Source organism: Gastrolobium bilobum, unplaced genomic scaffold (genome assembly GCF_033153095.1).
Source record: "Gastrolobium bilobum isolate Gb01-03AN ecotype WA unplaced genomic scaffold, APGP_CSIRO_Gbil_v1 utg37804, whole genome shotgun sequence".
Lineage (NCBI taxonomy): Eukaryota > Viridiplantae > Streptophyta > Magnoliopsida > Fabales > Fabaceae > Gastrolobium > Gastrolobium bilobum.
The window spans coordinates 152,838-224,926 of NW_026896549.1; the positions used below are offsets into that span (position 1 = coordinate 152,838).

The 72,089-nt window shown below is 32.4% G+C and overlaps 5 protein-coding genes across 8 annotated transcripts; 3 read left to right on the forward strand and 2 right to left on the reverse strand.

Moving 5' to 3' along the window:
* Positions 1-2,471: 2,471 nt before the first annotated feature.
* Positions 2,472-7,020, forward strand: LOC133300469 (protein argonaute 2-like). The gene is made up of 3 exons (XM_061500025.1): positions 2,472-2,823; positions 3,194-4,367; positions 5,139-7,020. The coding sequence occupies exons 1-3, from the start codon at positions 2,541-2,543 to the stop codon at positions 6,616-6,618; spliced, it is 2,937 nt and encodes a 978-aa protein (XP_061356009.1). The 5' UTR covers positions 2,472-2,540; the 3' UTR covers positions 6,619-7,020.
* Positions 7,021-11,360: 4,340 nt separating this feature from the next.
* LOC133300476 (O-fucosyltransferase 23-like) lies at positions 11,361-16,359 on the forward strand. 2 transcript variants are annotated; one of them, XM_061500031.1, is made up of 4 exons: positions 11,361-11,779; positions 11,995-13,687; positions 15,770-15,911; positions 16,117-16,359. In XM_061500031.1, exon 2 carries the CDS (start codon positions 12,225-12,227, stop codon positions 13,560-13,562), a length of 1,338 nt encoding a protein of 445 aa, XP_061356015.1. In that variant the 5' UTR covers positions 11,361-11,779; positions 11,995-12,224; the 3' UTR covers positions 13,563-13,687; positions 15,770-15,911; positions 16,117-16,359. The 2 variants fall into 2 exon arrangements, with proteins under 2 accessions (XP_061356015.1, XP_061356016.1); XM_061500032.1 differs by having other exon boundaries at positions 15,784-15,911.
* A 5,104-nt stretch (positions 16,360-21,463) lies between these two features.
* Positions 21,464-25,911, forward strand: LOC133300468 (E3 ubiquitin-protein ligase RSL1-like). Of its 3 annotated transcripts, none has more exons than XM_061500023.1 (4): positions 21,464-21,571; positions 22,029-22,546; positions 24,144-24,904; positions 25,265-25,911. In XM_061500023.1, the coding sequence occupies exons 2-4, from the start codon at positions 22,160-22,162 to the stop codon at positions 25,644-25,646; spliced, it is 1,530 nt and encodes a 509-aa protein (XP_061356007.1). In that variant the 5' UTR covers positions 21,464-21,571; positions 22,029-22,159; the 3' UTR covers positions 25,647-25,911. The 3 variants fall into 3 exon arrangements, with proteins under 3 accessions (XP_061356007.1, XP_061356008.1, XP_061356006.1); XM_061500024.1 differs by lacking the exon at positions 21,464-21,571 and adding an exon at positions 21,599-21,618; XM_061500022.1 differs by lacking the exon at positions 21,464-21,571 and adding an exon at positions 21,604-21,727.
* Positions 25,912-27,114: 1,203 nt separating this feature from the next.
* Positions 27,115-28,441, reverse strand: LOC133300479 (uncharacterized). Its single transcript, XM_061500035.1, has 3 exons — positions 28,092-28,441; positions 27,761-27,949; positions 27,115-27,375 (listed from the first exon to the last, which is right to left on the reverse strand). Exons 1-3 carry the CDS (start codon positions 28,323-28,325, stop codon positions 27,292-27,294), a joined length of 507 nt encoding a protein of 168 aa, XP_061356019.1. The 5' UTR covers positions 28,326-28,441; the 3' UTR covers positions 27,115-27,291.
* Positions 28,442-38,586: 10,145 nt separating this feature from the next.
* Positions 38,587-40,114, reverse strand: LOC133300475 (BOI-related E3 ubiquitin-protein ligase 1-like). Its single transcript, XM_061500030.1, has 3 exons — positions 39,912-40,114; positions 39,426-39,753; positions 38,587-39,235 (listed from the first exon to the last, which is right to left on the reverse strand). Exons 1-3 carry the CDS (start codon positions 40,106-40,108, stop codon positions 38,720-38,722), a joined length of 1,041 nt encoding a protein of 346 aa, XP_061356014.1. The 5' UTR covers positions 40,109-40,114; the 3' UTR covers positions 38,587-38,719.
* Between the last annotated feature and the right edge of the window lie 31,975 nt (positions 40,115-72,089).

A 72,089-nucleotide genomic window follows, 5' to 3' on the forward strand; every position in this document is an offset into this window, starting at 1 on the left:
GGAATAAATTATAATTATAAAATACCTTGATTTTCGCCTTAAAACGACGTCGTTTTGAGCTCAATGTAGATAAGTTATATACATTGATTGTAGAAAAAGCGAACCCATATTTTTTCATGTTTGGTTAATAAAATAAAATTTAGAGCTTAAAAAAACGTGTCGGAGCGTTGACCGCGTATCGAAAAAGCGTGTCAGAACGTTGACCGTATGTGGAACATTGACCGCGTGTCGGAACATGTTCCGACACGCATCTTTCAAAAAAATTTGCATGTCTGTGCTATATAGCCCAAATGTGTTGGAAGGACCGATAAGGTCTTGGATCATCGGTCCTAGTAAATCAAAGAGTTGACTTGGTCAAAATGAGTTTTAGCGCAATTCGAAATTTGAATTTTGAAATTTTCAATTTCAAATTTGAATTCAAATTTAAATTACAAGATATGATAAAATTGAATTTGAAGTTGATTTAAATTTAAAATCAAGATGTTAGGTTATTAAGGATAATTTTGAATTATCCAAATCTATATGTAATAAGATTGTATAGAGATTTTTATTATTATTTTATTTAAATAAAATCGTATCTTACAACAATTAAGGGATTTGATCAAGATTGTAAGAGATTATAAATGGTTATGATCCATTGAGCTTGGATTTTGAATTCTAGTCTATTATTAATTGGAAATCAAATCATGTGATATCTATCTTCATGGTTAAATAATATATAAGAAGATACACCATGTCTTAGCTTACCCAAAAAAAAAAAAAATACACCATATCTTCGTGGATATGGACTTACTTAATGTTATTCAATTAGATTGTAAAATTTTAATTATATAACATCAAAGAAGCGTCCCTCTCTTTCAAAGAAAGAATATTAGCGCCTCTCTTAACTAGGAACTCTAGTCTTGGCCGCCCCCTACTCTTTATCTCTTCCTTCATTGTTGCTCCTCTCACTTAACCTCAAGATAGCATTGCAGTCGTGAGAAAAATAACCTAAACACTTGAAAACATCCATCTTGTCACTGCCTAGCAAGCTTCCAAGGAAAAGAGGATTCAAGAAGAAAGTGTTTTTCACAAGTAACCAAACGGTAAAATTTTGCTTTCATCTTCTTGTAAGCACACCAATGTGTTGCCTTTTTCAACTTTCACCATCATCACAAGCGAGTTGCTTTTAAATGTCAAGTAACTCAATTTTTAACTTTCAGCATATCCTATCATCTAGTTATGCATACCCTATATTTTAGGCTTTACACCTTTATTATTGTACGTAGTTATTTACCACCCGTCGCAACGTCTTTTTTTTTTTTAAACCCCACGCATGTACAAATCCAAGATATAAGTAATGATAATCAGAGGTTACCGATCCTCCTCTGGATTGATCAGTAATTAAGGGTCTGTTTGATTGTATTTTGGTTTTTTTGTTCTTAAAACTGTTTTGTAGAATTATTATGGAAACAATTGTTTTCTATATTTTTTTTCTTTTGAAAGTTAAAAACCAAAACAGAAAACAAAAACAACTCAGACATGTTCTCTAAATTTGATTCTAAAAACAAAAAAACAGTTACAGTTTTTAAAACTTTTTTTACGAAACAGGCCGTATCAAACGAATTTTTTTATTTTTTTGTTCTAAAAACTAAAAAACTGTTTTTGAAAACAGTATTCAAACAGAGCCTAAGTTTCTGAAAAAGAGATTGGGCAAACATGTGTGACAAGAGTGTAGGGGTTTCTGAGTTGGCTGAATCCTATTGATGTTGAACTTTGACACAACTTGACTTGTCCCCTAAAATTTGGGCCCGGCCCAACTTCCTTTTTTATTGACGTCCCCTTTGGGTCGGTGTGCATTGAACTTTTTGCGGGAAGTCGAACAGATGCTTCAACCCTTTATTACAAGTAACCGTTATCAGCCCTGCATTTTTTTCCATATAAGTTTCCAAACCGCGTGCAATGATGGTCTCGAATATTTCTTTTCTTTTTTTGACCCGAATGAGATAACTTGATGTTTGTATTTGGGCATGCCCGGTAATTCACGTACATCAGGAAAAGTCTGGTACAAGATATTTTGTAAGATTTTTGAGAAATTAAACATTTTTAAATTTTTAATTTTTAGATATTATAATAAATGGAATGTTTTCATTATATTTCTTAAAATCGAGATTCTAGATAAAAAAGAATTTCTCCTCTATCGAACGTCACCTTAGAATAATGAAAAAAGTATAGGAAAGTCAGTCAGAAATAAATTGGATGAAATTTGACTAATAATGACAAAAAGAGTCTCCCCGGTTACCCCTCGTTTGCTCCGTTATTTCCTCAATCCTTCTCATTATCAACAAACCTTGTTTCCACCGAATTTCCTTAAACATTAAAGATACTGCCAAATATTACCAGGGGCATTCACGTAATTTGGTAATTTGGCTTTATAAATTGATTCTGTGTCGTAGGTGGGTGGGTGGTAGTAGTTTGTAGTGGTGCAGACAGTGTGTGTCAGTGTTACTGTGTTTTTAGTTTTGATTTATTTGCTCCCGGTTCCTCCAATTCAGATCCCAATGGAAAGAGGTGGATACAGAAATAGAGGCGGCGGCGGCGGCGGCGGCGGCGGCCGTGAAGGTGGCGGTGGCAGTGGCAGAGGAAGAGGGTTTTATCGGCAACCACAATCTGGTGGTGGCAGTGGCAGAGGCAGAGGATCTTCTTCCCAATCACAACAACAATGGCAGCAAAGGCCGAACCCCTCTTCTTCCTCAACCCAGACTTATAGCGATAGTGGATCATCTTCAAATCCTCCTCAACCCTCCAAATCCAAACATCTTCCCCCTCAAATTCATCAACCAGGTATTCAAATCCTACTCTCAGTTCATGCCAACATTAACACATTTGTTATATGCTCAATGTATATATTTATATTTCGTTATTATTATTAAGTGTGTGAAATGCATCAATGTTAATTAGCTAATGGCGACCAACATCAACTTAATTTATAATTTTATTTTGTTATTATCCAATTCGGAAAATAGTCTCTTTCCAATTACTTTTAGTTTTATTATTATTAGGGGTATGAAATTCATCAATGTTAAAATGTTAATGGCAACCAACATCAACACTCTTTTCTGTGCTTAATTTATAATTTTATTCTGTTATTATTATTATTAAACATGTAAAATCCATCAATGTTAATAAATTAATGGCCTTCTCATCGGTACAGATATTGGAGTGCTGCAAATATCAGATTCAGAGCAGGCAGTGGGAAAGATTACACCCGTGCACAGGCCTGATAAAGGCGGAACGCTAGCAATTCGATACTGCAATCTGCGAGTGAATCATTTTCCGGTGACCTTCAATCCACAAAGCATAATCATGCACTATAATGTGGATGTGAAGGCGAAGTTGCCGCCGAAAAAGGGTCAGCATCCTAAGAAGATTTTAAAGTCCGAGTTGTCCATGATTAGGGACAAATTGTTCTCTGATCATCCCCAGAGGTTGCCTTCATTGATGACTGCCTATGATGGTGAAAAGAACATCTTCAGTGCGGTGCCTTTGCCCGAGGAAACCTTTTCTGTGGATGTCTCTAAAGGAGAGGATGAAAGGCCCATTTCATATAATGTTACTTTGACACTCGTGAACAAGCTCGAGCTCCGCAAGTTGAAGGATTACCTCAGTAGCAATGTCCTCTCCATTCCTAGGGATATTTTACAGGGGATGGATTTGGTGGTGAAGGAGAACCCAGCTAGGCGCACTATTTCTGTGGGAAGAAGCTTCTATCCCACAAATCCTCCATTGGTAGAGAGGGATCTTCAACATGGAATAATTGCAATAGGAGGGTTTCAACATAGTCTCAAGACTACCTCTCAAGGTTTGTCCTTATGCCTGGACTATTCGGTTTTGTCTTTTCGAAAGAAAATGTCTGTCTTAGATTTCCTGCATGAGCATATTGAGAATTTCAATTTGGCTGAGTTTCGGAAATACAAGAAATATGTGGAGCAGGCACTTATTGGATTGAAAGTAAATGTCACCCATCGGAGAACCAAACAGAAATACACTATTGCCAGGTTAACATCCAAGGATACACAGCATATCGATTTCACTATTGTGGACCCCCAGGGCCAAAATCCCCCGAAGAACATTAGTCTTCTTGCCTACTTTAAAGATAAATATAATGTGAACATTCAATACAAAGATATTCCAGCCTTAGACTTTGGAGGGAATAAGACGAATTATGTACCTATGGAGTTATGCATCTTAGTTGAGGGTCAAAGATACCCTAAAGAGCATTTGGACTATCATGCTTCCAAGACTCTGAAAGGTATGTCATTGCCTCATCCAAGGGAGAGGGAAGCTGTAATACAGACGATGGTGAAGTCCAGCGATGGACCATGCGGGTAAGGGGAATATAATTTCATGAGTATGCTTTTCGGAACATGTATTATTTTCCTCTACACGAGTTTTAGTTACTTTTGTGACATTGTTACATCCTTGGCTGCATATTTATTACCTGTTTTAAATATGCTTAGTTTCACTAATACAAGTATGGATTGTTTTGGTACTCTGGTTTCTTCTCTCATCAGTCTTTCTTGACACTGCTGGAATAAGATGGTTTTACATTTTTATTTGCATATGGCGAAATATCTGCTTACCTGAAAGATTAGTTTTATTATATAAATATGGACTATTTCTGGCTTAAGAGTTTTATCCGTTTCTTCCATCCATTCTGCTTTGTGCTGTCCAACATTAAAGAACCAATTCATTATGTTTTCTAAAGGTGAAATTAAGTACATATCAAGGGCGCTCTTAAAGGCCTGCTGTAGCATAGAACACTAGCACACATCCTTAAATGTCCCATGCATGGTGCATTCTCTCCTCATTTGTTGACATGATTGTGTTTAAACTGTTTTGGTGCCATGAGTGTAAGTTGATTTATAGTCAACAAAAACTTGTTAGATGTATAGCACTAGAATTGAAAATGTAATGCCACTGTTTTAGTATTAATTTCATTCCTTTGTAACGGGTGGACATATAACTTCATGAGCCATTTATCTTCATAATTGTCAGTTTATCTCCTTGTATATATACTCCACCATATTTTGTTGATCCACACTCTTTATTTTCTTAAATTGTTAGACACAAATGTCTCACAATATCTTTTTTGACAGCGGTGGTATTCTTCAAAATTTTGGAATGAGTGTCAACACTTCCATGACAAACTTGAAAGGACGTGTCATGGGGCCCCCAGTATTGAAGTTAGGTGATCGAAATGGCAAGATTATTAGTATGACACTGGATCCAGAGAAATGTCAATGGAATCTAGTTGGAAAGTCGATGGTGGAAGGCAAGCCAGTTGAGTGTTGGGGCATTCTTGATTTTACCAGCAATGGCCATAATTGGCGCAAATTAAAAGGCAAGCAATTTGTTCAGAACCTTATTGATAAGTACAGAAAATTGGGGATTTACATGAAGGAGCCTGTTTGGTATGAAAGTTCCGAAATGTGGAAACTTGGGAATTATAATTTACTATGTGAGTTACTTGAAAAAATTAATGATAGGGTTCAAAAAAAATGTCAACGCCGCCTGCAATTTCTTCTTTGTGTGATGGCCGACAAGGATCAAGGTTACAAGTGGCTCAAGTGGATTTCTGAGACCAGGGTTGGCATAGTGACACAATGCTGCTTGTCTGGTAATGCTAATGAGGGTAAAGACCAATATCTTACAAATCTTGCTCTCAAGATCAATGCGAAAATTGGAGGCAGTAATGTGGAGCTCAATAATACGCTCCCACACTTAAAGGGCGAAGGTCATGTCATGTTCATAGGGGCTGATGTCAATCATCCAGGTTCCCAGGACACCAATAGTCCATCAATTGCTGCTGTGGTTGCCACAGTTAATTGGCCTGCTGCAAATCGCTATGCAGCACGTGTTTGTGCTCAAGACCGTCGGACTGAGAAAATTTTGAATTTTGGAGAAGTTTGCCTCGAGCTTGTTGCCTACTATGATAGGTTGAACAAAGTCAGGCCTGAAAAAATTGTTATCTTTCGTGATGGCGTGAGTGAGAGCCAATTTGATATGGTTCTTAGTGAGGAACTACAAGATTTGAAGACGAAATTTCATCGCTCAAATTACTTCCCAACCATCACTCTTATTGTAGCACAAAAACGACATCAGACTCGATTGTTTCCAGCAGGTGCGAGGGAGGGGACTTCTAGTGGCAATGTGTTCCCTGGAACAGTTGTTGACACAAAAGTCGTACACCCTTTTGAATTTGACTTCTACCTTTGTAGTCACTATGGAAGCCTTGGTACAAGCAAGCCCACTCACTATCATGTCTTGTGGGATGAGCACAAATTCACTTCTAATGATTTGCAGAAACTCATATATGATATGTGTTTTACATATGCAAGGTGCACTAAACCTGTATCTTTAGTCCCTCCGGTGTACTATGCCGACCTTGCTGCTTATAGAGGACGATTATACTATGAAGCAGGGATTGGGGTGCAATCACCAAACTCAGCTGCATCTTCTTCTTCTTCTTCATCGCCTATGGCTTCTTCATCACTTTCTTCAACAACCTCGCAGTCAAATGATCCAGGGTGTTACAAGTTGCATGCTGATGTGGAAAACGCAATGTTCTTCATCTGAAGGACCTACATCTGTGCTTCCTTTCTGTTATGACAGAAGAACTCAAAACTTCTGTGCGCCCTCTTTTCTTTTGGTAAAACTTTTCTGCTCTCTTTGCATTGGGACAAACTACTTTTCCTACTTGAAATAGTTAAGTAGTTTGTGCGTGAATCTAACGGGTCGTGTGTCGTGAAACTGTCTTGTCCTTAGTCCTATTGAAGTCGGATGTTGTTCATGTAATTTTAGTTGGTAAATGTTCTTAGGGTTTGAGTCATTTTGCTGATATGTAAGTCTGATGTTGTGTCTGGTAGCTGGTTTCATGAGTCATTGTGAACCTGCTTAAATAAAAGGTATTATCTATCGTTTTATGATATCTGTTATTATATTTTCTGAAAGGGACTGCATACCATGTAGCAGTGCTTATCTTCTTGTATGCCACAATGGCCAAGGGCAGTTACGTTTCAAAATTCTATTGTTTACCAATGTCAGCATTTCCTTATCTTCTCGCTACCTCGCATTCACTACAATATGCAAGCTACGTAACTGTTGGCTACAACTTGCAAAGTAAGCCTTTATTTGTTTTACGCAATTAGTGCGCTGCTAAATTTCCTTAAAATGAATTTTTATATTGTTTACCAGACTATATCATAGTCCTTACTTAGAAGCCTGAATAATTTTTTTTTTAAACAAAATCCCAGACGTCTTCAAACATTTATTAGAAACCTTGAATTAATAAATAGGGCAGTAAAAATGTGTGATATTTATACAGCGGTCAAATTCCTTAATGAAACCCTTACCAAAAAAAAAGAAATACTTTAATGAAAAGGAAAAGGAAAATTACAAACGATTATTAAGAAAACGAAATTTAGAGCAATATAGGGCATGAATGAAGTATACGTAACGTGAATACTTTTTTATTCGCAGCTTGCAACTAATTCCTACTCATTGCATTTCTATTTCTCAATTAAATGCTCACATTGAGGGTGAACCCCATCCTAAACCACATCATCTTTTACTTTATAAGAAAGATAAATTAACTAGCTTCTATTTGGGGATTGCAATATATCATTTTGATGCGACGGAAAGTGTCTCCCAACATTAGGAAGAATAAACAACGAAGTTAACATCATAATTCTGAATTTCTGATAACCCTTTAAGAAGATAGAACTCGACTAATTGAAGCTTGTTCATTCAACTATCATATATCTAAAATTTGACAACAGAGTGATTTAAAGAAATGAATTAAAATCATGGTGAAAATTATACTTTGACAAAAGAGGAATGGATTCTATCGTGTAACATGAGTTCATATGAAAATATTGGATCATCTAGCGGCTTCCTGTATTTGACCTTATTTCAATCAAAATCATATTCAATAAGATGAGGGCAGCTCAACAACTGTTGATTTAAGTGATAATGAAATTTATTCTCCTTAATTAGAGATCTTGAGTCCCAATTTTGAAAATAAAAAATAAAAAATTATGTGAGAGAATTATTCCTTTAATAGATCTGACAGTATTTAAATCTAATTAACCGAGTAATTAATAAGTCATTTACTCAAGTAATTGACCCAATTACTCGAGAGAGACAAATTAGTATATAGTTTTGATAAAAGGGTAAAATTAACATATAGATTATAGGTTTCTTTTTCTTTAATATTATGCTTTGGTTTCATGAATTAGTAAGGCATTCATATTTACTTAGACAAGGCATGTGATGTCCTCTTCAAACCACAATTTATGAGTGATACGTATAGTCATCGATAGTCTTCGGATTAAGAGCAAAGTTGTAGATTATGAGTAAGTCTTACATGAGTCTTGTACCTATTTTCTCCTACTAATAGAATTATTATTTATTTATTGAAATTGTAAGTTTTGCTGGATCGGACCTAATAGAATTTCAGTTTATAGTAAAAAGATATCAATTAATATGTGCCAAAAGAAATTAAAACTTAAAGTTTCAAAAGTTCATAATATACATCATATATAAAATTATAATGTTGGCCAGTGTTTTTAAATGCCAATATTATAATTAATTGTTACTAATTCTCCTTCCATGAACACAATTAAAATTTTAATATATTTATACACAACCAAACTATCAATGTATTTATTTTTGTAAATATTTAAAGTTTATATTCTTTAGGAATAATTTTAAGATATAAAGTTCATAATATTATTTCAATATGTTTACATGTGCTAAAAAGGTTATTATATTTTATTTGATATGTTAATTAAATTCCTTTAAGATATTAAAATTATTTATAATTGTTACTCATTATTTTTTGTATCCTACAAAAATAATTTTTTTTAACTCAATTTTGGTCGTATTTTGATAATTTTTTTCTTAAAGATATCATATATTAATAAAAAAAATTTATTAAGTTATCTAATGTTTATAAATTTTTATATATCTCATATTAATATTATTAGTATAAATATACCAATGAAATATAATAAAAATTGAATAAAATTATAATTTTTTTTTTTTGTTCTAAGAGAGGGTTCATGACAGAAGTGGGCCTTGGAGAAACCTATAAAACAGAAAAAAAAAAAATATAAGAAAGGAACAAAATGATTGCAACGATTGAAATGATATATTTTTATTGTATTTTTTGTGACTCTGTAACAAAATCATCCTCCGAGAACTTACTTATTATTATTTACAAGATTAAAATAAAAAATATAAATCTGTAACATAATTTCATTTTAAGATATTTTTTTTTTTTGGTAAGCTCATTTTAAGATACTTTAATAATGCATATTTTTATAATAAATATGTGTCTTTTTTAATATATGAAAAACACATAATTTTGATTGTTAGACTAAAAAAAAAAATTTAAACAAGATATTAATAAAAAATCAAAAAAAAAAAGTCATACTAAAATAGAATAGCTATATAACATAAAAATAAAATTTAAATTATAATTGTGACAATAATAATAAAAGATTACTTGTGTGAATCTTGTGCAGACACATGGAGAACTGTGACCTCAAAAATCAAAATTGAAAATTATAAAGTGCACGTTATCCCATTCATTTTAATAAAGAGCAATTTATAAATTGGAACTAACCTGGAATGACGTGTAAGTCTTAATTTTACTATTATAAAAAATGTTAATTGCGTGTATCGAGGTGGAACACACGCGAAAGGAATAAAAGTATGAAGTGGTAAATTAAATTGGATGGGAGAAGATAACGCTCCTTTCAATTTCAAACTGGCCCGACAAATCCGCTCCATGCTTACGTAGCATGACATGAGTTGTGATTTCGGCGTATAAAATGAGAAATTTAAGGAAAAAATAAGTATCATGTTGTAAGAAAATTCTGAAGTCATGTCATAGAAATAATTAATTGTGGAGTTGAATATTTTTAAAATAAAAGAAAAGTAAAAGAATTGATGGACTCACCTTTATGTTTGTGAAGGAAATTTACTTATGTCATGTAAAAAGAGAAAAATATTACCCAAACTTTAAATACATTAACTTTTTTTATTTTTGAACTTCTCTACCTTATTTTTTTTTTTTTTTGGATACGCATACGCTTGTCTACCTTGTTATCCATAAGCATTTCCCATGTATTTCGCGTTTTACTAAAAGCGTGTATAGTTTGTGCAACATAAAAGTATTTAAATAAAGGGTTTATCATCTATCATTTAATATGATTACAAAAAATTTCCTACACACAACATTTTGTGTGGCCCGCAGCAAAAAAAAGAAAAAAACTTCGGCACGCAAAACGAATCTCTATAACATAACACAATCATTTTTCCTACAACATAACTCTTATAAAACCCTTAAATAAATTCAATTAAAGTTTGAGTGGATCTTGTATTTGAATATTTAAATAGATTATATAACTTAGGTTACAGTTGTAATTATATAAATATGCTTGCCAATTTGTACATTTTTATTAAGCTTAAAAATAATAAATAAGATCTGAATTAAATTATTATATGATAAGCAGTTACATAATATTTCAAGTCAATAGTAGCTTTGTAATAAATATTTACAATTGTATTTTGTTTATTTTTAAATACGTAAACATGATTAATTATAACACTGTAGAAATGTACATAAGAAATGTAAAATCCTTTATAATAGGATAGTTATATCAAATTAAGAAAATTTATGCTTCTAGTGCCGGCACAAATGCATTATTTTATTAACAGGTTTTTTTTCCCCAGCGAATAGAATTTATAGCAGAAGTTTGCCATAAAAAAGAGAAAAAAAAAATTACAGAAGAGATTAGTATATTGGTTAAAAAATAAAAGTAAGAAAATATTAATTAAAAAGTTTACGTATCATATTAAAGTCACAGTAAAATATTAAAAAATTATTTAATGAAATATTAAATACTTCTTAATTATGATTTGTGTATAAGATCCAAATATATATCATTACTTATATTTTTTTTCTTAATCCGATTTAATCTAGCTCAAAATCTGTCCGATCCGAAGATGGCTCAGTCAACTTTATTTTCGTCACGAATAATTAACTTAATTATGATAAAGCATAATAACACCTAAATTATTTTTCTCAGAATAAAGCAAACTAAATAATAGATACGAATATTTATTGAAAAATGTTTTTTCAATAATTCTTTTGAGAGAATTAAAAAAAAAAAAAAAAAAAAAAAGTTAAAAAGAAATTATTCTCTATTTATTATTATTTTTTATGAATGGTGGTGACTGTGCGACAGCAGGTTTTTTACATCGTACTCAGGGGAGGTTTGCCTGCCAGTTGGCTCTGTGCACCAAATCTCACCTGTCCTTTTGCCTAATCTCTCTGTTCTGACTCATTTTTTCTCTGTCCTTCGCCTTTTGGTCCCTCCATTCTCACTTCCCTTTTCATCACTTGTCTCTTTCTTCTTCACCTCTTCCCATCTTTACTTTCTCAATTACTCCTTTTTTGGGTCTTGCTTTTACACGTCATCCTCATCCTCATCTCCTATGTTTTGTTTGCCTTCCGGGTTTATTCTTTCCTCACCACACAATCCCCTATTTTCGGTTCAATTCCATTCTTACTTTGTATTTCCAAACACACCCCTTATTATTTGTTCTTTCGTTTTCATCGTCACGCTCATCTAACACGTTCTTATTTGGATGTCTCTGCTGATGCTGTTTGTTACCGAGATTGAAAAGGCCTAATCTGAATTGTTTTTGCGTCTCGTGTTGAACATAGGTCTTGCTTCTTTCTTTTTCTTTTTCTTTTTCTTTTTTTGCTTTTTAAAAAAAAAAAAAAAAAAAAAAAAAACTCAATTGCTAGTATGAAACCAAGTTGAGATCATTTAATATATTTGAATCAAAATTTATTCTTTTCACTTTGCAACTCCATAAATCATCCCTTGTATGCTGATTCTGACTCTCTTTTCTTTTTATGGAATCTGGATTGTATAGATGTTAATCGTTATTGGGGAGCTCTGCATTGAGAATTGGTTCCACATCTCAATCCTTCTCCAACACTCTCAGATTGTGCTGTGGTTCAAAGTTGGATCTTGACTCATAACAAATGTGCATGAGTTATCTACATTAATTTTGATCCCTTGTAAGTGACACACTACTAATTGTCTGAATGCTCCTCCAATCAAAAGAAAAATTGATGCTTTGCATGAGAGAGTGATTCTGACATGGAAATGTTGTTTAATTGTAAGCTGTCAAAGTTCATGGGTGGTGGCACTCTGAATTCCATAGCTTGCAAATGTGTATTTCTGCTTGTTGCTGTTTTGGTCCTTAGAGCTTTGTTGCTTCCTTCTTCCCCTGTTTTTGGTGGGGTTGAATGGAGCAACATTGTATATATCCGCAACAAATCTCCATCATTTGGTTTTGGAGTTAGGCAAGATAAGTTTTTGGAGGTTCCTCAGATTGTGTGGGGATTAAACAACCAGAAGATTGCATTTGCAAGGGCTTGCTTAACTGCCAGAATGCTTAATCGAACTCTATTGATGCCTAGCCTTAGTGCCTCCTTGTTTTACAAAGAAATTGACCTCTTGCAACCCATTTCCTTTGACAAGGTATTCCAATTTGACAAGTTTAATGCACTGTGCAGTGGGTTTGTCCAACTGGGTCGCTATTCTGATCTCTTAAATCGAACACAAGTGCTTGAAATGCAGAAAGGAAGTGGTAGGAAGTGGACAGTGGAGAGGGATTTGGATCAATTGAGACAGCATAGCAGTGTCTCATTTGATGACCATGAGGTGATTCGGATAGTTGGTAAAAACCCCTTCTTGTGGCATGATCATTGGCCTGTGAAGGACTATGCAAAGGTTTTTGAGTGCTTACTTTTGATAGATGAGATTGCTCAAGAAGCAGATAGAGTTGTGTCTAGGATTAGAGCTGTTGGAAGTGAGGTATTAGGCAACACTGAATCAATGGAAGTGCAGCATGAGAATGATAGGTCTTCATTTCAGCCTCTTCCATATGTTGCTGTCCACATGAGGATAGAAATTGATTGGATGATTCACTGTAAAAAGTTGGAGCAGAGATTAAGCACAAATCAAATCTGTAGTAGCAAGAAAGAGATAATGGAAAGAGTTGGTAGCATCATAGGTCTGAAGACTCCGGTTGTTGTTTATCTTGCAGTAGCTGATAAACTCCTTAAAAATTCTTCCGTACTAGAAGGTTGGGAAGAAGGTTTTCTACCTTTTGAGAAGAAGAAACTTGGTGTTGATGGAATTTATAGCAAGTATCCATATCTAATTCAATCTGCAATTGATTATGAAGTGTGTTTGCGGGCTGATATCTTTGTGGGGAACAGTTTCTCTACATTTTCAAGTCTTATAGTTCTTGAAAGAACACAGAAGATGATCAGAATGGGTGTCAACAACATGTGTGGAACGGATGTAAGATGGCCTTCTTATGCTTATAACATACCAGGAGAATCAAATGGCCCTATGAGATGGGTTACAAATATGTCTGATTCAAGCCTTCAAGCAATCAGCTATGGCACTAATCACATTTCTTGTTGACATTGCCTTATACAATTTTCTGCTGTGTCAACCATTTCATCTCTGGATTTTGATTGCCACACTTAAATTTTATTATTTTTTTTATGTAGAGAATTCGACAGTGGAATATAGCTGTTTACAATGAGGTACAGTTTCTCATTATTTGAAACCTATCCTATGTTAATCTTGCTTCAAAAGGTTGTTTTTGGTTACCTAGTTTATTTTTTCGTTATAATTTTGGTTTATTTTTCCCCCTTGATTTTTTATATCGGTAATGTGATGGAGGAGCAGACCGAAATATATAGAGAAGAAGTCTGCAATAATCTGCTGGTCTGTGTATTATTTGTTGTACATCTTAGGGAACACAAAGTGGACATTCCTTTATTTACCATACATATAAAATTCCTTTTTCAGAAATAATTTTCTGGGTGAAGTGGGGTAGTTTGCATTCAATTGTACACAGTCATGCTTCACTTTCAAGTAAGTGCAACTGTGTATCTCATGAATAACACTTTAGTAAATGTCATCTTCTTGAATGTTGCCAAAATTTACTTTTGATTTCATGTCCAAGGAGTCACCGCATAAAATATTTATGAAATGCATGAGGACTTTCCTTGAAGACTTACCATTTAAGTCAGTCACACTTTTTCTAAAATAAATAAAGGATAAAGTATTTCTCAGGTCACCTGAGATAAGTTATCTCCGGTGATCTCCAAAAACACGTCATTTTGAATTAATAAAAGGTGTTTTGATAATTTTATTTATTTTTTATCATATGAATTTTACCGAAATATTTTTTATTAATTTCTCTAAAATTACAAAAACACCCTTTGTTAATTTAAAATGACATAGTTTTGGAATCACCGGAGATAACTTATTTACGATGAAAAATACTTTACCCATAAATATATTTGCTGAGATAAGAAGTAGTTGTTTCTTTCTCAATCATCATGTGAATGGTGATGGTATTATGGGCCTGATGTAAAGATGGTGTTTTATTTTACCCCTTCAAATGCTGGTTTTGATGAAAGTTGTCTTTTTTTCAAGCCTAAAGAAAAGGGGAAGGGATTACTTGTTCAGTCTGTTTTCCTTTATTTGTTCTTTTCTTCTCTTCTCTTTGTCTGTTTCTTCTTTTTCTGTTGATGATGTGAGATATAGTTGGAAGTTAGAGTCACAACAGGACATTTGCCTTTAATGTGTTGGGTCACCTTTGCCTACGACCCAGAGGTACAATAATTTGCCCCATGACTCCCTTATCATATGCTGCTGCTAGGGAAGAGTAAATGTAAACCCAATCTTGGGGGCATGAATGAACACATGGGGTTATCTGTCTTTTTTATTGTCTTCCTATTTTTTGATGAGGAAGTGGCAGAGAATGGAATATGTGTCTCTTGAAACCTTGCTGATCAATTAAAAAGTAAAGTTGGGGTTTATATGTGAATTTTTGGAACCACAAGGGCTAATATAATAAATGGTAGGCATAAACAAAATTTGGAGAGTTTGGAAATTATTGTGAGGGGAGCGGCTGCTATGTTGTGATGGGCCCGGAATAATAATAAAAACTTAACAGTGTTGGGAAGATCATTTATAATAATAATAATAATAATAATAATAATAAATAGTAGCTTAGTTGATGTCAGAGAACTGAGTAGGTAGAGATAAGAGTATGTGTTTGATCATCTTCAATATCATTTTTAGGAGAGGTTTAAAAAAAAATTAGCTTCACTTCTGGCAGTATCTGACATCTGAAAGTCACGGAACAAGTAAATCCTCATCTGAATCACCAGCAATCATAATATGATCATAACCAGGTGAAGAGTATTCATATTGCAATAGTCTCATCACGGTCCGCAGCCCGCTCCACTACATTAGTAATGAATTATTAGGATGAAATACTTATCAAATGTTGGCATCTAATAATCCTCACACGTGTTAGCTAATATGACTACGAGAGAATTCTAACAATTGCTTGATAAATTAATGGTGACAATTTTATCATTTTATAATTTAATATTTTTTCTCTTTCATTCTCCATCATTATTGATTTTCTTATTAATGATTAAGATTTTCTCATGTGAGATCGTGGTAAGAAATAACACATGAGAGAGGATTAATTCCTTCAAAAATCATAGCTATTAGTTATGATTATGATATAATTTTATTTTTCTATTTACTTTGACTCTTTATACATTATATATAAAAACACTCATTCTTAATTTCTTATCTAGCACTGTCACTACAGATCCCGGTGAAGAGAGGGATGGAGATCCGCAAATAAGGGAACGTAAAAGTTAAGATGGTTTTGTAAAAGAGTTATATTTATCTCATTCAATATGAGATAAATCAAATTCCTACACACACATAATAAAGGTGGGTACCATCTCTATTTTTTCTTTTTTCAATTATTTGTGGATCCCTCTTATAATTTTGTGTTATTAACATGAGATAACTTATCTCCATCAATATAAGAAAAACTTTTCCCTTTGTAAAATCCAATAAAAACTTTCATCGTTTTCAGGTACAAACTTTGTAAAAAATTCCTTGTGTCAAACATTACTTGATATGTTGGTTACAGGTAACAAACTTGAACCGTTGATCACTTTTAGCATAATATCAACGGCGAAAGGCATTCAGAGGATGAATATTCTTAACTTTCTACTTGAATATGGAAAAGGAAAACGTTGCCCCAAGCAATATTCTCATTCCCAGCTAGGAGTGCAGTCCAAACACCACTGGACGCGAATTCCTCGAGGCCAATCCATGATTTGTAGGGCCACAAGATGTTGACTCTTTGCTTTGTTTGTTGGGCTTGTGCCTAAAGGGCTGTTATTCTTTTTGGTAAAACCCTTGACAATTGAGGAGTTTTTTACATTTTGAGAAAAAAATACAAGTTTTTCTCTGGATGGTAGGTAATTCAAATTTGTCATCTGGTGTTTCAACTCATCACATGGAAATATTGTATTTAAATTTTAAAATGTAACTTCGCTTTTTTATGGGTTGTTTTTAACAAGGGAAAATTTTACATTTTCTAACTCATCTCCGGCTTGTTTACAAAAATTATATTCCCGGTCAATGAATCGGCAATCATCAAGGGATAAAGACTAAAATTTCTTTCTCTCAATCTAAAAAATGAATCCATAAAGCCCATTGTGCTTCAACTTAGTTTTGTGGACTTCTTTTTTTCTTCGTAGATAGTTTTGTGGAAGTTTCAGTTCAAATGCCGATATGAACTTAGTTAGGTTAGTCACGCAAAAGCATTGGATTCAATCAATTACTTGGGAAGTGAGAACCTGCCAACAAGGTTCAATCAAATTCACTGTAGTTTTAATCTTTCTAGTTGCTATTTAGGTATGTTTCTTTCTAGTTTCAATTTGGATATGGTTCTAAATTATTTGAATATATATATATATATATATATATATATATATATATATATATATATATATATATATATAGGGTAAGATTCTTTGACATTGGCGTCAAATTTAAAGTTTGACATCTCATCTGAGAGCCGTTAGATAAAAAAAATAATCAATGATGTCATATGCTTACAAATCATAGTCGTTGATCTTTTTTGATCTAACAGCTCTCAAATGAGGTGTCAAACTTTAAATTTGACACCGGTGTCAAAAGATCTTACCCCATATATATATAGGATTAATATTTCTTACATTGCATAAGATAATCTTATCTTCTACACAGACATAAAATGTTGGAGTCCATATGTGTATTATATATAAAAGCGTGTGGAGCCCATGTGACACCATGTGTAGAAGAGAGAGGAAAAAAATATGGATCCCAAATACTTTTATGTGTGTATGTATGAGATCGAAATATCTCCTATAACATGAGAAACACTAATTTATATATATATATATATATATATATATATGGGCTTATCATTTTTCAATCTGCCGGAGATAACTTTATCTCCGGCTACTCAATCATAACTGTACAAAGATGTATCAATGGTGATAAAGGAAGAGAGAGAAAAAGGAAATCATAACCATTAAAAGGTGAATCAATTAATATAAGAAAATAAATAAACAAAATGACGTAGTTTTGAAGTGACCGAAGATAAACTTATCTCAAGTTACCGGAGAAATATTTTTTCTACATATATATATATATATATATATATATGAGAAAAATATTTCTCAAGCTGCTTGAGATATATTTATCTCTGATCACCTCAAAACTACGTTGTTTTGTTTATTTATTTCCTTATATTAATTGATTCGCCTTTAAATGATTATGATTTCCTTTTTCTCTCTTTTCCTTTATCACTATTGATCCATCTTTGTACGGTTATGATTTAGTGGCCGGAGATAAAGTTATATGAAGTAGCTTGAGAAATAATAAACCATATATATAGGGAAAAATATTTCTGCAGTTAATGCAGATAAGTTATCTGCATTTATTCCCTAAACGACGTCGTTTTAGTATTGAAATCTTAAAAATTATAAATATAAAAACTATTATAACACTAAAATAAATTAAAATTACAAAAATACCATGATTTCTGTCCCAAAACGACGTCGTATTGGGCTTACTGCAGATAACTTATCTGCATTAACTACAGAAAAATCGAACCCATATATATATGGTAAAATCATTTCTGCAGTCGCTTTACGTACAGCAACGACAGGTGTATGGTTATGATTCCTTACATTTAATGCTTTCATCTTTTGTGTGATTATGATTTCTCACATTTAAGGCTTTCAAGCATATATATGACAAGTATTTGATTGTTGCACGTACAACCGCTGCAGAAATGTAAACTCATATATATATATATATATATATATATATATATATATATATATATATATGGGCTTATTGTTTCTCAAGCTGCTTGAGATAATGTTATCTCCGGCTACTAAATCATAACCTTACAAAGATGGATCAACAGTGATAAAGGAAGAGAGAGAAAAAGGGAATCATAACCATTCAAAGGTAAATCAATTAATATAAGGAAATAAATAAACAAAACGACGTAGTTTTGGTGTGGCCGGAGATAAACTTATCTCAAGCAACTTGAAAAATATTTTTCCCTATATATATAGGGCAGAATCTTTGACATCAGTGTCAAACTTTGAAATTTGATACAAATTCCTAACCATTGATTTCTGTCAATCAAACTTATTAATTAATTATTAATTCACAATAAATTATAATTGTGATTGAAAAAAATCAACGGTTAGAATTTGGTATCAAATTTTAAAATTTGACACCGGTGTCAAAGGATCCTGCCCCTATATATGAGTTTATCTTTTATCATGTCACCCCAAAACTATATCGTTTTGGGAGTTAAGAGAAGTAACGAAGGGTGTTTTGCCAAAATTCATATAATAAGTATGTTATCAAAAAAAAAATTCATATAATAAGTAAATCTTACACTCAATATTAATCATTAATTTTCGACATCTGACTATTATAATTTATTGAGAATTAATAATTAATTAATGAGAATAATCCAATTAATTAGATTCGTTTGATAGATGGAAATCAACGTTTAAGATTGAGTTTAAGATTTATTATTCTTACACTAAATTGATATTGTCCATATACGGGGTTTATATTTCTCCAGCCGCTTGACGTCCATCAGTTAATTATTTACCATATATATAGGTGACTATAATAAAACGTGGGGAACCATAACCATACACCCGTCATTGCTGGACATTAAGCGGTTGGAGAAATTTTTTTACCACCCATATATATATATATGAGGATAACATTTCTCCGGTCGAAGAAGATAAGTTATCTCCGTTGAGCACAAAATGAAGTCATTTTATGGCGAAAATCATGGTGTTTTTGTAATTCTAATTTATTGTACGATTATATTAGTCTTTATCATTATAATTTTTTTATCTTACAATTCTAAAACGATATCATTTTGGTCTCACTAGAGATAACTTTATCTTCAGTGACTCGAGAAATACTTTTCCCTATATATATATATATATATATATATATATATATATATAGCAAAATAATTTGTAATGTGACTGCATATAAGCATTGGTGCATTAACCGAAAATCTACGTCATTTTGGGCGAGATAAAGAAAGTTCGCGTTCAAAATTAATTGTAGAAAATTGAAACATTATATTTATTTCCACCTATGTATAGTTATGATTCTCCATATTTAATGCTTCATATTTATTTTCACCTTTGTATGGTTATGATTTTCCCAATTTAATGTTTTCACACTATAATGTAGTCATGTACATCCGCTAAACACTATATGTGTGTGTGTTGTGTGAAAAATATTTCTACTTTTAAAGAATGGTCATTCTAGTAAAAACTAGTATTTTTTATTTAAAATTTAAATTAAAAAAATCACTTTTTTCTCCATGATTTTCATCGTGTATCTATTTCTCTCACGTAAAATTCATAATTTTCTGTTTTTTAAAAAGACAAATATCAATCCCGTATATATATGGGCTTTGATTTTGTAATGTTGCATGATAATTGGTTTTTCATGTTGCATGATAATTATTTTATCTTGTTGCATGATAATTATTTTCTCATGTTCGGACTAAACTAATGAAGAGCCCACACTTAATAGAGGGGAATGATATTGTGACAACCAAGTTGTGTTACTACCAATCAATCTTACCGTTAGATCGATTATATTGATCCAACGGTTATATTTATTTCCATCTTTGTATGGTCATGATTTCTCAAATTTAATACTTTATATTTATTTTCACCTTTGCATGGTTATGATTTCCCATATTTAATGCTTTCACTTTAAATATGGGGAATCATGACCATACAAAACTGGAAATAAATATAACCGTTGGATTAATATAGTCGATCTAACGGTAAGATTGATTGGTAGTCACTTGGTAGTAACACAACTTGGTTGTCACAATATCTTTCCTCATATTTACATGATAAAATTATTTTAAGAATATCATTAAATATATTAATTTTAAAAGTAAACTATCCAAAATGAGAAAATATTTGGTGTAAAATGATGCTTGACCCTTCAATTATTATAAACTTGGGTCGATTATAAATTTATTTTAAAAAGTTTTGTCAGTTTATTGATTTTTTCCGCTGAATTATTTGTTTGTTAAAAATTCAAACGAGTAGATTACTATAAATTCGGGACTAGACCAATATAATATCTTCAAACTTCAAACGAAAACAAATTATTTAATCAGAAGCATTTTTTATATTTTCGCACACTCTGTTTTTAACATAGATTAAGTGCATTTCACTGGGCCAGTAACGATGCAATATAGATATATAAAATTATATGCAATAATGAGGAAAGTGATAGTTATTTTAGCTCATAAAATCCTTTACAAAGTCTTCTCTTGGTGTGTGCAAAAGTAATCAAATATAAATTTAAACAATGGCGGGTTTTACTGACAATTATTTATAATTATTTGTTATTATTGAATTAAAATTAAATTAACAGTTATAAAATTATATTAAGTGAGAGTCATTTAATTTAATTTTAATTCAATAATAATAAAAAAGATTATAAAAGATTGTAATAGAAAAATATTTTAAGTATAACATATTCCTATAAACAATATATTAAAAGGAAAGTGCAGGTCTTTATTGTTTAACATAATGGCCTATATAAAATGTTACTGAAATTTGGAAATAAAATTATTAATACAATTCACAGTTATATGTGGAAAAAGGAATAAGTTATTTTATTTTTTATTTTTTATTTATTTTTTAATATCGTTAAATTAGAATTTTAATTACCTTTATTATTTCTCTCCTTTATGTAGATTCTGATTTAATGATTTTGAGAGTGATAAGTAAAAGTAAGATAAAAAAAATAGAATAACTTATGATAAAAAAAAACAAAAAAACAAAAAAAGTGGAGGCTTTGGAGTGAGTAGACACGAGACAGTATTGGGTATTTGGGTTTAGGGTATGGCATTGTAGTTAAGGAACACTATGCAAGACAAATAATGCCAGCAAATTCCTCAGCTTTAATTTTTCTCACCCCAGTAACCGAAGATTCCTGTTTTCTCTGTCCACTTCTTAATCCAAGTAAGTAAACAAAGAAGAAAAAACAGATGTCACGCCACATTTACTCAGTTAGTATTTGTCTTTAGACTAGGGTTTTATTTTGTTGCAGACACTGTTTTCAGCATCACAAATTAAAAGAATAATAAAACTAAATTCCATCCAGGAACAGAATCAATGGTATGGAAGCTTCACTTCATTTGGTTTATTTTATACCCTTTTTTTTCCTTTCCTTTCTCTCTCTCTCTTCTCTTGTTATTATTACTTACTTACGGGACGTTTCTGGGGCTCATTTCGATCTGTTTTCAAAACCAAAAATGAAAAATTTATGTGTATTTCATGCTCTCTTGGGTTGAAAAAAAATAAAAAAAAATTAGGGGAGGGCTTGGATTTTGATTTTTCAATACATTACTTGCCAAAGGGCTATTTTTTATCTTTATTTTTTTTATTGGTTTAATTGTTGGAAGAATTGTGACTGCAGGTTGCAGTTTTACGTGGATTCCTTTGTGAATTGAGTTGGAGTGTCTGAAGGAAGGAATGGTTTCGTTGATGCCATGACTCCTTGAACTTGAAGTTCACTAGTTTGGTAAAGTGTGGTGATTTGTTGGGAAAATGGAGGATCAGGCAGTTTTAGAGGGTGTTGGAAGAGAGGAAGAGGAAGATGAGTTTTGCAGTTGTTGTGAAGATGACGATGAAGTATGCAAAGAAGTTCAGGAGGAAAAATTGAAGGATGAGCTTGATGAATTTTCAGTGAAGTTGTTCTTCAAGGGCTTGTCAATATCCGGGGTTGTAAATTCTGGTTCTGGGTTTTCTGGAATTGGAGTGTTCATGGAAAGAGCATCAAGTCTTCCTGTTATTCGGGTGCAGAAAAGGCTTGATTTTTATGCAGAGGAACCACTTGTTGACTACTTGGCTCTCATGGATGGTTTGCTGGAAGCTACGAGGAACAAGATCCGCAGGGTTTATGCTTTTACAGATTCTGAGTTGTTGTACAATCAGGTTGGCATTTCAGTTTTTAATCTTATTCCTTTGTTTTATGAAGATCTAGGCAAACACTAGGATGTTAAAATTTGAAGATTCAGTGGTACTGAAGTTTCTCTCAATTATGAAAACAGTCTATTTGATAAAATGTAAATTAAGGCCATGTAGAATCTTTTTTTTACCCTCACACCTACCCTCTAAGATTAAGGTCATGTAGAATCGACCCTCACCCTCACCCCTATTTTCTGTAAAGTTCACCAGGTTTGCCCTTTGTCATTTATCACCATGTCTGTAGTAGAACTGAGCCTCCTCCTTGTTTTGTTTGTATTGCATAATCCATCACTGAGCCTCCTTCTTGTTGTTTATCCCATCTTCATAGGTTGCTATTTTGGACAAAGGTTGGTTTCGATAAGCCATCCCACCTTGACTACTTCAAGATAACCCTCCCTTGATTAAGTACTTAAGTCCCAATTCTTCTCATGAATCCTCTGGGCGTAATCCGTTATCTCGGTCAGAGATGTTATTGGGTGTAATTTCACTTCAACCCTCAGCTCCTCCTTCTAGCTGTCACGAAAATTACACCCAGATACTCTAGGTCTTGCAGCAAGAGCTCAGATAGTCAAATTGCTCCTGGTAGTCTTCGACTGACTTCATTTGTTTCAAACCCAAGAGCGTCTCATTTGGATTCTGCATTATTCTTGGCTGGAATCTCCTGATAAGTAATAACCATATCTCGAAAATCTGTAGAAGATGGGTTTGAGCCCATAGTCACCATCACTACTACTCCTAGTGATAGGAATGACCTACTCTTCTGCTCCTCCCTTGAGCCAAAAATAGCATCTCACTTGATTGACCTATCGATATGCGCTGTCTCTCGATAATGTGGGATTCTTTCGTTTCCTCCATTGCTCTTCTCCCCCCTCTAGACTTGCTATTCATTCCTCCCCTTTTGCTGTTTGGCTACCTCTGGTGTTTGCTGAAATTCCCTCTCCATTGGGCCGTCATGTTAAACTCTCAAGAATTTCCTCCAACTTCTCAGAACATAACTCTTGCATTTTGTAGTCTCTTCCAGCTTGCTGTCGGTCTTCCTCCAATCCCTACATCAACATTTCAAAGCCCCTCTTCACAGATATCAGACACGTCTCCATTCTCGTGTAATCGATGAAAGAACTCCTTGGATTTGGGAGATTTTGATACTGGTTAATAGAACTGGAGCAGAATTGAGATGAACTGACAATCTTTATTGCAGTGAACAACCTCTGATCTGTATCAGTGTGATACAGAACGGAATCAAGAATGATACAGAAGTAGGATTCTCTCCTCAAGAACCTGGTTCTCTAAAATTCTTCACTTTTATTCCCATCCTATTATTTAAACTAACCAACTAACTAACTGAGACATGCCCACTTTTGAGTGGAGGTCTGCTAACATTCTGTTAAAGTATTTCTTTGATCATTTAAACATCAACTAATAACATTTCACAAATTACTTTTAAGATTACATTAATTGACATGTGCCACTGGCCTCTAATAATTCAATGATGTTGGTTGGTCTGTGTTTTCTCAGGTCACCTCTCTTTAACTGTGCTTTTGTTGAAATGTGAATATTTTTACAGATAACACTTGAGAAAAATCTTGAGATGCCACTTTTGATGGCACTGAGAGAAAGGATACTGGAACTTGCGAGTAATTTTGAAGCCTTTATTCTGAATCATGTTCCAAGTATTGATCTTGAGCAGCCACTGCAATTAGCCAAAGTAGCAATTGGACTTGTCACTTTTCCAGTGAATGGCCAAAGTCTACTTGAGAGTTGTTCTATTTGTTGTGAGGACAAGCCAATGCCAATTATGGTCACCATGAAATGTTTACACAAGTTCTGTTCACATTGCTTGAAGGCCTACGTTGATAGCAAAGTACAATCTTGTCAAGTCCCTATCAGATGTCCTGAACCAGGATGCAAAAATTACATCTCTGCCACCGAGTGCAGGTCTTTCCTACCATTCACTTCCTTTGAATCTTTCGAGAAAGCTCTTGCAGAAGCAAGTTTACTCTATTCAGATAGAATTTACTGTCCATTTCCAAATTGCTCTGTTCTCATTGATCCTCATAAATGTTTATCAGCTAGGGCTAGTTCATCTAGTCAGTCAGACAATTCTTGTGTTGAGTGTCCTGTTTGTCAGAGGTTTATCTGTGTGGACTGTAAGGTACCATGGCATTCTTCTATGAGCTGTGAAGAATTTCAGAATCTTCCAGAGGAGGATAGAGATGCTTCTGACATTACTTTGCATCGCCTTGCTCAGAATAATAGGTGGAAGCGCTGTCAGCAATGTCGTAGGATGATTGAGCTTACTCAAGGTTGTTACCACATGACATGCTGGTAAGATACAACTGCCCTTTATTTGGAAGACAATCTAGATTAATTTTATATAAATTTCATTAAATATTTTATTATTGCATGACATATGAAGCCCAGATCTGAAAACCTGTTCAGCGTAGGCACTCACAGTACATATTGAAAGTGGAATAGTATATCTTATGGAAGTTTACATGAATAGGAGAGATCTTCCTATTTAATACCATTGTCAAATGCAAGTTCTGTTTTCTTCCTTCTTTGTTGTATGGTATCGCTTTTCCTTCTTATGGAGATTATATTTGTTAAATACAATTCATTTTAGTTTTAGTTTCCATATGCAAGTCATACTTTCTTCTTGTTGATTCAATTGTGTCTTAATATCAGGTGTGGTCATGAGTTTTGTTATTCTTGTGGTGCGGAATACCGGGATGGTCAACAGACATGTCAGTGTGCATTTTGGGATGAAGACAACTCTGAAGACTCAGCATCACACTCTCTCCAAGAATCAGAACAATGGGCATGGGAGACTTTCAATTCTATCCCCATGATCACAGATGCATACTCCGACCAAGAACAATCACAGCTTGCGCTTATTCAAAGGTTTTTAACTGGAGGTTTAGGTTTGAGTGACCATCATTCTTACCAGTCTCCTCCTCCCCGCTGTTCGGACTCCTATGTGGATGCAATCAAGGATCTGCATCAGCTTCCATGGCTCGAGAGTTTTGTGTCTGTGATAAGTGATGACTATGAAGATTATTTTCAATGAAATTGCTTGATCTTGGACTATCAAAATAAGTTCCTTAACTTCTAAACGCGAAGGGATGCAGAAAGAATTTCTCCCTCTTTTCACTTTTAAAGAGGGGTAGCAGAAATTGTGGTTTACATTTCCTTCATGTCATTTCTTGTATATGTTCCTAGCTGGGATATCTTTGACCTAAGGTCCTTTGATATAACATGGTGAAGAATCTGCTCATGATGATTCTCTTTAATGAAACAAAAAGAATAAAAAGATTTTTTTTTTTTTTCATTTTTAGATACCGCTGCCCTTTTATTAGAGCATCTATGCGTACAAATGTCTTTGGATTTCCGACATTTATATAACGGTGAAGTTCATATAAGTGGGAGGATTCATAAATTTAATGCTTTAAGGTTTTGGATTGAGACATGATATTAAATCCATTTGATAGGTTAATAACTTAATATAGCTTTAGTTCATTGGTGGTGGTTTCTATCACGTGTTTCTTTTGGACTCGCTTGACATATATAAAGCCTATAAGGCTCTTTAATTCAATTTATTCTCTTGTTCATAGCTAAGGGTGTAAATAAATTAGGCCGAGCTAGACTTTGATTCAAATAAGTCAAGTCTATGTAAAATATTTTAGGCTTGACTTGATCTGTTAGTCTTGTGTAGATTCAAATTATATGTCTGCTTTGACCTATATTTAAAAGGCAAAAATCTTGGCCTAAACTTGTTAACTTGTTTTAAGCCTATTAGACATTCAATAATTAGAAAAAATAATTAAGATAATATTATTTTATTATTCAAAATTATTAAAATAATAATTTAATTATTTTATTTAAAACAAATAATATAATATAGATTAGTCTGTAAGCTTATAGGTCTGGTAAGTAATAAAAAGCTTATGATATGCTTTCTAAATATACTTTTTTTGAAGTCTGAACATATTTTATTTAATTATATGTAATAGGCCAAGGTTAGTCTGATGTAAGCCGAGCTATAAATCTCTGTTAGACTGACTGACCCCTCGTGACCTTTGTTAGTTGGCTTAATAAACAAGAGAGTAAGGATATTTTACTATATTTTAGATTGTATCTTTTATGTTAAGACTGTAACAATGAATCAGTCAATTTTAGGATTTGAATTTTAAGTCATCATTTATTCGAGGGAAAAAAAAGTGAAACTTATATTCATCACCCTGTTGAAGTAAGTGAGGCACTAGTCAGTAGTTAATAAGACAAGATAAATCCAACATAAAAAGGATGCTACTACTGTTGTCAAGAAACTAAATATATTCTTTATGAATTGTCAAACCAGCCATCTATCTCTACCTACAAGTTTTGGTAAAAATTCTGAAAATGCACATTGCCGTTGTCTAATTCAGGTGCTATTCGTATTAAAGTCTTTGTTCTGATGAATGTACACCACCAGTTATCATTTATTGTTTTAAAGAGTACATAAAAAGATATACCTCCCATTCGGTAATTCGTGTCCACCAAACAATCAATGCAATTTTCCCGGATGAAAATTAAGGTAAACGATGTAGTTATTATGATTCCGTGTCATCTCATCACAACACATAGTACTGGAAATTATTTATATTCAGCATTCAAAAAAGAGAATAATTCGAAGTCATAGATAAAACAAGGTTAAGCTCAGGACAAGTTGCACATCACTTCGAACCATATTTAGCATACTCTTCAACTCTGCTAACAGCATCCATGAGAACATCAATTGTCCAATCCTTTAAGTCCTCCTGTAGACATAATGTTAGGAAAATTCAGAGCCGCTAAATACTTCTCTAGTAATTAAATTATGAGGCAGGTTTGCTAGCACTTTTTTTTTAAAGAAAAATTATGATAATAACAAAAGTTTTTTTCTTTTTAAAAAAAAAAAAAAAAAAAAAAACTATGTCATAAAAACACAATTTTCAAAAACTTATCCAAATACACCCATTATCTAAGCAAGTCTTATGTGCTAAATCTTAAATCTAGCTTGGGTTGATAATGAGAGCTATTAAGGAGTGAGTAATCTCTTGTGGCAACTTTGGTTATCTGAGTAAGACTAGGGGTTCGTCCTTTGTATCATTTTGCAAGCATGCATATAAAGAAAATAAGGCATATAGTGTTAGTGTGTATTACCAGACGCAATGGTTCTCCGGTTCTTATTCTGGCATTAGGGCGAGCAAACTTAGACTCAAATGGAGTCCTAGGCCTGATTTCTTGAATCTTCTCCCACTCCTCACGGCTCAGCATTCTCACCGTGCCTTGACCTTCAGGAGCATTCTTTATCTTGCGCTCCAGCAACTCTTGGGATTTCGATTCATCAATCTGCCAATGCCACCCTATTAATATATTAATCTATTACATTACACTTTAGCGAGTGACTAGTTCAGTTTGTAATTTCATCAAACAAGTAATGTGCAGTATAAACCACCCACGATCTGAATTGTAAAACGAAGTTGAGGGGTACCATCATGAGGATCTTGGCGAATACTGCAACTCCAACGGCACCGGCAATCATGGGCATGGTGGCGGTGTCGAGGTACGACATGGATTCGGGGACTTCAACGATGAACTGGTCCTTGGTCTTCGACTTCCTAATCTTCCTTTTCTTCTCCAAATCCAACGCCTTTCTCTTCAGTGTTTGTGTCGGCACATCGCCACAAAGAGTATGCAACAATCTACGCCTCACTCCGTTCATCATTATTCATCAAAACCCAATTCCCTAATTGTTGTTTGTGTTAAACAAAAACATGTTCTACAGTTATATGTTATTACGTCCCATAAAAGGACAGTACCACCCTTCGTTCTTTCCTGCTAATTGCAATGATTGGCACACTTCTATCTGGCCCTGCAAAAATAAAGTAATTTTATTTTGATCCCTCAAAAATAAGTTTGTTCACCTTAATTTCTTAAAGAATCTTTTTATTATTTTAGTCTCTAGAAATTAAATTTTTAGTTTTTTTTCTCTCTCTCTCCTTTTTATATAACGTGGAGAGTATCCTCATTTAATTTCCTCCGACCCAAAGATTTTTCAAAAATTTAATTTTGAAAGCTCAGTTACCGTCAAACATTTTCAAGTTAAAAAATAACATGATGTGTCTAATTTGTTTAATCATAGAAAAATAATCTCGTTTAATATTTGTATGGGAAAATAAATTCTTCTATTGTTGCGGGAAATTAATTTTCCATCCCACTGACATTACGAAAATTGTGAAATCATTTTTTTTATTTAAAGTGGTGGGATCCATACTATTGTGTTTATATTATGACAAGAGATTTGTCGTGCGATATAACCCACGACAAACTCTATTTGTATATATAAAGTATGGGTTTTATAAGTTTTTTTTTTTGTAAATTGGGTTTTATAGGTTTTATGTTGTAGGAAAAATGATTGTGTTATGTTATAGAGATTCGTTTTGCATGCCATAGTTTTTTCTTTTTCTTTTTTCTTCAAAACATGCGGGTCGCACAAAATGTTGTGTATGTAAAAAATTTTGTGTGGTCATGTTAAATGATTATAAAGATTCTTTAAAATAAAATATTATGCACATACAAGCTTCAAATTATGTGTATACTTAGCAAAACAACATTGTTTAACATCGGAATTGAGTTGGGTATGGTATCTCATTTTTGCATCAAAGAAAAGTTTTTGAAGTTAATAACCTTAAAATAGATGGAGGAATTTTGTGTGTGTGTGTGGTGGGGTGGGGAGATTGAGATTTCAAATTATGAGAACGAAATTGAAGAAATTTATAGGGATTACTTTGATAAATTATATATCATCGCCTCCAATATTCTTAATTATCACATCACTGAAAACATCATATATGGCATAAATGTATTTAGTTACATCTTATTTTCTGGTCTGAGCCTGCTGTATATTTATGATTTCATATATAACATCTGAAGTTAGTTGCGTATGCATAAGAAGTTCACGTATTATGATTTATTTAGTTTATACTATATCTTGAATATAGTAAAAAAGTGGCAAGAAATAATTCAAAGCAGCAAATATAGAGTTTATCACTTTAATTTCTATTTATTTGTTCAAATATGAACATAATTAAGTTGGTTTGCTCACCATAAAAAAAAGTTGATTTTGCAATGGACGTCGACTTTGAGTCTGTATGGATGAGTTTTTTTTCTTCTTCAAAAGTTATTTTTTTCAAAAGAAAAAAAATACTTCTCATAAGATATTATAAAAAACAGACTTTGAGTCTGTTTGAATATCTGTCTTAAAAAAAACAGATATTATAAAAAGAAAAATCAAAAACTTGCTTTTTTGGAAGTTAAAGATTTTAATTTCCAAAAAAAATATAAGTCAAATGTAAATATTTTTTTCAAAAACCAAATATTTTTTTTCAAAAATTTAAATAACTTTAACTTTGATAAAAAAACACTTTTAAAATAAGTAAGACATAAAAAATACTATTTTTGATAGCGCATCCAAACAGACCCTATGTATTGTGCATTCGTTACTTCACTATCAAACTTCCTATTTTATTGGTAACACAGCAAAGCTTGGCACTTCAAACTTTAAAAAAAAAAAAAAAAAAACTTGGCACTTCCAACTTTGAAGAGGTTCTACAACATTATTGCGTTAGACCGTATTTATGGGAAAATTCAGCCCATTTTACCATGAGAGACATGCCTCCAGCACCTGCATTCAAGTCGTTGGGCTTTTGTCTCAATAAACAAACCACACACTGGTTTCTGTTCATTCCCAAGAGCTGTTGTAGCTCTTGGTTCTAACTACCAAGGTTTTGGTTTAGGTCCAGAGCATGATTGGGCTAGCCAAGTTCAAAGGAAGACATGTATAATGTATTCATCGTCCTTCATTTCTTCACTACAAAAGACTTGAATTTTTTAATTTTTCTTTGTTGCTTCCCATGAACTCCAGGTTAGGCCCAGCACATATTTGTGTTATCAATATCAATCGTCATTTCAAATTAGAAATTCTGAGTACTACTATCTAGCCCAGCTTTTTTATTTTGGGTTTAAAGCCCACTTTCATTTCTGATCTCAGAATAATCACAAATCCTTGGCTACATATCAACTTGTCCAAACACCTTTACATCAATAAAATATGGTTTCGTTTTTTCTCTAGTTATTGCAGATAAGTTATCTACAGTAAGCCCAAAACGACATTGTTTTGGAGCGGAAGTCATAGTGTTTTTGTAATTTTAATTTATTTCAGGGTTATTATAGTCTTTATAATTATAATGTTTTAATTTTTCAATCCGAAAACGACGTTGTTTTGAGAGTAAATACAGATAACTTATCTGCAGTAACTGCAGAAATATTTTTTTGATAAAATATAATCACATAGGCAAACAAAATATTTTCAAATTTTGTTGTTGACTTTTTCTATAAGAAATTTATATAACAAATAAACGGTTTATATATATACACCAGTGTAAGAATAATAATAAGTCTCACTGTTCCCCCGCACTCTAGATTAGTCTCATAGCCGGTTCAAAGAGTCGAAGCTCGTGGGGATACCGGAGGGAGCCAACTCGTCTCAAAGAGATAATTAGGGTTGGGTAACTCCAAAAAAATAATAATAATAATAATAAGTCTTATATCAAATCTTAACGGTTGATTTCCGTGCATTTAATGATTGTAATTTATTAGGTCTTACTCATTAATTAATTATTAATTTTCAATAAATTATAACAATTAGATGCACCGAAATCAACGGTTAAGGCTTTGTGTAAGATTTATTATTCTTACACTGTTGTAAGTTGATCATATATATATGAGGTAGGATCATTTGACACTGGTGTCAAATTTAAAATTTGACACCTCATCTGAGAGTCATTAGATCAAAAAAGATCAATGATGTCACATGCTTACAAATCAGAGTCGTTGATCTTTTTTGATCTAATGGCTTTCAGATGAGGTGTCAAATTTTAAATTTGACAGTGATGTCAAAGGATCCTACCTATATATATATATATATATATATATATATATGTATATATATAAATATATATATATGTATATATATAAATATATATATCGAGATCATTTTATATCGGTGTAAGACTAATAATTGTTACACCACATCTCCGTTGATTTCCGTGCATCCAACGGTTATAATTTAAGAATTCAAACGAATTAATCAATATTAATTAATTATTAATTACACTAAAAATGACAATCCATGATTTTCGTTTATTAATGGTTAAGGTGTGGTGTAAAACTAGTTAATCTTACATCGGTGTAAAAAGATCATGCCCATATATATATATAGATAAATATTTCTACAACCACTTTAGATAAGATTATCTACAGCTACCCAAAAAATTATGTCGTTTTGATTAATGAAGGGTGTTTCTGTAATTTCAGAGGATTAATGATGGGTTATTCAGTAAAATGTATATGATAAAAAAATAAACAAAATTACGGAAACACCCTTCATTAATTTACCTAAAATTACAGAAACATCTTTCATTAATCAAAACGACGTAGTTTTTGGGGTAGCTGTAGATAACCTTATCTAAAGTGGCTCTAGAAATATCTTTTCTATATATATATATATATGGGTTCACATTTTTCTGCAATAAGGCCAATACGACGTCGTTTTGGGACGGAAATCATGGTATTTTTGTATTTTTAATTTATTTCAGGGTTATTATAATCTTTATAATTATAATTTTCTAATCTTTCGATTCCAAAACGACGTCGTCTTGGAAGTAAATGCAGATAACTTATCTGCAGAAATATTTTATCACACACACATACACACACATATATATATATATATATATATATATATATAAACTGTTAATTAGAAAAACAGCTCATTTGACCCTCTGATTGGTTTTTGGAAAACCATTGTGATGAATAGTAAAAAAAGAAAAGAAAGAAGAAAAAGAAAAGTAAAAAAAGTAAAAAACTGAAAAGAGCAATTGGCTTAATTATAAGATTGTTGATTCAAACTCTATATTGTCAAAATGTGTTCTGGCATGTGAACCAAATTAGTCTAAGCTGATCAAAAAGGAAAACAAAAAGTTATCAAGACCTTCTGTTATTGTTTACCCTACCCATATAATTCTGTCCCCCCCAAAAGTTGGGTTGAGTAAGTTCAAACTTTTATTTTGAAAGATAGAAAGACGGGCAAACCCATGACAAATCTTGTGAGCACACACCAGCGACAAATACGAACCGTCCTGTTTTCTATTTTTATGTTTTTCCTTTTTCTAAAATTAGGTGAATCAACTGTTTTAACTCATCAACTCCGGTAAGTTGAGTCGAGTTTGTTATTCTTTAGTCAACTGCTAAAATGAGCTAGACCAACTCATTTTAATCTAATTTGTGGTGAACCATGAATAAGTTGGCATGTTGCCACAACTCTTAACAAATTAGAACCTAAAACATTTGGAATATCTAACATGAGCCATAATATTCTATAAGCAATAAATAACGAATCTGAACATTATATTTTATGGATAATTATATTTAAAAGTAATTCATTTAAGAAATTATAAAAAATTAAAGTGGTGCTTTTTAACTATGCAATCATATAAGAAAATAAAATAAAGACTTTTTTTATTATTATATAGGAGTGAATCAATATGTGAAAATAATATAACCCAAATTCACACCATAAAACACAAAAGAGGTCGAACAAAAAAAAGTCTTAGGAGATATCAGGTAACATGAATAATATATTCCGTTCCTTAGTACTTTGCACAACTCAAACAGCTAGCCATTGCTTTCCATTGAAGATCTTGTCACTTATTCGCTTCTAAATGTGCCACAATAGAAATATCACAAGATCTCCGTGACCATTATGAGTGGGAAGCTAATGCTGTAAATGTAGTTGATGGGTCAACCAGATAAGAGAATCAGCACTTTGTTCTGAAGATCTTTGCTGTAAAGGAGAATAAATCCGCACCTCAAAAGCACAAGAGCAAGTAGAAAAGATGTAAAACTGTTCGGCCAATGTGTCACAAATGGGGAAAGAATCCACGACCACTATATGTACTCATAATGCATTAGCGCAAAAGGTATCGATCTAACTTGTGACTTGTTACTAGTAAACAAATAGTGGATGATCAAACGCTATAATATAAAAGGAATTTGAACTTAGGGGTCCACAACTATCTTTCTATAGTTGGTAACACTACGCAAGATATGATAGGGAAAAAAAAATAAAAATCAAAGAAATATCAGAACCATTATTATGCACTGTAGAATATCCGTGCGGATGAGCCCAACGTTGCTTGCACTCATAATTATTTTGACCAGTTGATATTGGATGCATCCCAAGCGTCTTTAATGACTCGTGTTAGGACCAAAACCAACTTGCCAACGCACAACTTCAAAGAGGACTCGTGACTCGTCCCTCCAAAACAATCCTCCATATATACCCAACTGGGATGAGAGAGCATATAGCAGTATCCACAAAGGAACCATAAGAAACTATCCCACATAGTATGCTGAGTTTGGACAGTCTTTCCTAATTATTGGACAAATATTAGGGGAATGAAAAATCCGCAATTAAAATTACACTATCACCACACTATCAAGCATACAATTTAATTAGTGGCCTTGAGTAGTTGTTAGAGAATAATATAAATTATTAAAAAAATCATCACTTAATTTTGAATTGAAATGATTATATTATATGATATCAGAGCTTCAATGACCATAAGAGCTTTAGTCTCCCTGAGAAAGCTGATGTTAGTCCTTTGATCATAGAGTAATTAACCAGCCAATCTTTTTTGTAATCAATTAAGAGCCCGTTTGGATGAGTTTTTTTTTTTTCAAAAGCTACTTTTTTTAAGGAAAAAAAAAATACTTCTCGAAAAAAGTTTGTTTGGATGCCTGCTTTTAAAAAAAGCAGAAGTCATAAAAAAAGCCAAAAATCTACTTTTTTTGAAAGTTAAAAATTTTAACTTTTTAAAAAAGCAGAAGTCAAAAGTCAAATATTTTTTTTTTAAAAATCAAATATTTTTAAAAAATTCTAAATAGCTGTAACTTTTATAGAAAGTACTTTTAAAATAAGAAAGTGATAAAAAGAACTTTTTTAAAAAGGGCAATACAAAACGAGCCCTAAGTAGAAGCTTATCAAGCCTAATAAATCATAAACATTTAGATCAACACAATTCGTTGTTTGTGGCCCAACCCAAGTAATTTTCTGTCTAATCTACAAATTACCACTTAGTCACTTACTCATTCTTAATCTGTCTATCTATCAACATCTCAGAGTGATATAATAAATGTTAAACAAGAATGATAGCATTATTCCCGTTATAATATTTTCCATGTGAGTTGAAGATCATTCAAATTTACAGTTCAGGAGAGAGAACTTTTGTCAATAGTGATAATTTGATGCAAGGTGACATGATTTTTCTAATCTTTCTTTTTGATTGCAAGAAAGTGAGGAGTGTCCAATCGGGCATGCCACATTCATTGGATATGCTGTCTGTGGATTCGGGTATTCAGTCGTGTTGTTTTCTCCTTTTATTATTCAGTTTGGCGTGCAGAGAAATATTGTACGACAAGGTGATTGTGACTCCTTTTTAATGAGATAGATACCTTTGTGCCCATATGATCGTGGTCTTCTTTCTTTATGTGCATTTCCTTTTTCTTTTATTTTTGTCTATTTCTTCTTCTTCTTACTTTTATCATGTTTATCTTGAATTTTTGTGCATTATCATGGTCCTAATCAATATATATCTCTCTCTGCCTGAAATCTTTTGTACTGTACTGTGATATGTCACTAATTTGGCGTGATGCTTTCCATTAATGGACATGGTTCTGAAGGCAAGCAACAATAATAAATAGGCCAAAATATTTCTATCACACATGGTGGGACTCCTGAAATTCTGTCAGACTCTGATTTTTGAAGGGTGTGATTCTGATGCGTCAGAGACTACTTAGCACATGCTGCCGTTAATGCCCAACAACACATGTACCATTACCCACCTTATATATATATTGGCTTGGACACTAGTCCTACTTCTAGTCCTGCCACTTTCCCAACACCCAATTGGAAGCATCAAAGCAATTGATAAATTCTACCTCCATTATGGAGGTAAGGTATCATGCCAGTTACCGAGGGCCCCCCCATAAATTGTTTTGTACATTGCAGATTATGCCTCATTTAGAATTATTGTCGCTTTTATACTAGCGTTTATTTATGATATATTGTCTACATCTATTAGTTACTTGATCTAGTTAATCTCAATAACATTTCTAGTTGTTGATTAGCATGTTAAGATTTTGAAATAAAAAGATGTTATGTTTAATTTTTTTGAAGTTTAAATTTAAAAAAAAATTATGACCAAGGAAACTCTTGTTTTTATGTTAAGGAGTTGAATGTGTGGTTTGGAGAATTCCTGGTAACTTCGTGTGAAAAGAGTGTCATTTAGTCCTTTGCACAAGAATGGATTTTATTCCAAAAATCATGAAGACGGTGGTGGATTCAAGAAAAAGAATCAAAAGGCAAAATTGAATAGTAAAGGAGAAAAAAAATAAAAGATTGAATGAATAGGATACATGAACATTTCAATCATTTCATCCCATTTCGGAAGAGAAGTACATCTTTAAACCATGCATCCTTTTTTTTTTTCTTTTTGGCGACAGACAAGTCACCGGAGAAGATTGTGTGTTGAGAAAAGATAAAAGTTAAAGTTATGAAATACTGACAAAGAGGACTCTCTGAATCTCTGGTTTATCGATCGATTAACTTGTGGGTCGTTGAACCCATGTTAAGCTACGACTTTAATAACGACATCAATCATAAATATTTTGACAACTCTTTTTTTTTTTTAATGTAGTGGGGGAACGGTATCAATATCTCCATCCGAGGTGATATTCGATTTATTAAATTGGAGTTCCTTTCGCCTTTCGATTTTTGTTTAAAAAAAGATATTATGTATAATTTTGAAGTTATCAAAACTATACGTTGGATTTATAATTAAGATGTAAAATATTGTGTGAAAATAAAAGTGTGCAAATGAAAATCTTACTTTTAAATTGATAGAAAATTTGTTAAGGAATATTTGTAATTTTTTTATGGGCTGGAAATTACTTATCACACTCTTTCTAGGTACATGGTGCATTTGTGGATGAAATTTCAGTCGTATTGTGTTGCACGAGTACGACTGGATTTCCAACTGTACGATGCAAGGCATACATATGTGAAGAAATTATTCTAGGGGATTCAGTTCATAAAGCGAGTGTTTGGATTAGTTTATCTTACAATTATTTTTTATAACTTTTGAGACATTTAAAAAATGAATTCTTTTTCATAGTTAAACGTTTCTACACATGTAATAAGTACCGAAGGTTTCACTAGAAAGAAAAAAAAATGGTAGATATTAATTGGTATATGAAGCTCTAAGTCCACTATTCCGATTTCGAGTTTAAATATTTTATTTTTTTCAGGAATTGTAACTCTAAGAATTAAACTTAAATCTCTGAAAGTATGTAGATATAGTAATAGCATTTGATTGGTGTACATAGAGAAAGTTTCACGTAGGACTTATGAACAAAATAAGATGCAAGAAAAGAACATAGCTTGGTAGAGCTTCTAAAATCGATTATATCAATGCCCAAACACAAAATATAGTTTATGATTTTTTTTTTTTACTGATCGACGCATATACCTACGGATGAGTATGTCACTAAAAACTTCTAAGTTATATGGGTGTGTTTGATTATTAATTTTTGGGAAATAATTTTGTTGTGTTGTAGAAAAATAGTTATCTTATGTTGTAGAAACAAGATTGCAAGTGGAACCCATAAGTAATAGGATAGAGAAAAAAAAAATGAAATCCACCCATCTTTTGTGTGTGTAGAAAATTTAGTTATCTCATGCAAAATGACATCAATATAACTCTTAATTTTTTTAATTCAATCAAAATAATAAAACAAGCACTATTTTTTACATAGAACTATTACTTATTTTATTTGTAAATAAGGTAAATAATAATCAATATTTATAGGAACTATTCTCTATAGAGTGAACTTATATTTACAATTTATTTTCGCTTATAACCTCTTACAACCAAATCTTAACTGTTAATTTTTTCTTATAACCAAATTTTAACCTTTCGCTTATAATCTCTTACAACCAAATCTTTATAATTTATTAGGTTATATATATATAATTTAATTTAGTTATAATCGTCAAATTAACCAAAATCAACTATTAAGATAGCCAAAATATGTTGTAAACTTCTCAATATCCCATTTAAACAAAAATGAATGTTAAGAAGTATAACATTTACTTTATTGATAACAGAAGTTTATACTTACCTTGATATACATTAAAGCTAAATAGCATAGGGAAGAGAGTGTGGACAAAGAACTATAGAAAGAGGAAGGGATGAAATAAAAGCCTAGGTAAGAAAAAGAACTAAAGAAAGGGAGGGAAAATAAATAAAGAGGAAGGTGGAGGAGAAAGCATCCTCTTAATGAATGATTGCCTCTAACGAGTCGTCTCGAGCCTGCAGCAACGGACTTATCTTTGGTTGTGAAGTCCCTTTTTACTCAGTTTTCTTTGGCTTTATGGCGATTCTAGTTCTGTATCAACTTTAAAGACTTTTTCGTACCCATTATTCAAAACAATATAATGAAAGCAAACAAAAGGAAACCACTCATCACATTCATAGCCGTTTCCGGAATTGATGCCTGCTAATGGTCCTATGCACACCCCCTTCTGTTACGACCTGTTCTGCTCTGTGGCTCTGTGCCCTTTCTATTCACACGCCCCACCCCCACATCACAACAAACTTTCCTGATAGTGGGATTCCCCCTACTCCATCTCTTCCAACGGTTCATTCACATTTCACACTCAATGGTTTACTTAGTGGGAGACACATCCCTCTTCCTTCGTTGTTTACATATCAATACCATTACCAACACTCTCATATATATTTTCTTTATTAAATAATAAATATCTACATATTAAAATATGTAAAAAAAAAAAAAAGCATTGAGAAAAAAAACAAAAAACAAATCTGTATTAACAAAAGAATTCTAGAATTCTAAAGTCTAATTTTCTTTTTCTTACACTGTCCTTTGGACCGAAAAAAGAAAGTGTATATTTTTGGATGGTATGAAAAATGTAAATTGCTAAGAGAAATTAACATGGACGCTAGCATTGATGCCTGAATGGCATCGAGGGCAATTGTGAATGGTGGACCCACACATTGTACATAGACACAGATGCCTGCATGGAAGTAACAGTACTATTGATTCTCTCACCCCACAGTTGCTGCACATCCTCTCCGCCACCGCATCATTATTCTCCTCGTTCTGGTGGTTGCTTCCGCAACTTGATTCTGCATCATCATCTGCACCGCTGCCGTGGTGGCGGTGGTCCTCACTAACGTGCGCCAGCACTTGTTCCAAATTGCTACGTAGGGTATTCGCCGTGGCCTCGTTTGTCTGTGCCAACTCCCTCCAAATCTTGTTCTCCACGCAGAGGCTCTTCACCCTTTCTTGAAGCACCCAATTCAGCTTCCCCATTCTCTGAATCTCTTCCTCTTTCTCCTTCAGTTTCTTCACCACCGCCTCTTGGATTGCCGATAGTAACATTCTTGATTGCCTCACTCTCTGTTCCTCTAACTCCATTCTCACTTTCTCCGTCTGTTAAAAAAAAACAAATTATTAGTTACGAAAATCTAAGACCCATAAATTTATTTTGAAAAAAGTTAACAAATTTATTACTCCCTTTGATCAGTTACACGTTTTGTTTTATTTTGTTGGGTTTTTTTTTATCTTTTGAGGGGAAAAAAAGATAATAACAAAAAAAAAGGGAAAATGGAAAGAAAATTACATGTTGGGCAATGAAGCAATCGATCTCAGATTGCTGGTTCTGGAAATGGTAGAGAAGCTCTTGGTCAAGAAAGGATGGTTGAGATGAGAGCTTGTTCTTCTGAGGAAATGGGAGAGCGTTTGATTCGGCTATGGAGTCTCTGGATCGCTTCCTGGGAACAGGGACGTGATAGGTGAGGCCACTATCAGATTTGTTTATGGAATTTGGAGGTCCACAAAGGGTGGATTGGTAAAAGGGTAAGAAGGATTCGGGCATTGTTGAAGACACGGGCATAGCAGCATCCATCTGGGCATTGTAGAATTGATTATGATCGGGTTTGATCATTTCTCTGAAGAAACAAAGTTGAAATCAATCTATATCAGAAATATCAAAAATGATAAAAAGAAGATAAGAATGAAAAGAAAGAACACAAGGGATATATATATTGCAAGGAGAAAAAAAAGAAAGAAAAGAAAGATGGTTTTTTATAGTTTGTATTATTATTACCTATTGGTGAGTAACTGAGAAGGGAAGAGATTCATGTGCTGTGCTTCAACTGCCATGATGAATGAGAGTTGGTTACCCCTTGTGAGTATGAGTTGGTTAGGCTCTCCCGTTGGTTTTCTGTGTTTTCTTTGATGCAAAATAGCAAATGGGTGAAGGAAAATAAGAGAGAGAGAGAGAAAGAGAGAGAACAAAAGCATGCAATTGAGGTGGCTACTCTTAGGGAGCCTCAATGAACGAGTCCCGTTTATTTAACGCTTTGGCTCTCGTGGCATCTTAAGAGAGAGAGAAAGTCAAACGCATTTTTTTCTAGAGAGAGAAAAATCTAAGCATATATTTTATTTTATTAGAAGAAAACAACTGATTAATTTAATTTCAACAAACGTATAGTAACACATGTGTGAGTGGGATTCCCTTTTAGCCTTTTTCTTCTTTCACTCGCTTTGGAATTTGGGCTTCGGCGTTTTTCAATGGTGTAGCAATTTAGGATACATATCACATTTATATCTATTTTATGAGACCATTAATAGTGTGAATGCTCTAGATTCATTTGTGGCACTAAAAAATAGAAAAACTTAATGGCGGAATTTATTTTGTGAGTGGTTAGACAGAGACCTTTAATTTGGCTCTTTGGAAAAAAAGGGGCAGTTTCAGCAGGCGTTGGTGTGAATGTGATGAGTCACTCGACGAATGACGCGCGGCCTCTGTGACAGGACGTGGCGATGTGGAAAACTTGCCACGTGGGTCCATGAACGTGAGTGGGGCCCAAAGGATTATATGCACGTGCGAGGTGCGTGAGTGGGAGTGTGGGGACAACAATCGCTGACCCCTGAACCACGTAAAGGTGGGACCCATTTCTGTTCGGGAGCGGTTTCCCCGCTGTGCTGCCTTGGTCTCTTCCGAAACTGTTGTGTCCCTGTACGGACAAATTGCCGGGTGAGAGTTATCTGCTGTGGGGAAGGTGCACTGCATCTCGATAGTCATGTTCTCGGTCAACATTTACCTGCACCGCTCTCTTTTATTTTTATTTTTTCTTTAATTTTCTTAGATAAATTCTGCAGTGTAATGCGTGCACAGGTGCACTAGCTAACAGTTGAGATATTTCGATCAATGGACCACAGGCACAGCGTTATGTTATGTCAACATTTACTTCATCTGTGACCGCCAGCCCAATCACCAATGTAGATTGCATGTATTGTATTATTATTTTATATTATTGTTACAAGTTTTAAAGACAAATTTGATAACATAGGTTTGATGGCCAAAATACTATTTTAAAATTTTTTATTTCTGGCAGAAAAAAGTATCAAGTTGATTGGATAAGTTTTTTTTAAACTAATGCAATTAAACATGTCATTTATACTAACAGAACTAGTCGTCTCAACGATACTAACGGGACTCATGGCACGTCAGCACCACATAGGTAGTCCCGTTATCGCAAAACTTTGGAAGACCATAACTTTTGACTCGGGTATTCAAATCAGATGATTTTTTTATTTCACATAACTTTTCGAGATCTACACAATGACACCTCATTTGACATATTTTATCTCCCACAAACATAGTTTAAATTTGTAACAATTGTACTACAATCACAAGAGCGTTTAAATCCAAAAGATGGCATATGCGGCAGCTCATAGTGTTGGTTCGGAAAGAAATCAAGATCTCCTGAATTTAAATGATCTTGTAATTGTGGAACTATTGTTGCTAACTCAAACTATGTTTGTGAGTGATAAAATATGTCAAATGAGATATTATTACGTAGATCTTGAAAAGTTATGTGAAATAAAAAAAATCATCTGATTTGGATACCCGAGTCAAAAGTTAGGGCCTTCCGAAATTTTACGATAACGAGACTCCCTACGTGGCGCTGATGTGACATGAGTCCCGTCAGTATAAGTGACATGTTTGACTGCATTAGTTTGGAAAAACTTATCCAATCAACTTTAACTAGACAATTCTTTTGTCCAAAAATTTCAAAATGGTGCTTTTCTCTAGGTTTGATAGTATAAGATTTAACAATATAAATTTAATTAAATTTTAATATTATTCATGATATTATATAAAATAATATTATTCTAGTAATGTATTTTATAATGCCAAATATACAAAAATGTCATTTAATAAATAAACAGAAAAATATTTCTGCAATTACTAAAGATAAGTTATCTGCATTTACGTCTAAAACGACGTAGTTTTGGGATTGAAATATTAAAAAATTATAATTATAAAAACTATAATAACCCTAAAATAAATTAAAATTATAAAAACACAATAATTTTCGTCCCAAAACGACATTGTATTGGGCTTACTGCAAAAAAGCGAACCCATAAATAAATTATATAATCCTTCAAATTTGTCATATGATATTAATTTTTGTAAAAATCTACTCATTAGTGTGACCAAAAATATATTATATTTTATAAAAATTTCCAATATTTTAAAATTTAATATATTGCAAAATTGTTTTTTATTTTAATATATTAATATTAAAATAAGGGATAAGTTATACTTACCACCATTTTCTATCGTTTCTTACCATCAAATCTTAATAGTTAATTTATGTCAATCTAATATTTATAATTTATTTAAAATTAATAATTATTTAATAAGTGTGATTTAGTAAATTATAACTATTAGATTGACGGAAATTAACGGTTAAGATTTGGTTTAAAAAAAAAATAGTGGTAAGTATATCCTCCCTCTTAAAATAATCTATCAAAATAATAATAATAATATATTAATTCTTGGAAACTGTATTTGTCAATCACTTATCAGGCTTAATCTCACCCACTTAGGCTTGATTAAGTTAGACATATTTTTGATGTATTAAGGGATTCAGCAGTATAAGGTTATACTATATAATGGTCACACCAAACAACTAAAAATGTCTTAACTTATAATATAAACTTATACTATCAGCTCTTGTACATCACATCAAAACAGATTCTAATAATCATAAAAATTTTCGGATTAATTATATTATTACTTATTTAGGATATTGAAATTTGATTGATCTCGTATCTATTTTAGATGATTACATTTTTCTCGAGATTATTATATAATTATGTACTGTACTTAAGGGTGTAAATGAGTTAGGCTGGCCTACAGGGGCCTACGGCCTAGCCTGTATTAGGTCAGGTTTGACCTATTATAAATAATAAAATAGAACCGGCCTAGGCTTTTAAAATACCTATTTAGAAAATAGGTCATAAGTTTTTTTGTATATGTCTGGCATATAAGCCTACAGGCCGACCTATATCTATTTATTTAAAAAATAATAAATAAAATTTTATTTCAATAATTTTGAATAGTAAAATAATATTATTTTAGTGAGGAAGGTTATACTTACAACCTTTTTTTTACAACCTCTTACAACCATATATCATAACCGTTGATTTTCGCTAATCAACGATTGTCATTTATTATGAATTAATAATTAATTAATATGTTTAATTTGCTAAAATCATAACCGTTGATTGGCGGAAATCAATGGTTATGATATATGGTTGTAAGAGGTTGTAAAAAAAAGGTTGTAACTATAACCTCTCCCTATTTTAGTTATTCTTTTAATTGTTGAATGTTTAATAGGCTTAAATAGGCTAATAGGCCTAGGCCAAGGCTTTTAATTTTTAAATATAGGTCAGACCAGACTTATAATTTGAGGCCTACACAGGCTAAGAGGACAGAGGCCTGACCTATTTAAGGCAAAGTTTAACTTAGCCCAGCCCATTTACACCCCTAACTCTGTACTTTAACTAATTCTATGTGAGCAAACACTCAGTGTTACTGGTGATTAATTTTGTATTGTTAATAACAATTTTAGAACTTTAAAAGATGAAATAAATATTTTGAATAAAAATCTAGAACCGAATATATAATTGTTCAAAATGTCATTTCATCTTTTAATTAAAATTTTAAAGTTAACAGCAAGATGTTCACAATTAACTAATTATATTGAGAGTAAGTTAAGAAAAAAATGAAAATTGGAAAATATTGCTCACCATCACAAAGAGCATGTTTGGGATATTTTTTTTTTTTTCAACTAAAAATTACTTTTAAGCTAAAGCTAAAAAAGAGTTTAAAAATAAAGCTAAAAGTTGTGTGATGATTATGGAAAAATTTTAACTTAAAAGTTACTTCAAAATTATTTATTTTAGAAACTTAAAACAAGCTTCTCCTAAGAGTTTTTAGTTTTTCTCTTCATCTTTTTTATTATAAGAACTTTTATAAAAACCTATTACGTAACTTTTACTCATAAGGAGAAAAGAAGTTAAAAATAAAACTCACAAACAGACACTAAGAAGTTTATTTACATTAATATGGATTAAAGTGCAATACATATTAATTTTTAAGGGAATGAAATGTAATAATTTACCCAATTTCATACTGATTAGGATCTAATTATATACTCAGTTAAGCTATTATGACCTAGTTATTTTTTTAAAATATAAATTTGATAAGAAGTTGTAAACGACAAATAACTATTTAAAAAATTAAATAAAATTATAAGGACTTGCATAGTATACAACCTTATTAATTTTAATATATATTCGTTGAGAAATTTAAAGTTTCTGTTCTCCATGAAGAGTAAAATTGCACTCAAACTATTTTATAATTAAATGTATCATATTTCTCAATTTAATTTTTGTCATTAGGTTTGTTGTGTTTTCTAATTATATTCCGGATTTGCCATGAATCTTGAACATTAGCTTCTATCCGGAAAAATATGAGTTATTATAATTCTTTTTAATTGATGTCCAAAACATGTAAACTTGGTTTGGTTAGATACACATAGAGAGTTTTTAAGCTTATGAATTGGATCACGACTGTCACGCATATAGGATATAGCTATCCCCCATGCTTCTGAATTCCATTTGTGAATAGCGCGAATGACAAACAATAGAGAATCTGAATCTGTTATATAAAATCAGGTAAATATAGCTGAGGAAGATGTACATCTGCAAATAAATAATGCCCGAGACCTCACATGCAGATGGTACAGTTTACATCCATAATTTGATATGCCACGTACGGTTATGTGTATATATGTAAAGAAAGATCTATCGCTTAGTTGTCGCAATTATATATGTGTACATATGTAACTTTACCCTCAAATATTTTTCATCATAATACCTCAGTCATTACTGCTTAGTGAATTAATTAATTAACAACTATATAAATAAAATAGCTTGCCTACTTAACTTTAATTAATTTGTCCATGTGGGTTTATTTATTTAATACTTTTAAATTCTCAACATCAGTGATTATTTATGGGTTTGGTGTTTGTCATTTTAAATGACATAAGTTACGTCATTTTAAGAGAGAGATAAACACAATGAACGAAAATCATGGAAGAGAAAATGGATGGTTTTTTTTTAATTTAAATTTTAAATAAAAAATATTTTCTTATGTCTATCTCTCTTAAAATGACACAATTTTATGTCATTTAAAATGACAAATACTTTTCTCATTATTTAGTCTGATAAAGTTTGGCTATCATTAAACTCTATGCATTCATTTTATTTTATTTTGCCTTAGGAAACAGGTTTTATCATGTGTTTCGATTTTGTTAAAGTGCAATTGATTGAGACAACCTTGTTTGGCTTTTACCTGAAAATGTGTTTGGCATAAACCTCCATGATACGGAGCAGAATCACTTTGGTATAATAAAAAAACGAGTACACGTTATAAAGCCTGCAATTTAAAAAGAATGAAGTTTTATATACATATACGTACGTACATCCCACTGTAGCATCTTGGATCCTAATGTTGCTTCTCCTCATCCCCAAACTTTTTTTTTTGTTTATAGCAATATGTTTATAGCAATATGTTAGGTTAGATCAGTCTCCTCATCCCCACCCTTAGGGGGCGTTTGGTACGCGGGATTTTGAGGGATTCCCGGGAAACTGAATTTTTCTAAATTTTAAATTTTCAGATATTATCATAAACTGAATGCAAAAATCATATTTTTGAAAATCGAGATTCCCGGACAAATAAAAATTTCTCTTGTACCAAACGCCCCCTAAAAGCAACTAATAATGACCTTAACGTCTTCCTCAATAATGGTATATATTGGGGCTTTCAAGTTTCTAGTTATTTCACTGCAAAAGCGTGTGTAGGCTAAATAATTTTACGGGGACCTTTATGCAAGTGAAGGAAGTACTATAGCATGCTTGTGTACGTATGCAAGCTAGTTTTAGGTTGGGAAGCTTAAAATTTTAGGAAAAGAAATTAATTACTGCTTGTTGGTCTAGTTTACACATCTAGATGGTTGATGGAAGTTGAAATTTTCATTTCTCTTAATGCTTAATCAAAGAAATAATGGTTACAAAAAATTCAAACTAAAAAAGTTTGACTAAAAGAGGAACATGATGTTAGAATTTTTTTATTTTGCGAAAAAATTGATGTTAAGACTGATCGATATTCTTTAATAGGAAACAGGTTGTATATATTAGTAGAAAAAGGATTTGGAAATTGAAGTTAGGATTTTCAAACACCTAACATGCATTTGTTCTACTCGCATCCCTCTCTGGACCAATCAATCAGTGTTCAAAATTCTCAAGGAGCTGAATGTCAAAGTAATTTATTTGTATTCGCCTATAACGCAGTTTGAATCAATATAAAGAAAGCAGGGAGGTGGACTTCACAAATATGAAATCCTATTCGGTTATACTTCATTTTATGGTCCGATTTCTAAGCTGGTCAAACGCATTAATTCATCATAATAGCAAAGTTTTAGGCGAGAAAACGGTAGAAAGAATTTATACTTTTTTTTTATTTTTGGTGGAGTTGAATTTTATTATTAATTTTCAATAATTACTACGACCAAATTCACGAAAATGAAAAATTCAAATGTGGTGTTAAATTTTTTAACTTTACATCAATATTAATCGCATGATCACTTACGGGCCGAGCCGAGCCGAGCTTTAGTCTTAAAAGGCTAAGTCTGTGTTTAAATGTGTCAACCTGACCTAGCCTGTTACCTGTTACGAATATAATTATCGGCCTGTGGCTTGTCTTATTTACAAAAAATAAAAGTCTGGTTTAGCCTGTTAAAAAAAAAAAGAAGACAACAAATATTTATGCAAACAGAATATACAATCAAAAACATTAGTAATTCCATAAATATTCATAAATTCAATGTATATCCAAACAGCATAATATAGAACAAAATTATTCAAAAAAATCTGTTTAACCAAAAAAATGGAGTGAGGAGAGTGAGGGGGCTATTACAAGTAGTATAAAAAATATAAAATAAAAATAAAAATTAATATACTAGGTCAGCCTGAGAGGCTCTAAGGTCGAGCTTTTGAATTGGAGCTTGAGGTCTTTTTATTAAACGAGCTTTTATACAAGTTCTAGCCTGATTCCAATAACCAATTTCAGACATGTAATTTCAGGCCTTCACGAGCCGAGCCAAAGGCCCTTGTAAAGCCCCTGGTTTGTTTACCACCCCTACTTCTCATAAAGATGTCATTTAGTTTATTATACACCCATCCTAAGAGGCTTTTTTAAACATATAACCAAATGGATAACTAAAGAAAATCAATAAATTAATATATATATTTTTTTATGCTTTAGTAAATTTAATCCCATGTTTCGCATAGGAGACATGAAGATATCACGCTCCTTCTAACTTTGTACATTTCTTTATATTATTTCATATATTTAGTTTATAATTTATATAAAACAAATTAATTTTTTGTGTAACCACTATTGTTATTGAAAAGTTTTGTGCATACTTATATTATTTGCACATTATATTTTTGCACTTTTTTAATTTGAAAAATAAAATATAGAAAAAATCTATTAGAGTCCTTGTATGATTTTTTATTTTATTATATATAAAAAGAAAATGATATAATAATGATGTACTACAAAAATAATATGCAAGTATTATTTAAATATTTTTTCTTAGAATATCTCTCCTTGTAGCCAGAGGCGGATCCAGTTAGGGGAGAAGGGGGGCAAGTGCCCTCCCTTAAATATGATGTAAAAATATAAAAATATCTTTTTCTTAAAATTCAAATTTTTCCAATTTAATTTTGAGGTAGAATATTATAACAACCAATTAGGGTTAGTACTAATGTTACTACCAATTAATTTCACCGTTAGATCGATTATGCTGATCTAACGGTTATATTTATTTTCATTTTTGTATGGTTATGATTCCCCATATTTAATACTTTATATTTATTTTCACCTTTGTATGGTTATGATTTCCTATATTTAATGCTTTTACGTTAAATATTGGGATCATAACCCTATAAAGATGAAAATAAATATAACCGTTGGATCAACATAATCGATCTAACAGTGAAACTGATTGGTAGTAACCCTAGTTGGTTATTACAATATCCTACCCCTTTAATTTCCGTACTTCTAATTTATTTTTCTGTAAGTTTTTTTTTCTTCTCCACCTTCATTATCTAAACCTAATCTAAATCTAGATCTAAACTAGACCCAGCCAGCCAGCTGCTGCTCGTAAATCACGTTCAAGACCAGACTTTATTGAATGCCCACCCTTCGTTATTTTTTTAGATCCGCCACTGCTTGTGGCTAGGTGTGTGTGAAATTAATATCCCAAATCGGCATTAATAAAAGTAGAAACTCCTTCCACATATATTTTTTCTACAAACACAAATTCAAGATTAAATTTAAAAGTTTTGTTTAAATTTTTTTCTTAAATGTCTCTTCATAGTGTGGTTGTGTATATAATATGAGTTACTTAGGTGCAACAAAGTCTGCTCTCGTTAGGTCTTTTAGGTGTAACAAAAGTCTAAATATTAACCCCTTCTTTTTTAGTACAGAATATAACCCCTTCTTGGAATGTGAGTAAGGTTAAACTAGATTTTTCCCATGAGATATTTCATAGAGAAAGGTATCCATTGAATTGTCACTTTCACGGAATCAAACAGCAAATACCTCTCCCATGCAAGCACTACTGGCATCAAAATTAAACCTTCAACCAATATGGAACCTACATATTATATTATGCACAGAAAAATTTATTTCCTTTGTATGATATTGCAAAAAAAAATTAAATTTTCATGACAAATATATTGACAGACAGGTTGAATAAAAAGAAACAGTCACCCCACCTTGTCCGGAGCCATCTAACATTTCCATTTTTAAATTCCCTAAAAAACACGCACAAAAAAAAAAAAAAAAAGATGTGTATAGAATAAAAGAAGGGAAAAACAAAAAGTAGTGGCCAACAAAAAAGAGCACATTAATGTGACAGATGGATCATGGATGGATTCCTTTATCGACCTCTCCCATCATTCTTCTCTTTCTCTCTCTTCCATGCCCTCTATTAATATTATTGCTTGCTTCCATCATCTAAATATCATTGATCCCTTCAAAACTAAATACTTATAACCTATAGTTACCTTAGAAGAAAACAAAGGTATCTTGAACAGTGAAAGAAGCACGATTTTTTTCTCTTAATTTATCAAAAGAAAGAATAAAATGTTCATGTACTTAAAAGAAAGCAAACAACTAGGTAACGTAGATTTCAATACATAAATTACGCTTTTAATTATCATAATGCTGACTTTTTTATTTTGCTTTCTCATGCGTTATTCAGTTGTTTGCCAATCTCGGTGTGCTGAACATATGAAGATAAGTACAAATATTAAATTGCATTACAAAATTTCTGTAGAAGTTTCAAATTGTGGGCATGAGATGCGTTTAGTGGCTGAAGTATATAAGCCTTGTCCTTTATGATGACAGCTTCAAAACCTAACTGTGGAGGCAAAGTTTGGTTGCATTTGCTTATTACATGTGGGATTGAAAACTCATATATGGACGTGACACAAAACGCCAAGTGTCTCCAAAATAATATATTCTTTACTTTAGATGTCAATGTCATCTCTATAACGTGGAAAGATCGCGTACAACTTTTCCAATTAGCCATAAAATATACAGGTTTTCCTTAGAGCTTCCAATGACATTAATTTCTAAAAATAAATAGAGTTTTTTCTTTAAAGAAACATCAACTCCCACCAATCAACCATTGATGTTTTGCTTTATCTTTCATATATACAATCAAGTTAAGTTTGGATTTATATGCCAACCAATTTGGAAGATCCTTCGGTGATTGAAAAAGTTGTCAAAGTTGTGATCCGTGTATAAAATAGATATAGTTTTGATGTTGAAAAGAGGGGGAGGTGGAAGGTGGGTGGAATTTCCATGAGTTTGGTTATATTCAATTCATGAAGTTTTTCGTACCCTCTTTTTCTTTTCTCTTTTTTTTTTTTGGTGTGTTCACTTATCAAAAAGTAAACAAATTGATATCATTGTTCTCAGTAGGATAAGTAAGGAAAAGGATTTTATTTCGTAACCCCTATTGAAATTTTCGCCAACAATGTGATCTTGTGAGTCAGCACTCAACACGGGGTGCAAGAGGATCACTTTATTTGGTGCAAATTTGGAGTGGATTTAAAGTGGGTAGCTAAATGATAGTTAAAGGGAAGCAATAGAAAAAGTACCCACGCTTTTATAGCAAAAAAGCAAAAGGATAAGAGGGTCCCAAAAACCTAAAGATTTGGACTTTTTATTAATTAAGTTGGGTGATTATTGACCTAATCGAAAAGGAAAGTGATCTTTATTATTTTAATTGCAATACCTGATCAAGATTAACTGATTTGACCCCATTGTGTCTTATTCATTGACATTGCCTCCTTACAACATAGATATTACTTTAATCTAAATGTAATGCTAGAATAGTGCTATCCATGTTTTAAGTACATAAATCTTCATTGCTTTCACATGATCGAACCTGGCCACGTTAACTTTAATTATAATACCATCCCAAGTTATTCAGCTGTTCAGTACCGGATGTTCATTTTAAAAAACGAAAATCAGAAAAGTATAAGTATGTTATATTTTGCACCAATAATAAAATAAAGCCTGAGTATAAGAAAATTACGAAATCCATTCAAGAAAAAAGAAACACCATATGTATTTTAAATTTTATGAAGCTATCATAATTAGTTAGGTGTTTTGTTTTCCTCTTTTGCTTCCGAGAGAAGATCAGGTCTCCTTAATTAGTCATGGCTTTCTTAATTTATGCTTAGTACTTGTTTAGATCCTTTTTTTTTTTAGTTTCTTTCTCCTTATAATTAAGTAGAAGCTAGGCCAAACAGATATTTACAAAAAAAATTATAATAAAAGAACTCTTTTTTATAATGAAAAAAAGAGAGTCAAAAACCAAAAGCTTCTAGAAATAGTTTTATTTTTAACTCTTACCAATTTTTTTTTGAAATGAGTGCTTTTTTTGAAATGAAAAGCCATAGAGATAGAGAGGAGATCATCTTCTGTACATCTGTAGTAGGTACATCTGTCATTCAACAAGTGACACTTGGATAAAAAATATATTTTTCTCTCATTTCCATACAAGCACGACCGTTATTCCTCATTTTTTATTGGATAGATACACTGAGTAAATGGTACAATATTAGTACCATATATATTTCCGACAGAAAGAGACTTTTCTTGAAATATGTGTTTTTAAATACCTTTTAAGATAAAAAATTTATATAATCACCAAATAAATTTTAACTTTTTATTAATTTTTTTTTTTTTAGTTTTAACTTAAAATAGCTTTTAATCTTTTCCAAAATGTTAAAAAATGAAATGACATATAAGGGCTGCACTACCATGGCTAGGGTAATTAACAAACGTTTTTAGTCAATTACCCAACTGAATTAATTACTTATTTACATAAACTATATATTTATTAATTATTTGTTTAATTTATTAAATATAAAAAATAATATAGGTAATTATTTATTTAATTAAATAAATTATATTTTATGTCACATCACTGAACATGATGTGAAATATTTTAAGGATAAATAGCAAAGAATCCTCAAACACACACATATCGATGAGATCCAATAATTATTTAAAAAATGTGATCCAACAAATTTATTATTTTCACGCAAAAGTACTTGTGCTATGAATCTTTGGGATTTATCAAAATCTTGCACTTTTCTTAATATTGAACTTTGGATGGGAAAACTATTTTAGTAATGCCTTAGAGATAGCCTGCATTTGATTTCCACAAAAAAGTAATGAAGATGCTTATTTTTCTATTTCTTCTTCCATGAAGTGTTTCACAAAATCTAAGTATAATTAAGAGATCGAAGTGTTTGATGGCGTGAGCTTAGCTACGAGTTACTATTAACGAAATTTGAACTCATAAACTACATCAACATCAATAATATATTTATCCCAAATTGGTTGGGCTGACGATTCAACTCATAAACTACAAATGTAGTTTCCCCCCTAAAGTTCTAGTCGCAAAGTGACTCACATATTAAGATTTAAATGAAGATGCTCTAATGCAATTAATGAGTTACCAAAGAAATAAATTTTAGAAATAAAATCTTCAATATATACAATCAATGTAGTCAAATTTATTAAACAAAAAGTGACATCTATAGATAGCTTAGAGATAATAAGAACCTTTTCTCCAATTTTTTCTACCACACATCGCCAGCATTATGTGTGCAGGTATGAGAGGATTGTAAAACTATTTGTCTCATGTGTAATATTATGTGTCAGTTGGTTTAAATAATAAAAGGGCATTATGGTAATTTGGCTATTAAGGGAAGTTGTTCAAGGTTTAACGGTTGATAAGTGCAGTTATATAAGAGTCATATGGTCAGTTTTCTGATAAGGGTGTCTGACATAAATTAACGTGTCCATCTGGGTCTGCCTATGAGAGTGTATCAATCCCTATCAAAGAAGATACAAGAATGTGAAGGGTTAAGGCTCAGAGAAAAGGATTCCACCATCAAAGATCTTCCGCATTAATGGAGAAAGGTATGTTTATGTGAAACTCATGAATTCTAAAGGTCCTCTGTCATGTTCTTGAATGATTATTGTTGAACATGAATTATTGAATTACTGATTAAATGCTTACATGTGGTATCAGAGCATGTGTTTAAGAATTTGTGTTTTTCCATAAACAATTATGAATGAATATTTAATTCATGAAAAGATGGGTTTTCTGAAAAATTCTTGATCACCATGACTGTTGATTCCTCTGGATTCTATAATTGAAAATTCTTATGGGAAAGGAATGGGAACAAAATCCATGTTGTGCTGTTAAATAATGTTCAAGTACTACACCTTATGAAAACATGATGATTGAGTACTGTATGTTTCCATATTATCTCCTTCTATGAATGATTGTATTTACGGTTTCTGAACGGTTTTCATTTTCTAGAAAACGGCGTTGGATCGCTCCAATATGGCGCAAGTCCGCGCCAAATTACTGGATTTTCTACGGAAGCACCAGCGCTAACTCGCGCAGTGAGGGCGCAAACCCGCGCCAAATTTCTGGACAAAGTACTGGATCACTGGCGCCGAACCACGCCGTGATGGCGCAAACCCGCGCCGCTTTACGGGAAACTCAAATGGACCACCGCGCCGGATTGGCGCTAACCCACGCCAATTCTCTGGTCTTTGTGCTAGGAAAGTGTGTCATTGTCATATGTTTATTCCATTTTATGAATTATTGGGAAAACGTGAAAAGGACATTGATATACATGAAAGTTGGACAAAGTTTTGGAATTAATTATGGTAGATTTGTTAGACACCAAAGGGGCCAAATCTTGAAGAGTTGTTTTAATTTCAAATTTTATGAATTTTATTTCAATTACCATGACTGTGATGCTATAAATAGTATGATATAATTATTCATGTTGTGGTATATTGAAGTTCATTATTATAGAACGGTTAGGGATCAATCCAAAGGATGATTACTTGTTTTATAAAATGAACATGGATGTTGGTATTGTTGGCATATTTCCTTGCGTTTGGACATCTAAAGATGACAAATATTTATGATAAGGGTATGCATCATTGCCAAATTATGTGAAATTTATATAGCATCATTATAGTTAATGTTGTATGTAAATGGATCCCCAAAGGTGAACATTGATATGCATTGAAGTTAGAATATTTGAATATGTGAAATATGTTAGTATGTGACATGTATGACTCATTAAACGTTATTTCTCGCAGTACCTGTTGCCACACATTCCATGTTCACAACTTTTGCAGTTTTTAATGGGCTAAACTTCTCTGAATGGAAAGAGCAAATCAATTTTTACCTTGGGTAATGGATATGGATTTGGCTCTTAGAGAAGAGGAACCTGGTGCTATTACTCCTGAAAGCACTAAGGATGAAATGAACCATTTTAAGAACTGGGAAAGATCCAACAGATTAAGTCTGGTGTACATGAAAATGAGCATTGCAAGCAACATTAAGTCAGCTCTTCCACAAACTGAAAGTGTCATCGAAATGATGAAACTTGTGGAAGAACGCTCACAAACCGCTGATAAGTCTCTTGCTGGGACACTTATGAGTACACTGACCACCATGAAGTTTGATGGTTCGTGTACTATGCATGAGCATGTTATTGAAATGACAAGCATTGCGGAAAAATTGAAATCATTGGGAATGGCTGTGGATGAGAACTTCCTGGTGCAGTTCGTATTGAACTCATTACCGTCTGAGTATGGTCCTTTCCAAATGAACTATAATACCTTAAAAGATAAATGGAATATGCATGAATTGCACAGTATACTAGTTCAGGAGGAAACCAGACTTAAGAATCAGGGAGCTCATTCCATCAATTATGTAAAGCATCAAGGAGCTGAAAAGAATAAAGCTAAGAAACATGAGAAGAAAGGAGGAGGAGGAGGACCCTTAAGGTTGATGAGGCATCTTCATCTAAAATCCACAAAAAGGAAAGTAATGCAAAGATGAGGTTCCATTTCTGTAAAAAGGAAGGGCATTTCAAAAAGGATTGCCTGAAACGTAAGGCTTGGTTCGTATAGAAAGGTAAGCCTAGTGCTTATGTATGTTATGAATCAAACCTGGCTGAAGTTCCTTATAATACTTGGTGGATTGATTCTGGTTGTACTACTCATGTTTCTAATACAATGCAGGGATTCCTTATGACCCAAACCACAAAGCCAAATGAAAAGTTTGTCCTTATGGGCAATATAGTGAAAGTTCCGGTAGAAGCTGTTGGGACTTACCGTTTGATTCTCGACAGTGGATTTCATTTGGATTTATGTGAAACTTTTTATGTACCTAGTATATCTAAGAATTTTGTTTCAATTTCCAAACTTGATGTTGCTGGATACTCTTTTAAATTTGGTAGTGGTAGTTTCAATTTGTACAAGCACAACCATTTGATTGGTAATGGTACTTTATGTGATAGATTATATAAATTATGTCTTGATAATCTTTATGCTGAAACGCTTATGACTCTGCATCATAATGTTGGTACTAAACGTACCTTAATTGATTAATGTTCCGCTTACTTGTGGCACAAACGTTTGGGACACATTTCCAAAGAAAGAATGAAAAGATTGGTAAATAATGAAATCCTTCCGGATTTAGACTTTACTGATTCAAATGTTTGTGTGGATTGTATTAAAGGAAAACAAACAAAACACACAAAGAAAGGAGCCACAAGAAGCACTCAATTTCTTGAAATTATACATACTGATGTATGTGGTCCGTTTGATGTTAATGCCTTCAATAAAGAAAAATATTTTATCACTTTCATTGATGAGTATTCACGTTATGGTTATGTCTATTTGCTGCATGATAAGTCTCAAGCTGCAAATGCTTTGGAGATTTATATTAATGAAGTTTAAAGACAATTAGACAGAAAGGTGAAGATTATCAGGTCTGATAGGGGTGGTGAATATTATGCAAGGTATGATGAAAGTGGACAACATCCGGGCTCATTTGCTAAATTTTTGGAAAAGCGTGGTATTTGTGCTCAATACACAATGCCAGGTACACCGTGTAACACCCCGTATATATCCAGTTTGTTAACATGTCATCGTATTAAGCCACGCTTAATTAAAATGCGGAATATCTTTTTCTTTCATTCAATTATGACATCATTATACTTAGCCAAATTGATTATTTAATCATTTTCATAAAAACATCGCCTGTATGTAAATTGCAGAAGACATCTAACTGAAATACCTCAATATATTAATAACAGTGAGTATCTAAAATCACGGAACTACAACACGTAGTCCGGACATAATCCTGATACATTATTACAACTCGAATCTAAAACAAGACATAGTCAAATCAATGCGACATGGACAATCCCCATACTCACCAAATAAGACAACAAAGCCAACAAAGTCTCAACAGCAATAGCATAATCATAGCTAATCAACAAAATAACTGCAGATATAATCCAGCATCCAATATAATCAGCATAACAGCATATAAATCAACTAAGCTCCGGCCTCCTGCCGCTTGAGGTCTCAACCCCAGCATTCCCTGAACCTGAAATGGTGCCCCAAACGTGGGGTGAGATCTCTAAAAAGAAATATCAGTAAGACAAGGTGTAAGAACCCGCACCGTTAATTAAGGTATTTAATTAATTAATTATGCAAAATTAGGAAATGATTCCATAATTGACCCTAATAATTATTTATGAGGCTTAATAATCGTAATAAGTGATTAAGAATGCTGAAAGTCGCTTTTCGGAAGAAAAGTGCAGATACCGGTTCTGCTAGTCGGTATAAATGCGTGCCGAAAAAGTATCCCGGAAAATTAATGTAAGTGCATGATAATTACTAGAATAATATGTAGGACTTGTAAAACGAGTTTCAAGTCCAAATAATGAGAACTGGTGCTAGAAACCGGTACTGGCTTGGAAAAGCGCGTACCAGAAAAGTGCTCAGAAAATTATAAGAAAAATATGATAAATCTTAGAAAATTATGTAGTTTCATAATCCAAATTTTGGGATTAAAATGCTAAGCGTAGCAATTAAAGTTAATACTGTGTGTTTAAGTGGCTTGGGCTATAAATACCCATTTTTAAGGGCACAAAGCCCTAGATACCAGACTTTGAGCGTGAGTTGTTGGTGGAGGCTGACCAGTTTCTGTTCCTTTGGCCTTCTCCCTCATTCTTGAGCCAAGTTGTGACCTTTATTGGTTTTCTTCACCTTTTTTTTCTTGTATACACTTGGGTGGTGACTTGTGAGTGTGGAGAGTGGGCTTGGGGGAGTGCTCAGCCACTGTTGGTGAGGGGTTTTGGGGCTGACTTGGTTGGCTTGGTTGTGAGAAGCTTGGCTTTGGTTTTGGAGGTCCAAGTGGGGAACTTTGCTCTAAGGAACCAACCTTTATGGTGCTATTTTCGTGCACATCTTTGGGTCAGACTTGAGGGGCTGTGTTGAGCTCCAAGAGCACCTCCATTCTTCTGTTTTGGCCTTTGGAATGTATACCAACCTTTAATCATAATGCTTAAAAATGGTAGCTTGATGCATGTTAAGGTTAAAAGATGATAACTTGTTGTTGAGTGAGGCTTAACACATCTAGAAATGCATGATTAGGTGTTTAAAATCGGTAAAAAGGGAACCTTTGAAGGATATCTTCACGAAAATGCAGAAACTGCTTTCTGTCGTGAGATATCTGGATATCTGTCGAACTGATATCCGGATATTGGATATCCGGATACGTGGTTTTGGGATATCCGGATATGTGAATCTGTATATCCGGATATGCATATCCGGATATGGACAATGAGATATCCGGATATTCTGGGATTTCGCAGAACAGTAGCTGTGCTGTGCATACAGTAGGCTATTGGGGGTTTGTAGACCCTAGATTGATGAAGTGAAACTTCTGTATTTAATGAATTAAGCCAGAATCATGGGATTAAGGGCTTGTGGCTTGTTAGAAGCTTTAAGACTTGAAGACGTAATGAAAAGGCGTTGTCTTAATATTGTATGCTTGTGGTGCATGTTGTTGATGTATTGTTGGTTTATAACAGATTGTGGATCTGCTGTGTTTGGGCTTTGAGCTGTGGACTCTTGGCTTTTGGAGTTAGCTTGCAAGGTAAGCTTTCGTGTCCTCGGTTTAGCCATGTTGTGGTTCCACCATGTCCCATGGGGGTATGGTTTATGCATGTTGTGTACATGCTTTTGGATATTTGATATGTTGATTGAACTTTACATGTAATGGCTTTTAATATGCATGTGTTGTTTCATCTTGACGGGAAGCCTGAGTATGTAGCGCCATACAAGACGGTGTACCGGGGTGAATGCAAGTGGTACTTGCACGGTGTGTAGGTGATAGACGTATACCTGCACTGTCTTTGGCCAGTAGATTAGTATTGACACACATGACATGATTATCTGCTGCATTGCATTGTTTTAGAAATGATAAATGATAAACTGCTTTTGAACTTATATTACACATGTAAGTGAGCTTGGGGTGGAAGATCCTTGAAGACTCACTGACTTACTGAGATTTCTAGATTAGAGATCTTACCCCACGTTTGGGGAATGCTTATTTCAGGATCAGGTAGTATGGGTACTGATGCCTCAGGCGGCGGGATGCCGGAGCTTAGCTGATTATGTTGTTTCTGCTTATATGTTAGCATGACTGGATTTGGATGCTGTTTATGTTTTCCGCTATTTATGATATGTTGATGTTGAGACTGATGTTGGGCATGTTGCCTTATTTGAGTGAGCATGGGGATTGTCCATGACACTTTCTGTTAGTACTTGTAGTTTGGAGTTGTATAAACTGTTAGATGGTCCGGTCTACATTGTTGTAGTTCCGTGACTAGAGCCACACTTATATTATCTATGTTGAGGTATTTCAGTTAGCTGTTTTATTGCAATTACATACGGGCGATGTTTTATTAATTGATTATTAAGTAAGTTGGTAATGTTAATGGCATCATAATTGAAAAGAAAAAGTAATTCCGCATTTTTAATTAAGCGCAGCTTAATACGATATTATGATAACATTATCGGATATATACGGGGTGTTACACAAGGGGTCCTCAAAGATCTTCCACCCCAAGCTCACTTACATGTGCAATATAAGTTCAAAAGGCAATTTAACAGTATAAGTTCTAAAACAGTGCAATGCAGCAAATAATCATGTCATGTGTGTTATAACTACTCTACTTATCAGAGAGTGTAGGAATCCATCTAAACCCACACAGTACTAGCCATTCGCTGCACCAACCCACAGGACCGCCCATTGGCCTCCTGTAGGTGTAACAATACATACATATCATAAGCAATTGCACTTAACAACTCATTAGCATTTCAAGAAAACAGTACATGAAAGCACATCATGCATACAACCAACTCCCCATGGGAAAATGGTGTAACCAACAGTGGCTAAACCGAGGACACAAAAATTTACCTTATAAGCTAGCTATCCAAACCAAGAGTCCACACACCGCTCAAGGCCCACAAACAACACAATCTAAATCTTTTTGTACAATAATTCATCATCAATAATCATAGCACATAAGCTTATACATAAGGACAACGCTTATTCTTTACGTTTTACGTCTTAAGGCTTCTCACAAAGTCACAAGCCCTTATTCAAGGTTTAACTGCTGATAGGTGCAGTTATATAAGAGTCATATGGTCAGTTTTCTGATAAGGGTGTCTGACATAAATTAACGTGTCCATCTGGGTCTGCCTATGAGAGTGTATCAATTCCTATCAAAGAAGTTACAAGAACAGTGAAGGGTTAAGGCTCAGAGAAAATGATTCCACCATCAAAGATCTTCCGCATTAATGGAGAAAGGTATGTTTATGTGAAACTCATGAATTTTAAAGGTCCTCTGTCATGTTCCTGAATGATTATCGTGTAAGAAATTTTAAAATATGATTATATAAAATTAGAACACCAAAAGATTCAGGCTTACTTGTTGAAGACATGATTCTTGATTTCTTGAAGGCTTCTTGTTTCCTCTGATGATCCTGCAATAGAAAGATTAGGATCTTCCTTTGCAATTCACACCACTCCCTGATCACAACCGTCGATGGGGCGAGTTGTGGAGTGACGGTTTTCCAACACATTGTGAATGCAGAGGGGACCTAGCCAATTTATTAACCCTAGTCCCCTTCCCATCATGGGCCTATGAGTTAGGCCTACACTGTTACCCACACTAATCAGTTTACAGATATCCAAGTCCAAACAAAAGGATCACTAATTAACTGGGCTTTATACTGCACCCTTATATGGATCATGACTTAGCCCGTTTTTATTAAAACAAGAAAAACTACAATTGATTGAAGCCCACAATTATTATAAAAATTTCTTATATATTGTTGAACATGAATTATTGAATTAGTGATTAAATGCTTAGAAGGATGACCAAGCTAAAGTCTAGACACACCATGTATCACTATTAATGCTGCAGGACCGAGCTAAAGTCCAAACTGTTTTCAAAAAAGGTAAGAAAAAATTGTTAATAACATATCAGGATCAGACACACATCACCCTTCGACAGAGTCACAAAATGCTTTCATAATTAATTCGGAGGTTGTACAACCACCATGTGATAATCAACTCCCAAAATCAGCAGTAGCTATTTTCGTTATATAGAGAGCTAGCAGCCCATGTTGTCGTATATGTCAAGTATTGAACCAATTACCAGCGTTATGCTAATTAAGATGCGTATGAATTTCAGTTTTAATTTTATATCAAGTATTTCAAATCATGGTCTAATGACCCGATGATTGTCCTGCTAATTTGAAAATGAATAAAAATATAATTGTCTTGAAGCATTAGTCTAGATCGACAATGATGAAAATCCTCCTTTTCCCGGAAGTTTCTTAACCATTTTTCAAGGAATTCAATTCCAACTTAGTAGCTCTACAAGAACAAGAATGACTAGACATTTGAAAAAAAATAATTTGACAATTATCATCTTGTTATCCATTCTTTTCAAGGACAATTAATGAATAATGTTGGTCCTTGACGCGTACGCATAGCTACAATTTCAAAATAGCCGCAATAAATAAATGAATAAATATAAACGTTTTATGAATCTTTAGGGGTATAAGGAAAAAATATACAATGATAATGATATCTATAAATGTGAAAACCCATGTATTGTATTACACATATAGGGTTGAAATGGCAAAGACAAAATGATATATCTTTAGCAGTTGCCATCGACAAAAGAGCAAATTCAAGTAAAACCACAATTAAGTTGGCCAACGCAATATGGGAAATTAATGAAAACCCAACTGATGGAGATTGGGGTGCGTCACTTTCCTGGAATTTCTCTTTTGGAGGCAGCCCGGATGAGCACGATAGCGAGGAATTTGTGCGTATTATAAATAATTTTAAAAGAAATAACATTAATTCTTAGTGTTGTCAACAGTCACGTAAATTACTGAAACTAATATACTTGACCCCACAAGGAAGAGGGTGTGTGGACCAATCTCAACATCAATCTCTGGAAGTGACATAGATGGATGATTGTTTTCTTTGTCTCCTTTCTGATGAGTTTGAATCAATTTTTCAATTCATGGTAGAGTACTTGTTTGTCTTTAGTGACTATGTTGATATGATTAAATATACGTTTTGTTTGTTTAACCCAAGTGGAATGCACCACCCTGATTTTTCCAAGAGTTGGCTTGGCTCAATATAACTATTATTATATGTCTCTTTCTTAGACTAATCACATGGGCTAAGGTAAAATTTAAAAAAGTCCATCATTTCTTTGTTTAATTTATAATAAGGTTTCATTTTTTATATAGCCTAATTAATTCATTATTTAATCAGTGTGTCGTTAACGTGTCCAGAGCAACCACATGGCATATTGGTATGCATGCGCCAGAAGATTAACATTAATAAGTTTCATAAAATAATGAAAGTAGGAGGTACTTAATTATCATGTGCATGCAACACATTTTCTTTTTACATATGGGAAAGTGCAAAGGGTCATGTCTTATATAAAGATACTTTCAGTTGTCGTTAGTTATAATAGTGCAGGGATGCAACCATTTAATATTAATTTGATTGTCATTGGGCTATGCATATACACGGAATCGTTCTAGATTACATTCTTTCATGCTGACAGTGAAAGTATTTAAGCTGATTAAAGATTATAAAAAGGAAGGAATTTCGTAATCTACACATTTCATTTTTGCTAATGTTCTTATAATAATTGTTATTTACTATATAAAAAAGGCCAGGTATAATATAAATATTTATAACAGGAGTAGCGAATTCTACGCATGATATCATCCGTCACGTACAATAATTTTATATGTTGTAACGAGAGAATCACTTTTCGTTTATAATATTTTATTATCAAATCTTAATTGTTGATTTTCGTCAATTTAATAGTTATAATTTATTAGATCAGACTTATTAATTAATTATTAATAAATTATAACAGTTAGATTAACGAAAATCAACGGTTAAGATTTGATTATAAGTGATTGTAAGCGAAAAGAGATTATAAATATAATTTTCCACTTACAAAAATTGAAATTGGGTTCAAAGGTCTAATTATATCAAGTGTTTATTATTGAATTTTTTAATATTTATTTTATTTTTAAAATTTAAAAATAATTATTTAAAAATGTTAAATTATGAAAAATTAATTTTGGCATGAGAGAAAAAATTTCTCCTCCAATATATTCTCAAAACATAAAAAGAAGATGACACAAATCATACAATCAAAATTATAAATTATTATATAAAATAACATGGTTATACATATATATATATAGCCTTTAAAAAAAATGGTTTTGAAAATAGATAGTTTTTTTCATTTTTAAATAATGCCACATTGCACACCCCAATTCCTCTTAAAAAAAATTTGCTGTAATAATACAGGCTTAATATTTAATATTAAGCCCAAGTGTTAGATTTTTTTCTCCTCCCTCAACGCATGGGGTGAGCTCGTTATACAGTAGTAGAGGAGGAGAACATTGCCGGATTTAGAGTCTGTTTGGATAGGCTTTTTTTTTTCTTTTTCAAAATCTATTTTTTTTAAGAAAAAAAAGTAATTCTCGAAAATAGTCTGTTTAGATGCCTGCTTTTAAAAAAAAAGTAAAAGTCATAAAAAAAAATCAAAAATCTACTTTTTTCGGAAGCTAAAAATTTTAGCTTTTAAAAAAAACATAAGTCAAAAGTCAAATATTTTTTTTTTTAAAATCAAATATTTTTTTAAAAATTTAAATAACTGTAACTTTTATAAAAAGTACTTTTAAAATAAAAAAGTAATAAAAAGGACTTTCTTAAAAAGCTAATACAAACGATCTCAAGTACTTGGAAAATCTCTATTAACAATAGGCTAGTTTTATTTTTATTTTATTTTTGTGCAGGATTTGCAAGTGCTAGGATAAATCTCTTTTCTTCCCCTCTTTTTATTTTCTCCAATTTCTATTAAAATAAGATAAGGAAAAAAAAATATCCAATCAAAATATGATACTTACATATATGATGCAATGCAACTTTTCGTTGAGGAAATGGGTATTGTAAATTTTTTGTCTTCTGTTGCGAGATCAAATAATAGGCTTTTATGTGTCACTTGCTTGTCCGTAAAAATAAATTTAGTTGAAATTTTGTCTTGATCCTTTGTTTCTTTATTATGGAGAAAGGAAACCCAATTCCTTATTTCTTATATTAAAACTTCTCATGATAATGTTTAAATAGCTTAGTTGTTAAAGATACCTACTGATGACAAATCGGGTACAAATCAAACCGAAAAATTTGAAGACCGGAAAAAGATGGATTTGATAATTTTAATCTGTTCAAATTATGGCAGTCAACTTTACTCCTTCAAACACCTTTCAGCAAGCAATTGATTAGTTATTATGGCATGTTTGCGTAACGCTAATTTCCATCTGAAAACATAAATTTATGTAAAAACCACATTATTGCAAACGAACATGTCATTTCATGAAAATAAAAACTAAATAAAACAGTTCCATTAGGAGCAAGACATGTATTGGCATGCAATTGTGTCGTTTTCAACAACTGCGCCCGTCATTATAATCTGATTTAGACCATTTAATGATCCTGACCCGTCTCACAAGTTGTGTTTATATTATTGTGGTTCTCATCTATATAACATGTTCATTCTAAATTTAGATTCAAGGAATAAAGATAGCGTTGGGATCAAAACCTACGTTAGGTGAAACATTGACAGCGTAGACAATGACTAATAATTAATTATCTCTTAATCGTAATCCAATGTGCCTTATAAAATGCCGCCTGAATTGATGTTATTTTTTTTTTCTTTTTGTATGTAATTATTTGTTAATCACAACTCTACATGATCACATAATTCAAGTATTTTGCTGCTATCACCTGTCCAGAGACAACTCTTTTCAGTTTTTTCTTCTTGGCCTGACATGACTCGTGAGGCAGCCTACGTGAACAAAGCATATTGACTTTATCAAAATCATTTTAATTTTTGCATTCATATTTGTCAAAAATAAAGATAATATAAGTTAATGTATGCATAAAATTCTTCATATTTTCTTTCCCAATGTTTTTGTTGAACATAAACTTATGGAGGGTAACGCTTGAATGTGGAATTCCCCTTTGATTGAAGGGGATACCGGCCTTGCGTATTGGAGATTGACTTCTGATAGTGATATTAATGGAGCATATATTTAAATTATTTTTTTGATGTATACTTCTTAATTCTTATATGGGATTATAAAATAACATTTGGTTTGTTTTATTACATTTCAGAAGTAACAACTATTGCAGAATTCCCGAAAGGTTTGCTTAATAATGAAATAAAAATAATTACTAAAAGTATGAATGAATTGGGCCAATTTGCAAATTAGACTGCTTTGAATGATTTGGGCCATTCATCGTATGAGCCCATGTAACTAGTTTTTTAATCATACGTACCCCAAAAATTCCAGCTTACTATGCATAAGTCTGAAAAGTTTGTGTAGCTGGCCTTAAAAATGCAGTATTTCAAACTATTCATAAAAAGTGTATTGTGATTTTTCTGAATTACTTACAAAAAATTATCAAAAATATTTTTTGGGTACACTTGTTTATATAAACGTTGGACCCTTGGAACATTGCTAGTTGTCTCGAGGGAAAAAATAGACTATATTTTTTAAGGAATTTTTTTTTTCTTTATTTTTTCCCCTTAGTCGATAGCAATGGAAAATGGAAACAATAGTTTGGAATTGCAGAAAAAAAGGTTTCAAGCAAGGATAATTTATTTATATTTTTTATAATTTCACTTTTCTATGTTAAAACTTTTGATGATTAGTATCCATATTCCATAATGTACAGTGAGTCAGTGACATTAAATTAAGTACCAGCCAGCGTTATAACGTTGTCTAATTAGATACGATGCTGCAAATGGAAATGGATCATGATATTTCATCTAATTAATACTATGAGGAACTCCTTCTGTATATCACATTGTCAGATTGTCATTTGTCAGCATCTCACACCTTTTCCTTTTGTGTTTTCTTTCTTTGGAGTTTTCTTCCCACCTTCGCCCAAGATTCCCAAAGATATTGTGGGAAGGTGAATATCCAATTAACCATTGATGTAGGCCAATTATTAGATGTTATATTACTGATCATATTATGACTCTAATTGACGATAGGGATTCAATTAATTTCTTTTATAGATTATTATTGTGTTGGAATGAAAATAAAATTTGATTAAAAGCACAGAATCGGAATCTAATTAAAATATAAAATTAAAAATTTATATGTCTGGCCTGTATATTATTATGTGTTAGTGCAAATTAAGGTACTGTATTTCTACAAATCTGTGAACAATATGTATTTCTTATTAAAAAAAACTTGCATCATTTTATGGTTAAAAATTGTAGTACTTTATAATTTTGGTTTCTTTTTTTTTTTTTTTTGGAGGTTTAATTTTTGCATCATTTTATTTTTTTATTTTTTATTTTCTTGGTTACTCTGCCTTTCTATTATCGTGAAATCACAGATTATGGCCCGGTTTAGATCAGCTTTTGAAAATAAAAAGATATTATATGTCTTCCTTATTTTAGAATTAGTTTTTGTAAAGCTAAAGCTATTTACATTTTGAAAAAAAAAAATTGGCTTTTAACTTCTACTATTTTTAGAAATTAAATTTTTTAACTTAAAAAAGAAGAGTTTTTCACTTTTTTCGTAATTTCTTTCTCTCTTTTTTTTAAAGCAAGCATCCAAACATTAATTTATAGTGAGAAGCATTTTTTTTTTAAAAAAAAAAAAACAGCTTATCCAAACATACTCTATATGTTAAATTGTAAAAGTTACAAATGCGATAATTCTCAAATGAGACATTGTTTTTATATTTGTGAAAGAATATGGAATTTTAAAATTATTATTGATTATTAATTCACTTGTATCCAATAATTTATATTACTATAAAATTTAAAATCGTTTGATAAAAATGGAATTAAAGGATAAAATTCGAAGTATAACTTACGCTCGTATAAAATAATTACATTCCTTCTCAAATAGTTTCCAAAATTAAAAATATTGAAAAATTAAATAAATCCTTTTAAAACCAAAGTAATAATCAAATTTAAAATCTTACTTTAACTTTAATTCAATGTTTGGAAAAATTATTTATACTTTTCTTTTTTTTGGTAAGCTAGTTATAGTTTTTAATTAAAGGAAAGATTAGGAATATCTGAATATACATATTCTTTGGATTTTATAAATCCAACAAGCAAAAGGCTGTGGCAACACTGGACCATATGGATCCACTAGGCCCGAGACCTAGTTTTCAGATCCACTGTATGTTGGATGAAAGTATCTCGTCTAGACCGCTCAATTGGATTCCTAAGGATGTGTCTGGTTTGTTAAAATGTTTTTTATTTCATTTTTATTCTTATTAATAATTATAAAATATTACATTGTTCACACTGTTTTTTTTTTTTGAAATATTTAAACAGAAAATAGTGAAAATAATAGCTGCTTGCATCATTTCCTGAATAAATATTAAAAACAAGTAACAAAGTAAAAAAATTGATATTTTTTTATAAATACTAGTAACAATGTAAAGGGTTTAACATTTCTGGTTTCACTACAGCCTCACTCACATAAAGTGAATGAGTTCTATTGTGAAGAGAAAAAAAAGAAAATTCTAATAAAACTCACTCACTTTTATATGAATGTGACAGAGAAATTATTCTTGAAAGAAAAGCATAAATATTTTAGAAGGGACAAATTATTCTTACATCGGTGTAAAAATAATCAGTCTTACACCAAATCTTAACTGTTAGATGTACGAAAATCAACAATCAAAATTTGGTGTAAGACTGATTATTCTTACATCAGTATAAGTTGATCTTATCCCATTTTAAAAATATTTTACCGTAACATAAAACATTTCACAAAGCCAAGAAATTATCGGAATCACTAGGATTAGCCAAGTGGTGTGGGGTGTGTGTTTGTTAGATGTGTGTAGTATTTGATTCCTAGTGTTATTCTGAAAAAGAAAAAAAAAAAGGTGAAATCATCTTCAAAGAGGGGAATCGTCCACTCAAGTATCTCATAGCTAGGAATGTGGTCTCACTAAATGTATTCCTCCAAGCCCTTCTCGCTATAAGCCAAAATGCCTAATTTATCTTATAATTTCACTAAGGCATCAAATACTAGGTATATAAACAAATTAAACCAACTCGAAGCATTTAAACTCAAGCTTAAAATTAGAGCCTTTTACCATTGAAAAAAAAACTCAGGCATAACTTATAAAAAAGATTATGCTCTTAAGCTTAACTCATTTATAAAAAAAAGTCAAATTTAGAGTTGGACTTTCTTACGTAAAAATGTGAAGCTTGATTTTTCCCTGTTTAGCAAGTTTATTACCTGGTTATTTTCTTCCTCTTTATCAAATCTCTTCATAAAGTTTGTTCACTATAAAAAATATAGATAATTAGTGAAGGTTATTTAGTGTAGGTCAAAAAAACCTCTACTAAATAATGTAATTTTTTGCAGGTTTTAAGCCTTCACAATTTATTATTATATTTTTCTATTTTATATTGCTTTATATATATAATATCTTTTTAATTTCTATTTACTTTATGGATATTATTAATCTCTAATTTTTTTTTATAGATTTTCAAAATAAATATTTATGTTTTTAAAAAAAAATTTGTGAACTCTCTACTCCTTTTTTAAAAAAATTGCATTTTTCAAAAAATTGTTATGAATTGTCCGCTCCTTCTTTTGAAACCCTAGCACTAAATCTCTTTTCAGCCGCAACTTCGTTGAAATGTCTTTCTCTGATTTGGAAGTTTGTATCAGCTTTCTTTCTTGTTGTGAACTCTAGCTTGCTATCCACCCCTTTATTGAGACCCTAACACTCATTCTCCTCTCAGCCACTACAACATCTCGCTCTGCTTCAAAACCTTGTAGGTAACTCACTTAACTTCAATTTCTCATCATGTTTATTCTTGTATATTGACTTTGACATCGTTTTTTTTTTTTAGATTTAAGATTTTTCATATTCGAAATTGTTGAAATAACTCACATCAAGACACGCAGGTAATGATTTCATTGCTTATTTTTAATGTTGAACTCCATATTATTGGTTTATGAGTGAAGTTTAAGTGCCTCATTCTTTTAAGCATGCTAAAACGGTACAATATAAGTTGGTTTTTTATAGGATGAAGGGAGTGAAGAAGTTATCCTAACACGCGGAAGGTCTTCATTAGATAGTAATCACCCTTGAATTGGGTTATGTGCATTAAATATTTTTGCTACGATTTTGGGTTTTGTAAAGTGATAGGTTCATCATTAGAAACTCATGGATTTTGAAGTTTTAAGATGGGTTTATTTTATATGTTCTTGTTGTGGATAATTGTAAATTTCCTATTCTTTCTCGTTTACACAACATGGAATCAACTTTATATCTTTTATGAATGTGTACAAATATAGTGAGGCATACTCTATTGTGAATGCCTTTATGCCTTTTATTAGATAAGAGAACACTATGTAAGTTTTTTGTTTTGCTAGACATTAATACAAGTTCATATTAAAGTATATGGGTGTTAGAGTGTATTTATACCTTTACTTATTTAAAAAGTATTAACCAAGTGTGAGCAATGATCATGAATATGAACTATGGCAGGTGTGCTATAGTGTTGCTTTTGGATAACTAGGAATTACATTTAATGGGAATATTGTGGAAAAGTGAATTTTATGGAAAAGTTTTAAAAAAAAAATTATTTGGTCGGCCGAAATATTACCGAAAAAATTGTGGGCAAATTTTTGTTGGAAAAATTAGAATACCACCCTCTGGGTGGTAATTTCATATGGTATTCTTACTTCAATTTTACACACAAAATACATTCACATGTAAATAAGTTTCTTGGGCAAATTTTTTTCAAACCCCTACCAAACATGATCTCCTTGGAATCCTATCTCCACTTTCTTAGGCAACAAAATAAAATTCTTCTACCAAACACCCCTTTAATACCATTTTGCTAGTTTTTTAGGCAGGCACAAGACTTCAAGAATTCGGGGACTAAAATCCGTAGAAAAATGTGGCTGCAAACTGATTGTATTGGCAATTATGATAGCCCTGAATCCTGATCTTAATAATAGTCCTCTCCGAAGATATCAGATCCCGTATACTGTCCACTTTTTAGGTTTTACAATTTGACATAAGAATGCTTTTGAAAATAAAATTTGGTTGTCTATTGTAGTTCGATTTCTATTCACACAACCCATAGTATGATCATCCATTCAATTATCTTCTTTAATTTTTCATCTTGTGCATGAATGTTTACAACATTTCATTTTAAGCTAGAGAATATTTCAACTCGACTCCTTTTTTCATAAAATCCGTATTTATTTGTGTAAAATATAAACTTAATATTGAATATCATTTAAAGGTTTTCAAACAATTTATTACTCAAAGGAATCTACTTCTCTTGATGCATATTCATCGAAGATCAAGAACAGCGTAGAAAGGCAATATTATTGCTAGAGAAGAACAAAGCTTCCTAACACAAGTTTTGTGGGGCCCACTCTTATAAAAAACTCTTGCACACAAATCAAAGGGTCATTGGCTGGAGAACACACTTCTCCTTTTGCAAGAGAAGTGATTTTCCCACATATATATATAAACAAGGTTTTGATATTTCTTGTCTTGTAAGCGATAAAATTATCTGCTACACACATATAAAAATGTATAGGGGCCAGGTGAAGATAATAGAAAGAAAAAGAAAATATGGGCTTATGATCCAAAGAATATTAGGCATATAAATCAGTCTCTGATATGTCTGATACCCAAAGAAGATAGACTAGATTTTATTAAAAAGCTTCAGCCGATTAGCTTTTGTAATGTGGTTTTTAAGGCCATCAATAAAATCGTTGCTAACAAGTTGAAGCCTTACCTTACCTACTTAATTATGCCAAATCAGTCTAGATTTAGCAAGGGAAGGCATAGTAGTGAAAACATAATCATAGCTAAAGAGATTATGCGTTGTATGAAATTTAAGAAAGGTAAAGTAGGATGGATGGATTTGAAAGTATATTTGGAGAAAGCTTTTGATATGGTTGATTGGGGTTGCCTTAGACAAACGCTTGAGGAGACTGGTCTAAATCAGAATTAAATAGCTTTGATCGTGGAAGGAATCTCTTCAGCAACGATAAGTGTGCTTTGGGATGGTAATAAGACGGAAGAGTTTAAGCCAAGCAGAGGTATGAGACAAGGTGATCCCTTGTCACCTTATCTCTTTGTTCTTTGTATAGAAATGTTGCTTCATCTTATTCTTGAAACAACCAAGAAGAAGAAATAGAAACTAGTTATTCTAGGAAGGAATAGACCTCACATCACTCTTTTATTCTTTGCGGATGATTTGTTGCTTTTCGCTGAAGCTTCTCTCAATCAGGCTCAGATTATAAGTGTTGTGTTGAGATGCTTTTGTGACTCTTTGGGCCAAAGAGTGAGCAAGGAGAAAACAAGGATTTATTTATCTAATAATGTTAACCACAATAGAGCCTTGGAGATAGCTTAAACGTTGAATTTCTCCATTGCAACTGATTTAGGCAAATACCTTAGGATACGTTTGATGATAGATAGAACAAATTCTTTTATCTTCAACTATGTTCTCCAAAGATTAGATAAGAGACTGAGTAGCTGGAAAAGAATTTCTGTTACTTACGGGGAGAGCAACTCTTATCCAATATGTGTTTGCTGCAACTCCCTCGTATACAATGCAAACTTGTTATCTGTCAGTCAGCACATGCAGGAACATCGAGAAGAGGTCTAGGGATTTTTTATGGGGACGGCTGAGAAGAAGAAGATGCATCTAGTGGCCTAGGATAAATTGTGTCAATCAAAACGTAGAGGGGGGGTTTGGGGAGAATTAAGGAAACTAACCAAGCTTTTATTATGAAGGTTGGGCATGGGATGCTCACTCAAAGGGATAGTATTTGGGTCTAAGTTCTTTGTAATAAATACAAAGTGGGAGAGGAGCTAATACCAGATCTTAGATATACTAGACAAGCCTCAAATCTTTGGAGAGACATCATGAAAGTTTGGCCTAAAGTTGTTCAAGGCTCAAGGGTGCAGTTAGGGAATGGTCTTCAAAATAGTTTCTACAACGATAATTGGCTGCCTCGAATTGGCAAGGTGCAGCTGATAGAAAATGTGAGTTTATCTTATGAGATCTGAGAATAGAAGGTGAAGAATTTGGTAAATTCAGATGGAAAAATGAAAGTGGAGTATTCTGCAACGAATTGTAAACCAAGAAACTTGTTCTGCGATGGCTAATATTATGCCTCCTTGCCATAATCAAGGGACTGATACTGTTATTTGGAATCATACGAACGATGGAAAGTTTACTATAAAGTCAGCTTATGAGTTACTCAGGGAGGGAGTGGAGGACATAGAGGACATAGACTCCAATACAGTTTGGACTTGGAGAGGTCCCAAACGTTTCTATGGATGGCTCTCAACAATCATTTACATACCATTGGAAAAGAGACCAAAGACACCTATCAGATACTGGTATATGTCCCAAAAGCAATGAGGAAAATGAGGATGTAATTCATGCTCTAAGGGATTGCAGTTGGAGCAGGGACCTTTGGATTACGTTGGGAGTGGAGAGTTGCTGGCCTAGTTTTTTCCATGCACCTTTAGCTACTTGGCTAAAACATAACCATGATTGTAAGGAGAAAATTCAGCATTATGAGTGAAATTTATTGTTTGGTACAATTTGTTGGTTCATATGGAAAACTAGGAATAGGCTTTTTTTCGAGAATAAGCCCATTCACCAACAGTCAACCATAAAAGGGCCAAAGATTATATTTCTCAAGTCCTCAAAGCGCAAAGGATTCTAGGCGTGCAAGAGTTGCAAATAAGAGATAAAATTGAGAGAC

Excerpts from the sequence above, each read along its gene's own strand:
- LOC133300469 (XM_061500025.1), top strand. The coding sequence starts at position 2,541 with ATGGAAAGAGGTGGATACAGAAATAGAGGCGGCGGCGGCGGCGGCGGC. Across the intron at positions 2,824-3,193 it reads CCCTCAAATTCATCAACCAG|ATATTGGAGTGCTGCAAATA; the intron begins GTATTCAAATCC and ends TCATCGGTACAG. Across the intron at positions 4,368-5,138 it reads TCCAGCGATGGACCATGCGG|CGGTGGTATTCTTCAAAATT; the intron begins GTAAGGGGAATA and ends CTTTTTTGACAG.
- LOC133300476 (XM_061500031.1), top strand. The coding sequence starts at position 12,225 with ATGGAAATGTTGTTTAATTGTAAGCTGTCAAAGTTCATGGGTGGTGGC.
- LOC133300475 (XM_061500030.1), bottom strand. The coding sequence starts at position 40,108 with ATGCTTTTGTTCTCTCTCTTTCTCTCTCTCTCTCTTATTTTCCTTCAC. Across the intron at positions 39,754-39,911 it reads TCTCAGTTACTCACCAATAG|AGAAATGATCAAACCCGATC; the intron begins GTAATAATAATA and ends TTGTTTCTTCAG. Across the intron at positions 39,236-39,425 it reads ATTGCTTCATTGCCCAACAT|ACGGAGAAAGTGAGAATGGA; the intron begins GTAATTTTCTTT and ends TTTTTTTAACAG.
- LOC133300479 (XM_061500035.1), bottom strand. The coding sequence starts at position 28,325 with ATGATGAACGGAGTGAGGCGTAGATTGTTGCATACTCTTTGTGGCGAT. Across the intron at positions 27,950-28,091 it reads TCGCCAAGATCCTCATGATG|ATTGATGAATCGAAATCCCA; the intron begins GTACCCCTCAAC and ends TGGCATTGGCAG. Across the intron at positions 27,376-27,760 it reads CCGGAGAACCATTGCGTCTG|GAGGACTTAAAGGATTGGAC; the intron begins GTAATACACACT and ends TTATGTCTACAG.
- LOC133300468 (XM_061500023.1), top strand. The coding sequence starts at position 22,160 with ATGGAGGATCAGGCAGTTTTAGAGGGTGTTGGAAGAGAGGAAGAGGAA. Across the intron at positions 22,547-24,143 it reads CTGAGTTGTTGTACAATCAG|ATAACACTTGAGAAAAATCT; the intron begins GTTGGCATTTCA and ends ATATTTTTACAG. Across the intron at positions 24,905-25,264 it reads TGTTACCACATGACATGCTG|GTGTGGTCATGAGTTTTGTT; the intron begins GTAAGATACAAC and ends TCTTAATATCAG.